Source organism: Phyllobates terribilis, unplaced genomic scaffold (assembly GCF_046119375.1).
Source record: "Phyllobates terribilis strain yellow unplaced genomic scaffold, ASM4611937v1 Scaffold_593__1_contigs__length_1005967, whole genome shotgun sequence".
NCBI lineage: Eukaryota > Metazoa > Chordata > Amphibia > Anura > Dendrobatidae > Phyllobates > Phyllobates terribilis.
In genome coordinates, this window is record NW_027363353.1 from 770,295 (window position 1) to 842,383 (window position 72,089).

Sequence of the window (72,089 nt, forward strand, 5' to 3'; positions counted from 1 at the left end):
ACAGAATAATGGCCCCGCATAGTGATCCATACAGTATAATGAGCCCCTCATAATCCTCCATACAGTATAATGGGCCCCTCATAATCCTCCATACAGTATAAGGGGTCTCACATAGTCACCCATACAGTATAATGGGCCCCACATAGTACTCCACACAGCATAATGGGCCTCACATAGTCATCCATACAGTATAATGGGCTCCACATACTCCTCCATAAAGAATAATAGGCCCCACATAGTCCTCCATATTCAATAATGGGCCCACATACTGCTCCATACAGTATAATGTGCCCCACATAGTCCTCCATACAGAAAAATAGGCCAACTAATTGTCCTCCATACAGAATAATGGCCCCCACATATTCCTCCATACAAAATAATGGGCCCTAGATAGTCCTCCATACAGAATAATGGCCCCCACATATTCCTCCATACAAAATAATGGGCCCTAGATAGTCCTCCATACAGAATAATGGCCCCACATAGTCCTCCATACAGAATAATGGGTCCCACATACTCCTCCATACAGAATAATGTGTCCGACATAGTCCTCCATACAGAATAATGTCCCCACATCGTCTTCCATACAGAATAATGGCCCCACATAGTTATCCGTACAATGTAATGTGCCAACTCATAGTCCTCCATACAGTACAATGGGCCTCATAGTCATCCATACAGAATAATGGGCCCCACATAGTCCTCCATACAGAATAATGGGCACCACTGTCCTCCATACGGAATAATGGGCCCACGTAGTGTTCCATACAGTATAATGTGCCACCTCATAGTCCTCCATACAGTAAAATTGGCCCCACATAGTCCTAGATACAGAATAATAGGCTCCATATAGTCCTCCATACTGAATAATGGGCCCACATAGTGCTCTATGCAGTATAATGGGCCCCTCATAATCCTCCATACAGTATAATGGGCCCCTCATAATCCTCCCTACAGTATAATGGGCCTCACATAGTCACCCATTCAGTATAATGAGCCCCACATAGTCCTCCATACTGAATAATGGGCCAACATAGTGCTCCATACAATATAATGGGCCCCACATAGTCCTCCATACAGAATAATGGGCCCCACATAGTCCTCCATACAGAATAATGGGCCCCTCATAATCCTCCATACAATATAATGTGCCACCTCATAGTCCTCCATACAGTACAATAGGCCCCACATAGTCCCCCATACAGAATAATGGCCCCACATAGTTCTCCATGTAGAATAATGGGCCCCACATAGTCCTCCATACAGAATAATGGGCCCCACATAGTCCTCCATACAGAATAATGGGTCCCACATCTTCCTCGATACAGTATAATGTGCCCCACATAGTCCTCCATACAGAATAATAGGCACCACATAGTCACCCATACTGAATAATGGTCCCACACAGTGCTCCATACAGTATAATGAGCCCCTCATAATCCTCCATACAGTATAATGGGCCCCTCATAATCCTCCATACAGTATAATGGGCCTCACATAGTCACCCATACAGTATAATGGGCCACACATAGTCCTCCACACAGTATAATGGGCCTCACATAGTCATCCATACAGTATAATGGGCCCACATAGTCCTCCATACAGAATAATGGGCCCCACATCTTCTTCCATACAGAATAATGGGCCCCACATAGTCCTCCGTTCAGAATAATGAGCACCACATAGTCCAGCATACAGAATAATGGGCCAACTTTTTGTCCTTCTTACAGTATAATGGGCCCCACATAGTCATCCACCCAGAATAATGGGCCCCTCATAGTCCTCCATACAGAATAATGGCCCCAAATAGTCCTCGATACAATATAATGGGCCCCACATAGTCCTCCATACAGAATAATGGCCCCACATAGTCCTCCATACAATATAATGTACCACCTCATAGTCCTCCATACAGTATAATGGGCCTCACACAGTCATTCATACAGAATCATGGGCCCCACATAGCCTCCATACAGTATAATTGTCCCCACATAGTCCTCCATACAGAATAATGGGCCAACTCATTGTCCTTCTTACAATAAAATAGGCCCCACATAGTCCTCAATATTGAATAATGTGCCACCTCATAGTCCTCCATACAGAATAATTGGCCCCACATATTTTTCCATACAGAATAATGGGCCCCACATAATCCTTCATACAGAATAATGGGTCCCACATAGTCCTCCATACAGAAAAATGGCCCCACATAGTCCTCCATACAATATAATGTGCCACCTCATAGTGCTCCATACAGTATTATGGGCCCCACATAGTCCTCCATACAGAATAATAGGCCCCACATACTCCTCCATTCTGAATAATAGGCCCCACATAGTGCTCCATACAGTATAATGGGCCCCTCATAATCCTCCATACAGTATTATGGGCCTCACATAGTCCTCCATACAGAATAATGGGCCCCTCACAATCCTCCCTACAGTAAAATGGGCCTCACATAGTCACCCATACAGTATAATGGGCCTCACATAGTCGTCCATACAGCATAATGGGCCCCACATAGTCCTCCATACAGTATAATGGCCCCACATAGTCCTCCATACAGTATAATGGCCCCACATAGTCCTCCGTACAGGATAATGGGCCCCACATAGTCCTCCGTACAGTATAATGGGCCCCACTTAGTCCTCTATATAGTAAAATGGCCCGACATAGTCCTCCATACAGTGTAATGGGCCCCACATAGTCCCCAGCGTCGCGGGCCAAATATAGTAGAGTTTGACGTGTCTTAAAGTGATTTTCCCACAAACAAAAGTTAATTTTAATCAATGAATCTTGGAATAATAATTATTTCCACAATTGAATGTATTTAAATAAAATGTTCCTGTGCTGAGATAATCTTATAAATGTGCCTCTGCTGTGTATTGTGTAATGGCTGTGTCTGACCCTGCAGGAACATGGTCTGATCATACCACAGCTCCTGGGCAGGGGAGGAAGCAAAAGAGTATACAGACATTACAGGACGGGATCACAGCTGATTCTTTCTTAGAAGTAAAACATTGTTTAAAAACAGGCAGGGAAATGTTTTACCTCAGAAAATGAATCAGCTGCGTTCCCTGCTGTAATGTCTGTATACTCTTTTCCTTCTTCCCCTGCCCAGGAGCTGTGGAATGATCAGACCATGTTCCATACACGGTCAGACACGGCCATTACACAGGGGAACATTTATAAGATTATCTCCGCACAGGAACATTATATTTAAACACATCCAATTGTGGAACTTATTATTATTCCAAGATCTATTGATTAAAATCAACTTTCATTAGTGAGAAAACCCCTTTAAGTCTCTTTCACACGTACCGGAGACACTGACACACATAGACCCATTCAAATTAATGGGTCTGCGCACATGTCAATGTGTTTCCACAGACCGTGTGTCCATGGGCAAAACATGCTGACATGTCCGTTTTTGGATGACAGCAGCACGGATCACAAGTACCCATTCAAGTCAATGGGTCCGTGTAAACACATACCGCACACAGATGCCATCTGTGTGACACGTACCGGCGCCTGGGAATCAGCAGTACAGTTAGCGCTGTTCCCAAGCACCGGGTTCTGAATGCTGCCCTCATCACGATTCCCTGGCAATGCTGCGATCAGCACCAGCAGGGGACCATGATGAGAGTAGTAGTGTCTGCTCCTCCAGTGTCCGACTGTCAGAATAAGAATAAAATAAAAACTCCTTATACTCACCTGTTCTACTGTAAGTGTCCACCGCTGTAATCCATGTGACCGCTCAGCAGAGGAGCTGGTGAGAATGAGCCGCTGCAGTGAGCAGGCCGCGGAGCTGCGCTTCACTCAGTTAGTGCCAGGACACCGCTTACTGAGCACAGTTCTGGGGCCAGCTTGCTGCAGGAGTCATTCTCCCCGGCTCCTCTGCCTGAGCGGCCGTATGGATTACTGCGGTGGACACTTAAGACAGGTGAGAATAAGGATTTTTTATTCTATTCTTATTCTTACAGTCGGACACTGCGGGAGCAGACACTACTACTCTCATCATGGTCCCTGCTGGTGCTGATCGCAGCACTGGCAGGGAACCATAATGAGAGCAGCGTTTAGCACCCAGCGCTTGGTAACAGCGCTGACTGTACCACTGATTTCCAAGCGCCGGTACGTTTGCTCCTGATGCGGCGCACAGCTGCTACATGTGTGCCACACATGGACATTGATATCTCCTGTATGGGTTTTCCCAGTACCAGAAATATCCGGACGTGTGAAACCGGCCTTAGTCTGACTGATTAGATAGAATACAGTAGTTAGACTGGATCCAGCTTTGTTCTGGTAGTTATTGCAGCTTTTATCTCACAAGCGACCATTTTAACTCACGGTGAGACAAAATGGGTTCACAGTCATCAATGCTTTTCCCCATTCTTTTCATAAAAGTACACTATTATACTAAACTAATTGATCAAATAATAGGAGGACAATTTTGTGAAAAATGTTTCTGAAAAAGTCATGAAAAGCTACCTTGCTGATAATCTCTGCGGGAAGCTAATGGCATAGTGCTCTTATGATTACTAAGAGAAACACGCAATTCTGTTACTGACATGTAATGGATTCTGACGGATTGCCAAGGGCAGTGTCACACTCTGCTGTGCACTCGTTCTAGAAATGTTGCCCACTTTGCTAGTGTCAGTTAATGGTTACAGTATGTGTAGGAGACAATTGTCGGAGCTTTGGTATTGGTTTGGCATTATACAATAAAAGCATAAAGAAGAGGGCAAGCAGTGATCTATGGACGATGCCCTCCCAACAGTTCCCAGCATCGACTGAAAATATAATCTCTTAGTGGTGGGCAATTAATATTCCCGCGGGGCCACATGAGAGACAGTTACTATTCTGGATGCCGAACCAGAAGTCTAAAATTAATTCTGCTCAATATTAATATTAACATATTAATTATAATTATTATATTATATTAATATTAATTGTATCACTTAATATTGAGCAGAATTAAGTATGCTGACACCCTCCCATATACCATATGAGCCTGCACACAGCCCCATATATACAGTATGAGCCCCCACACAGCCTCCTACATACAGTGTAAGCAGGTGACCAGATGCAACGCGCAGGGACAAGGTGGAAGTACCCAATGAAACTGTGTCCCTAATGTGGCTGGAAATTGTGGTAACTATAGCAATGGTAAATAATAGTGTTGAGCGAGCATGCTCGACACTGCTCGGTACTCGCCCGAGCAGCACGCTACTTGGGATGTTCAGCGAGCACCGAGCATTTCCGGGTTACTCGGGCGGGAGCTCGGGTCTCGGCGCTGCACTTTTGGCGCTCTTTACAGAGCCAATGAACATGCAGGGATTGCCAGCCAGTCACTGTAATGTCGCAGCCATGTTGTTTGTGGGCATTACAGTGATTGGCTGACCGCAGAGCGTCACCTCGAGTATTTAAAACAGGGCGCCGCCATCTTGGACACAGTCGCTCCGGATCAGACAGTGTAGGAACAGCGCTGCTGATTTAGGGAGAGATATATCCTGCGAAATAGTTAGTGTAGGGTCTGTAAAGGCTGCCAGATCAAACAAACAGTCCTTCTCAGGACTAATATCCATCCCAGGTATATCAGGCAGGCAGGCTGTATAGGAGACGCAGTGTTTATACCAGCAAACGCTGCATTACAGTCCTGTGTGCTCCTGTTGCTGAAATTGATGGACTTAGCTTCAGGTCTCGGGGGCCAGGAAAAATCCTTTTTTTTTTCATCTAAATCCTCTTTTTTTTTCCTCCTTCACACTGTACAAATACCCTTCTTATTAACCTTTTGGTGTGTCCCCCCCCCCAAAAAAAAAAAAAGTGTGTCTCTGATTTTTCAGACACAAATATATCTGTTGAAAATAGTGTGGTGTAGGCCCGAGAAATACAAGTGTGGTTTTGCAGTTCCACGGTTCAAACCTCTGTATTATCCACTTTTGGGCCATTTATATCTAAAAAAAACAGTTTGAGTGTATCACTCACTGTTCAGCTGCAAATATATATATTTAAAAAAGTCTAGTATACCCCAGTAAACAATAACTGTGGTTTTGCCATTCCACGGTAAAAAATCTCTATTATCCAGCTTTTGGTATTTTTTCCGTAAACAGTAATAGTTTCTCCCTGATTGTTCAGATTCTTTAAAAGAGTAGGGTGTAGGCCAGAGAAACAGAACTGTGGTTTTCCTCTTCCACGGTTCTAATCTACTTTTTATTACCCTTTTTCCATTGATAGTGCGAGTGTCAGCTATTTTACTTCCTTTACAATGGGCAAGGCGCGTGGCAAGGGCATGGAACTGGACATTCTGGTGATGGTGCGTGCAGAGGACGGGGCCGTGGCCAAAGTGAAAATGTGCCACAACCAACAGCCACATCTTCTCGCTCCCACTTCTTGACCGAATTACTAGGGAAGCACAGAACAACACCAGTATTGTGAACTGATCAGTGCGAACAGGTTATTAATTGGATAGCAGATAATACTTCCAGTTACCTGCGCACCACCACCTCCGGTCTGTCTTCCACATGGTCAACTCTTTGAAGCCGTGAGTCTCGACCGCATACTCCTCCTCACCCTGATGCTCCTTCCTCCCACCATGCCGAGTGTCGTCAGATAGCAACTGATCCCACACTTGGACACTCTGAAGAGCTGTTCACTGGTCCATTTCCAGATTTGTGCCCCTCTCCTGCTCCGCTTGAAGTGGTGGAAGAGGAGATCCCATGTAGCGATGCCCAAATATTTGAACAGCCACGGCCACAGGAAGTCGACGCTGGCAATTTGTCACAAGAGATGGACGATGACGAGACACAATTGCCAGGAAGTGAGGAGGATCCTGGTGTGCAAGTGGAAGAGGAGGAGGTGGTGGATGATCTAGTAACTGACCCAACGTGGCAGGAGGGCATGCAGAGCGAGGCCAGCAGCACACAGGGTGAGGGAGGCAGAGTACCCCAACAGGCAGGAAGAAGCAGTGTGGTGGCTGCACACAGAAGGCGGGCAACAGTTTCCCGTAACACCAACATGAGGGACGTTGCCAGTACAACCGGTAGGTCTTCCAGAGTCTGGAATTTTTTTAAAGACTCTGCTGATAACCCCAAAAAGGCCATTTGTACCACCTGCCATGCCAGCATCAGCAGGGGTGACAAAACTACCAGCCTGACCACCACCAGCATGATCAGGCACATGGCAGCAAAGCACCCGACTTTATGGGGCGAACCCCAGGGTCCACAACCCATGTCAGCGGGTGTCTCCACTGCTTCTTCCACTGTTGTGCATGCAAGGCAATCCCCTGTCCATACTGCATGCAAAGATGCCCCCTCCTCTCAGTCTTCACTTGTTATGGCAGTTTCTCAAGAAACAGCATCAACGTCCACCTCCACGTCCCACCGCAGCATTCAATTGTCCATATCCCAGACCTTTGAATGAAAGCGGAAATTCGCAGCTAACGCCCCACAGGCCACAGTCCTAAATTCGCACATTTCACGACTGCTTGCGTTGGAAATGCTGCCTTTTAGGCTGGTGGAGACGGAATGCTTCCACAACCGTATGGCGGTGGCCGTCCCTCGGTATTCGGTCCCCAGCCGACACTATTTTGCCCTGTGTGCCATCCCCACACTACACAAGCACGTGTCCCAAAACATCTGCCGTGCCCTCAACAACGCAGTTACTGGGAGAGTCCACCTGACAACGGACAGGTGGACAAGTGCTTGTGGCCAGGGACGGTACATCTCCCTGACGGCACACTGGGTAAACATAGTGGAAGCCGGGACCCAGTCGGACCTTGGGACGGAACACATCCTCCCCACACCGAGGATTGCGGGCCCTATGTCAGTCAGAGTTGCTCCCACAGTGTACAGCTCCTATGCATCATCCTCCTCCTCCTCCTCCTCATGTTCAGCCTCCATCTCAGATATCACCACATCAGTTACAAGCTGGAAGCACTTCAGTACTGCCTCCGCCAAGCGGCAACAGGCTGTGCTGAAACTCATAAGCTTAGGTGAGAAACCTCACACTGCTTGTGAGTTATGGACAGCTGTGAAAGAGCAGGCAGATCTGTGGCTGAGACCGCTGAACCTACATCCAGGCATGGTCGTGTGTGACAATGGCCGTAACCTGGTGGCGGCTCTGAGGCGAGGCGAGATCACACACGTACCATGCCTGGCTCATGTGCTTAACCTCGTGGTTCAGCGGTTTCTTAAATCGTTCCCCGAGTTGCCAGATCTGCTCGTCAAAGTACGCCGCCTGTCAACTCATTTTCGCAAGTCGGCTACAGCTTCCGCCGCCCTTGCAGCTTCCGTCACACCGACTGGTGTGTGATGTCCCCACACATTGGAACTCTAGCCCCCACAGAAGAGAGCAGTTGTGGAATACCAGCTGCAACAAGGCCGTCGATATTTAGGTCTGACTCCACACATAAGACCTCAGGAGTGGACCTGGATGTCTGACATATGTACCATCCTGACAAACTTTGAGGATTCCACCAAGCTGGTGAGTGGCGATGACGCCATCATTAGCGTCAGCATTCCACTTGTCTGTCTTTTGCAACGCTCTCTGCAGAGAATTAAAGAGGAGGCATTGCAGCCAGAGTATGATGAGATGGATCAAGAAGCCGTAGCGGGCGATTACACACAGCCCAGCCTCATCTCATCCCAACGTGCATTGGGGGACAATGAGGGAGAGGAGGAGGAAGGAACAGGAGCTGGTATCATGCGCTGTAGACGGTAGTACCTGTTCAACTGTCATGCCGTCGGTTCAGCGTGGGTGGCCTGAGGGGAGGGAGGAAGAGGAGGAGGAAGAACAGGAGCTGGTATCATGCGCTGTAAACGGTAGTACCTGTACAACGGTCATGCTGTCCGTTCAGAGTGGGGGGCCTGAGGGGAGGGAGGAGGAGGATTAAGAACAGGAGCTGGTATCATGCGCTGTAGACGGTAGTGCCTGTACAACTGTCATGCCGTCGGTTCAGCGTGGGTGGCCTGAGGGGAGGGAGGAGGAGGAGGAAGAACAGGAGCTGGTATCATGCGCTGTAGACGGTAGTACCTGTACAACTGTCATGCCGTCGGTTCAGCGTGGGTGGCCTGAGGGGAGGGAGGAGGAGGAGGAAGAACAGGAGCTGGTATCATGCGCTGTAGACGGTAGTACCTGTACAACTGTCATGCCGTCGGTTCAGCGTGGGTGGCCTGAGGGGAGGGAGGAGGAGGAGGAAGAACAGGAGCTGGTATCATGCGCTGTAGACGGTAGTACCTGTACAACTGTCATACAGTCGGTTCAGCGTGGGTGGCCTGAGGACAGGGGGGAGGAGGAGACCATGGTCAGTCGTCATCTTGGTGAGGACACGGAAGTCTTGCCCGTTACCAGTCTGGCACGCATGGCTGACTTTATGTTACGCTGCCTTAACCGTGACCCTTGCGTTGTCAAAATATTGGGTGACAGTCATTACTGGTTGGTGACACTTTTAGACCCCCGCTACAAGGAGAACTTTCACTCTCTTATTCCTGAGGTGGAGAGGTCTACAAAAATGTGGCAGTACCAGAAGGCCCTTGCTGCAGAACTGTTAAAAAAATTCCCATCTGAACACGCTTGCGGCAGAGGTCACAGTTCGTTGACCAACCAAGGCGTAAAAGCGAGAGAGAGGCAACTCCAATCCAGCAGAGGCAGGGGAACACTGTCAACGTTCTGGGACAGTTTTCTCAGACCCGCCAAGCTTACAGGCCCTGAGGCACGGGGTACTCTCACAAAGAGTGGAAAGTTTCAAAAGATGGTGAGGGAGTACCTTGCCGACCGTACCAGCGTTCTCTGTGATTCCTCTGTGCCTTGTAATTATTGGGTATCCAAGCTGGACACTTGGAATGAACTCGCTCTGTACACCTTGGAGGTCCTGGCCTGCCCTGCCGCTAGCGTGTTATCGGAGCGTGTTTTTAGTGCCGCTGGGAGAATTATAACTGATAAGCGCATTCACCTGTCAACTGACAATGCTGACAAGCTGACTCTTATCAAAATGAACAAGGGCTGGATTGGGCCAGACTTCTCATCACCACCAAATGACAGCAGAGTAACAAAGTCAAATCCACTGTGTTATTTCGGGAGGTGTAATCACATGCACTGCTTCACACCCACACATGGGTATACGCTTCCTCATTTCGGCTGTTTTATGTTCTTCTCCTTATCCTCAGCCTCCACCACCACTATACCACCAGGGTGACCGTGGTCCATGTTGCCATTATTGAAAGTTCCTCCGTCCTTATTTTTGTCAGCTTTTGCTTGGAAGGCATAAGCAAAGACTGTGGGAGACCCACTCCCCAATAATGGGAATAATATTTTTAAGATGCTGTACTGTATGGCTCTTGTAAGGGGCATTAAAAGCATCTTGCTAAGCTACTGGGACCTCCACCACTTTTCCGAGGGGCAGTAAAACCGTCTTGTTAAGCTACTGGGACCTCCACGTCTCTTCCAAGGGGCATTCAAACCGTCTTGTTAAGCTACTGCGACCTCCACCACTTTTCCAAGGGGCATTAAAACCATCTTGTTAAGCTACTGTGACCTCCACCACTTTTCCGAGGAGCATTAAAACCGTCTTGTTAAGCTACTGGGACCTCCACCACTTTTCCAAGGGGCATTAAAAGCATCTTGTTAAGCTACTGGGACCTCCACGTCTCTTCAAAGGGGCATTCAAACCGTCTTGTTAAGCTACTGCGACCCCCACCACTTTTCCAAGGGGCATTAAAACTGTCTTGTTAAGCTACTGGGACCTCCACATCTCTTCCAAGGGGCATTCAATCCATCTTGTTAAGCTACTGCGACCTGCACCACTTTTCCAAGGGGCATTAAACCGTCTTGTTAAACCACTCTGAACTCCACAGCTCTTCCAAGGGTCATTGAAATGTTGTTTTTAATTAACTCTAACCTCCACGACTCTTCGAACGGGCATTGCATTTCCTCCTAATTTTTGGCAGCTTTTGCTTGGAAGGCATAAGCAAAGACTATGGGAGACACACTCCTCAATAATGGGAATAATGTTTGTAATATGCTGTACTGAATGGCTCTTGTAAGGGGCATTGCAAGTTCCTCCGTCCTAATTTTTGGCAGCTTTTGCTTGGAAGGCATAAGCAAAGACAATGGGAGACACACTCCCCAATAATGGGAATAATGTTTGTAATATGCTATACTGCATGGCTCTTGTAAGGGGCCTTAAAACCGTCTTGTTAAGCTACTGTGACCTCCACGTCTCTTCCAAGGGGCATTCAAACCGTCTTGTTAAGCTACTGTAACCTGCACGACTCTTCCAACGGGCATTGCATTTCCTCCTAATTTTAGTCAGCTTTTGCTTTTCAATGCAAAGGCGAAAACTAAGGGAGAACCACTCCCCAATAATGGGTAGAAGGTTTTTAGTATGCTGTAATCCACGTCTGTTTCAAGGGGCATTGCAGCTCCTCATAATTTTTGGAAAGCCTTCCATTCACTGCTTAGGCCAACAGTGTACAGGAGACCCAGTTGCTATAAATGGAAAAAAAACAGTTTAGTTAAGGCCCTCTGACCTCCATGTCATTTCCAAGGGGCATTGGAGTGCCTCAAAATATTTGGTAGGCATTGCACTCACTGTATGCCCTATAACTGTGTAGCCGAACTGCTCCTTTTGTTACAGAAACATATCCTACAAGACATATGTGGTTGACTGGCCTGATATTGATGTGAATGGTCCCTGTTCCTCCTGCTGTTCCTCCTTTGCCACCACCTCATCCATCATTCATCACCTGAAGCTTTGTTTTATCAGGAGTCATAGAACTGGGATAGTAGCAGGAAAACATCCAGCAATCCTCGGAGGAGGTAGGATATGCGCCAAAACGCTGACCACCTCAGGCCTAGCCGCTACTACATACATGCGCTTGCATTCCAAGAAAACAAAGCATATGCTAACTTCTATCATCATCATCATGCTCCTCACCTTGGCACTCTCAACTCCCCTGATGGAGAAGCCAGGGCCCACCGGAGGAGTCTGGTTCTCTGGTGGGCTCGTCCAATGCTGCCCTAAAGCAGGCCGGGCTAAGAAAAGTGTGTGGGGGGAAGTTGACAGGAGAAATAGGGGCGGCTGGGGACCGTGTGTGGACACCCGGTCGCGGGGCGGCTGGGGACCGAGTATGGACACCCGGCCACCCCCTGGCGGCTAGGGACCGAGTGTGGACACCCGGCCGACGGGGCAGCTGGGGACCGAGTATGGACACCCAGCCACCCCCTGGCGGCTGGGGACCGAGTGTGGACACCCGGCCGCCCCCTGGCGGTTGGGGACCGAGTGTGGACACCCGGCCGCCGAGCAGCTGGGGACTAAGTATGGATACCAGGCCGCCAACGCAGCCATGACGTGGTGGCCAGATTCCGCCTCCACATGCCTAAAAGGCCCAATTTCAAGTGCAAGCAAGCAGTATAGTATTGCACCCTGGGGTGGGGGGGGGGGGGGGGAGTTGGGTGGTTGGCTGCATATTTGCGCTTGCATTGCAAGGAATGGAGGAGGTACAATTGAACACTGCCCTGGACAAGAACTTGCACGGGGATAGTTGCAAGTCTGCATCTTCTGATGCTGCCAGGATGACTTCTGATGGACACACTTTTAGGCAGTGACCTGGGTGTCAGAGATGCTTCCAGGGGTCTTCCCCATGCTGTTCCCATGTCTTTTCAGCACTGTATGCATGTGTCACACAGCACATGGCCAGATAAGGTTGTAAAATGTTAAAATGACATTTCCCGGTGAATGCATTTGTCATGGTTGACAGCAATACAAAAGTGCAAAAAGGCATAAAAAAATGCTACTTGTGAACATAGCCCAAGGTGTGGAAGAGTATTTTTGTTTTTGGTTATTTATTTTACCTTTTACACAAGTCTTTACCCTGGAAAGGAACTTCCTTAACATATTTCACAGAAAAGCAGTTTCAGTTTCGTTTGTGAACGTTTTATTGTGTGCCCTTAAAAATGGGTTATACCTCTGACCACGTTGTTGACAGCAGTGACCTGGGGGTCAGAAACGCTTCATGGGGCGATCCCCATGCTGTCCCCATGTCATATGAGCACTGTCACTATCGTTTTGGGCACTTGTTAGGCTTTTAAAAGACTTGGGGGGGGTGCTGCCGCAAAAATGCTTGGGTCTCCCATAGACTAACATTGGGCTCGTTGCTCGGGTCGAGCACCCGAGTATCACGGCGAGCTCGGCCCGAGCTTCGAGCACCCGAGCATTTTAGTGCTTGCTCAACACTAGTAAATAATGAATAACAGGGTAATTACAGCATGAAATATACAATATCAATCATATAATGAATCCTCAGGTCCACTCTATTATAACAGTCTCTTCTTATATACAGTATTTGTATAGTCTTCTAGCAGGCATGGTGTTCCCGATAACGAGAGTCACTGTACTGTTTCTTCCTCTAGCACAGGCATTAGCGGGCGTTTCCAGTTCTTCCCTCTAATCCGCAAGAACTCCTGACAAAGTTTAGCAAGGCTCACTGGGCCTCCTTCACTTCTCCCTTTCTGTTGCACTGGCCTAGGCCGACCGCTGTACCGTACGTCAGTGCTGGAAGCAACGGCCCAGCTCACTCGCGCCTCCTGTTGACACAGGTGTCCACCCCCAAGCGTAGTTTCCTCAAAATCTTCAGGTATTGACCAACGGCGGATGTCTCTCGTACCCGGTGGGATGAGGGCTGGGCCTCGGCTTTTGACTTGCGTCGTCTGGGCTCCGGTTCTTGGGTCTGATCTTTAGGACTTGAAACTTGCCTTGGGCAGGTCTGGTCTTTGGGCCTTGACTGGCATCATCTGGATTCCGGGGCTTGTCTGGGACTGCCTAGGTCTTGCTTCCAGACGCGCCACAAGGTTCGCGCTTCCTGTAACGGCCCGGCACCCTGCCCTCAGCATCTCCCAAGACACACATCCTGTCCATCCCTTCTCTAGGCGCCAAATTTCCTCCCGTTTTGGAGTGCTGTCCTTTTATACCCGGGAACTGCATCATCAAGGTCACCAGATCGGGTGCTCCATCTAAACTCAGCCCTCCTGAAACTCTCCCTCTTCTGGTCTGTCCCGCAGGGTCCCGTTTGGACAGTAGATAGCAGTCCTCATGCACAAATGCTACACAGCGCTGGGGATTCTCATCCTTGATGTCACACCCTCTTACAACAGTATGAGCCCTCAAATAGCCACTGTATACAGACACTCTTCCCATATAAATATGAAAAAGAAAACTACACAAACTCAATTCGCTCCCACTCCCCCAACGCTCTGTTAAGATCTTTGGTGCACTCACACTCTGCAAAGCAGATGCGATGTAGTGACGTCATTACTAGTGTTGAGCGAGCATGCTCGACACTGCTCAGTACTCGCCCGAGCATCTCACTACTCGGGATGTTCGGCGAGCACAGAGCATTTTCGGTTAACTCGGGCGGGAGCTCAGGTCTCCGCCCTGCACGTTTGGCGCTCTTTACAGAGCCAGTGAACATGCAGGGATTGCCAGCCAGTCACTGTAATGCCGCAGCCATGTTGGTTGTGGGCATTACATTGATTGGCTGGCCGCACAGCGTCACCTCGGGTATTTAAAACCGGGCGCCGTCATCTTGGACACAGTCGCTCCGGATCAGACGGTGTAGGGAGAGTGCTGCTGAGCTAGGGAGAGATTTAAACTGCGAAATAGGTAATGTAGGGCCTCTAAAGCCTGCAAAAATCGTCTTATTAACCTTTTGGTATTTCTCCCCCCCCAAAAAAAGTTGAGTGTGTCTGTGAGTGTTCAGACACAAATAAATCTGTTTAAACGAATCTGGTGTAGGCCAGATAACTAAAACTGTGGTTTTGCAGTTCCACGGTTCAAATCTCTGTGTTATCCACTTTTTTGCCTTTTTTTCATAAAAAAAAAAGTTTGAGTGTCTGGCTGACTGTTCAGACACAAATATATCTGTTTAAAAGATTCTGGTGTAGGCCAGAGAACTAGAACTGTGGTTTTTCTCTTCCACAGTTCAAATCTCCTTTTTATTACCCTTTTGCCATTGATCGTGCAAGTGTAAGCTATTTTACTTCATTTACAATGGGCAAGGTGCGTGGCAAGGGACGTGAAACTGAACGTTCTGGTGATGGTGCGTGCAGAGGACGGGGCCGTGGCCAAGGTGAAAATGTGTCACAACCAACAGCCACATCTTCTCGCTCCCAGTTCTTGACCGAATTACTAGGGAAACACACAACAGCACCACTATTGCCAACTGATCAGTGGGAACAGGTTATTAATTGGACAGCAGATAATACTTCCAGTCACCTGGGCACCACCACCTCCGGTCTGTCTTCCACATGGTCAAGTGTTAGTAGCCGTGAATATCAACTGCATACTCCTCTTCACTCTGATGCACCTTCCTCCCACCATGCTGAGTGTCGTCAGACAGCAACTGATCCCACAGTTGGACACTCTGAAGAGCTGTTCACTGGTCCATTTCCATATTTGGGCCCCTCGTCTGCTGCGCTTTAAGTGGTGGAAGAGGAGATCCCATGGCCAAATATTTGAACAGCTATGGCCACAGGAAGGCGACGCTGGCAATTTGTCACAAGAGGTGGACGATGACGAGACACAATTGCCACGAAGTGAGGAGGAGGACCGTGGTGCGGAAGTGGAAGAGGAGGAGGTGGTGGATGATCTAGTAACTGACCCAACGTGGCAGGAGGACACGCAGAGCGAGGCCAGCAGCTCACAGGGGGAGGGAGGCAGAGTACCCCAACAGGCAGAAGAAGCAGTGTGGTGGCCGCAGACAGAAGGCGGGCAACCATTCCCCGTAACAGCAACACGAGGGACGTTGCCAGTACAATCGGTAGGTCTTCCAGAGTCTGGAATTTTTTTAAAGACTCTGCTGATAACCCCAAAAAGGCCATTTGTATCACCTGCCATGCCAGCATCAGCAGGGGTGACAAAACTACCAGCCTAACCACCACCAGCATGATCAGGCACATGTCAGCCAAGCACCCGACTTTGTGGGGCGAACCCCAGGGTCCACGACCTGTGTCAGTGGGTGTCACCACTGCTTCTTCCGCTGTTGTGCATGTAAGAGAACCCCCTGTTGTGCGTGCAAGGCAATCCCCTCTCCATACTGCATACTCAGTCTTCACTTGTTATGGCAGTTTCTCAAGAAACAGCATCAACGTCCACGTCCCACCGCAGCGTTCAATTGTCCATATCCCAGACCTTTGAACGAAAGCGCAAATTCGCAGCCAACGCCTCACAGGTCACAGTCCTAAATTCGCACATTTCACGACTACTTGCGTTGGAAATGCTGCCTTTTAGGCTGGTGGAGACGGAATCCTTCCGCAACCTTATGGCGGCGGCCGTCCCTCGGTACTCGGTCCCCAGCCAACACTATTTTGCCCGGTGTGCCATCCCCACACTACACAAGCACGTGTCCCAAAACATCTGCCGTGCCCTCAACAACGCAGTTACTGGGAGAGTCCACCTGACAACGGACAAGTGCTTGTGGCCAGGGACGGTACATCTCCCTGATGGCACACTGGGTAAACATAGTGGAAGCCGGGACCCAGTCGGACCTTGGGACGGAACACATCCTCCCCACACCGAGGATTGTGGGCCCTATGTCAGTCAGAGTTAAGGACCTCTGACCTCCATGTCATTTCCAAGGGGCATTAAAACCGTCTTGTTAAGCTACTGCGACCTCCACCACTTTTCCCAGGGGCATTGATATTGTCTTTTTATTCCACTGCGACCTCCACGTCTCTTCCAAGGGGTATTAAAACAGTCTTGTTAAGCTACTGCGACCACCACTTTTCCCAGGGGAATTGATACTGTCTTTTTATTCCACTGCGACCTCCACTACTTTTCCCAGGGGCATTAAAACCAACTTGTTAAGCTAATGCGTCCTTCACCATTCTTCCAAGGGGCATTAAAACCATCTTGCTAAGCTACTGCGACCTCCACCACTTTTCCCAGGGGCATTGATAGTCTTTTTATTCCACTGCAACCCAGTCGGACCTTGGGACGGAACACATCCTCCCCACACCGAGGATTGTGGGCCCTATGTCAGTCAGAGTTAAGGACCTCTGACCTCTACGTCTCTTCCAAGGGGCATTAAAACCGTCTTGTTAAGCTACTGCGACCTCCACCGCTCTTCCCAGGGGCATTAAAACCGTCTTGTTAAGCTACTGCGACCTCCACCACTTTTCCCAGGGGCATTAAAACCGTCTTGTTAAGCTACTGCGACCACCACTTTTCCCAGGGGCATTGATATTGTCTTTTTATTCCACTGCAACCTCCACCACTTTTCCCAGGGGCATTAAAACCATCTTGTTAAGCTACTGCGACCTCCACCACTTTTCCCAGGGGCATTAAAACCGTCTTGTTAAGCTACTGCGACCACCACTTTTCCCAGGGGCATTGATATTGTCTTTTTATTCCACTGCGACCTCCATGTCTCTTCCAAGGGGCATTAAAACCGTCTTGTTAAGCTACTGCAACCTCCACCACTTTTCCGAGGGGCATTGATATTGTCTTTTTATTCCACTGCGACCTCCACCACTTTCCCAGGAGCATTAAAACCGTCTTGTTAAGCTACTGCGACCTCCACAATTCTTCCAAGGGGCATAAAACCGTCTTGTTAAGCTACTGCGACCTCCACCACTTTTTCAAGGGCCATTGATATTGTCTTTTTATTCCACTGCGACCTCCACCATTCTTCCAACGGGCATTGCATTTCCTCCTAATTTTAGTCAACTTTTGCTCTTCAATGCGTAGGTGAACACTAAGGGAGACCCACTCCCCAATAATGGGTAGAAGGTTTTTAGTATGCTGTCATCCACGTCTGTTTCAAGGGGCATTGCAATTCCTCATAATTTTTGGAAAGCCTTCCATTCACTGCTTAGGCCAAAAGTGCACAGGAGACCCAGTTGCTATAAATGGAAAAAACGGTTTAGTTAATGCCCTCTGACCTCCATGTCATTTCCAAGGGGCATTGGAGTGCCTCAAAATTTTTGGTAGGCATTGCACTCACTGTATGCCCTATAACTGTGTAGCCGAACCACTCCTTTTGGTACAGAAACATATCCTACAAGACATGTTTGGTTGACTGGCCTGATATTGATGTGAATGGTCCCTGTTCCTCCTGCTCTCTCCTTTGCCACCACCTCATCCATCATTCATCTGTAAGGTGCCCCAGCAAGGTAGTCGTGGGCGAGCTGTAGCCCCCTCTCGCTCTGACACCCTACAGACAATTTGTGTCCTCCCTCTGATGTGTGGCTGTGTATGTGGTGCTCTCCACTTACTTCAAACCATCCGATCGCGGCTGTCTCCAGGCATTTCTCTTCTGGGACCAGGGCAGCAATAAATTCAGAGGACACGAAGTTCTTAACCAGAACTTGAACTTTACTTGGGGAAGAGGAATATGTACAATATTTACAGGCAGATATAATGGATATGGCCCAACAGGTTATTATCTCTCTCACAGGCACTGGCAACATCTTCAGCCCTGGTTCCCTCTTTAAGTGAAGCATCTCTGTGACTCTAATCTCTAGCCCAAGAGACTCTTCTGCAATACCAACAGTGATCTGGATCCGATCTCTCCCCCACATCTAAGCCGGGAGTCCTATTTATCTTCCTCTGCTTCCTGCAGACTAGAAGTGCCCCGGGTCCTCACTACCTCTGATGAGTTTCTCCAGCCGGCTAACAGGACTCTTGCTCTTGCGTAGGGAGACTTTCACACTAGTGATCCCACTGTCTGAGGGTATGGAGCTCCCGTCTACCCTAGAAGCCACCATATATTCAGGCTGCCCGTACGGTTCACCGTCCTATCTCTAACTGAAGAATCACTTCCTGATCCTGGAAACTAAAGAGATTTTCCTAATGTGCCCACGCTCAGTGAGCTGTCTTCACACAGCATTAACCCATCACTGTCTGTAACACTGCCAGCAGACTCAACCTGACATCTTCACCCAGGACAGTGGCATCTTGTGGCTGTTTACAGGTACTGCAGCCCACAAGGAATTATGTCAGGAACAAGCTCTATATCACTTAAGGCTTGATCTGGGCACTAAGTTCCCCCTCCACTCTATTGACTGGACCACTAAAGCTAACCCCTTAGCTTGGTCTACCAACAGTTCAGAGAGGTCTAACTACGGGAACACTTTCTTTAACTACTTCAGTGCCAAAGGAAGGCTACGTCCTTCCCCACTATTACACATCACCTGAAGCTTTGTTTTAACCGGAGTCATAGAACTGGGATAGTAGCAGGAAAACATCCAGCAATCCTTGGAGGAGGTAGGATATGCGCCAAAATGCTGACCACCTCAGGCCTAGCTGCTACTACATACATGTGTGTCACCCTGGCCTGGATGCCACAAGTGTAATTAAAGCTGTGTCTGAGAGCAAGGGGGAGGTTCTCTAGTCAGGGGAACATTAGCATGCAATGCCTCCTGTCTCAGGCCAGTAGGGGGAGCTGGCTGCCCCTATAAAAGCTGGTACTGAGGGCAGGGTTAGAGAGAACTGGACGACCTATCTGAGGATTCAGGTCCCAGAGCAGGGAGGGACAGTTGTATTGCACCTAAGAGGAAGTGTGGCAGAAGGAGAGCCACAAGCCAGAGACAGGAGGCGCAGTGAGCCTGTCTTGGCAGAGAAAAGACTTACTTTACCAGACTTTGGTGTCTGAGGCTGGGAGGATTCTACATCCTCCAGCAGAGAACCAGTCCGCAAGGGACTGTATATTCCTTGGCCTAAGAAGCCTGGAGGCCCTGCCACAACCGAAGGGACCAGTAAAGCCGTACAAGGCTGGGAGCAGAAAGGAACCCACGTCGCAGGCCATATAGGCGAGAATACACGGAAAGCTCAGAAACGTGGGCTGTTACCCTATCAGGAGGAGATAGCCAGAAGGAGCGCAGAAAGCACGGTAGGCCTACACCCTCACCCTGACCAGGGCCAATTTCCCCGTTGCTCTCAGATATCCAGGTCCCCTCCTAGCTGGGACTGTTTGTGGGTCAGTTTACCTGTTTAGTAAAGACCCTGGACTGCAACCTGTTGTCTGTGTGCTCCTTGCTCCTCCAGCACTATCAGCACTGGGACTCTCACAACCATCACTCCCACCATCCACTATACTGCCCTGGGGCCGCACTCTTCCCGTGGGGAGTCACACTACCCTAGCTGCACACCTCATCAGCCCCAGCGGTCTGCATGCAGCGGCGGTTCCTAATAACCGCAATCCACGGGTGGCGTAGTCGGACATTATCAATAACACATAACGGACTACCACTGGCCTGACCACCCTGAGCCACGGAACCGGGTTGCCACTACTACTCCCATCGTTTCCCTAATTGCCCGGATCCGAGTGCCCCACGGCCCAGGGGGCGAGTCAGCTTTGGCGTAGTCGGCAGGATTTCGTGCCCGCAACCACCAGGTACTGCGTGCCTGAAAAAGACTTTTGTAACTTACCTGTGGCGAAGTTTCCCGCCGTCCGGAGTCGTTTCCCGCCATCTGGAGCCGATTCCCGCCATCTGGAGCCGATTCCCGCCATCAGACGCCATCTTGGACCGTTTCCCGCCGTCTTCTACCGTCTTACCGCCATCCGCAGCTGCTTCCCGCCATCGGACGCCATCTTCAGGACGCCGCGCGGGAATTAGAGGGGCGTGGACGTCAAAACCGCGCGAGATCCGAAGCTCCGCCCCACGCACCGACGCTGCGCAAGGTCCTGGAAGGGAGAGAGAGCGACGCTGACGTCATCAGGACGCGACGCCAGGTCCTCGTCCATAGCAGCAGCAGCGGAGCCGCGGCCTACAGAAGAGGATCGTCGGAAGGTAGGCCACGCTTAACTAGGGGGGAGGAAGATGTCGGACACAGAGGCGCCCACTACCACCAACGCAGCTGCAGCAGCGGTGATGCCCTTTTCCCTGCCCTACATCCCTGGAGCGGCCTGGCTGCCCAAGTACTCAGGGGAGCCCCATGCCCTAACTGACTTCAAGGAAAGGCTGTACAGTTTGTTCCAGGTTTACCCCCTGACAGAGGAACAGAAGGTCAGCATATTGACAGGGCAGTTAACTGGAGCAGCCCAAAGGGAGGTAAAATCATGGCCCACTGAGGAGAAAAGGACTGTGAAGGGTATTCTGGCCCGGCTGCGGGGTACCTTTGACACATGTACCTCCGCTGAGATTAAAATGAGGTTCTATGGATGTAAGCAGCGGGCACAGGACAGCATCAGAGACTATGCCCTCAATCTGCAGGAAGCCCTGAGGGCCATCCAACAAGCTGACCCTGGCAGCGTGCAGGATACGGATAAGCTCCTAACAGAACAGTTCATAGAAGGTCTGCTGTCTAGCGCCCACAGGACCCAGCTGCGCCTCATGTTCTTTCAGAACCCTGATCTGACCTTTGCCCAATTCAAGGACAGGGCCATAAGGGTGCTCCGTGAATCCGCAACAAGTGGCGCTATAATCCCCCGGCGCCCTGCTCTCACCTACCACCAGGAGACGGCGCCCTCCTCTATGGGTCCCGTGGGGGCTGATGCACAGGCCCTGAACCAAGCCCCGTCGAAAGACCTGCACCACCAAGTCCAGGAGCTGACCAGGAGCGTCGCGGCGTTGACCAGGACCGTCCAGGCGTTGCAAGTGGACCCGTCAAGACCCATCGAGCTGGCTTCAAGTCCGGAGGATGTCCCGTGGCGTCGACAGAGGAGGATCCCGTCGTTCCGAGGGAGGCCCACAGACCGCTACGCAGAGGATGGACAGCCCATTTGCCGTCGATGCAACCAGCCCGGACACATTTCCAGGTACTGTAATTTAAACGGGTCCAACCTGGGGCAGAGGGCCAACCCCCAGGCATAAGATCACCAGGCCCTTATAATTGGCGTGATAAGTACGTTGGGGGGCGCCCGGTTTTACCCGCGGTGCTGGACGGTATCCCCATGAGCGCCTTGCTGGATACTGGGTCACAAGTAACCACAATCCCTTATGTACTTTTTAAGCAGTATTGGACTGATGCTGATATCACACGGTATCCAGACAGTAACTTGAGCATCATCGCCAGTAATGGCTTACCCGTGCCGCAGATGGGGTTCAAGGAGATGACCATTAAAATTGGTAAAGTTGAACTGCCGGCACAGGGAGTGATTATTGTGGACACTGACCGTCATGAAAGTCACCCTAAAATAACTGTGGGTACTAACATAATTGAAAATTGTCTTTCAGAGGTAATTGTAATTCTACAACAGGTGGCGGTGAATGCTAGTTCCAGCCAACAGAGAGTCCTCAACAAGGAGATAAAAGCCCTGATGAGACGGCAGCAGGTAGAACTGTCTGGTGGTGAGATCGGTAGCGTAAAACTGAGTGACCCATTCCCCATTTCCATGCCTCCCGAAAGTGAAATGATGATCTGGTGTTGGACTGCAATCGGGTTGAGAGGTAGAGACTACCAAGCCATGGTAGAACCCGTGTACTCAGACAGCAGGCCCACCATTTTGACAGCCCGGGGGGTGGTTGATGTCCGTCATGGGAGGGTGCCCGTCCGCATCCTCAACATTGGGGAGAGGGAAGTACACTTACCCAGGTACGCTACACTCGCCAAACTGTTTGTTGTCGAACACAAAGCTATCAGGGCCGTGGAACCCTTGCCTCCATCTCCTCAGGCGGAGGGTAATGGCTCCCAGAAACAAAAAGAGGACTGGTGCCAGAAACTCCACGTGGGTGCTGACTCCACTCCCCTGCACCAAAAACTAGGAGTCTACCGGGTGGTACAGGAGTACGAGAGAGTCTTTAGTAAGCACCCGCTAGACTTCGGCAGAGTAAAAGGGATAGAACACCACATCCCCACTGGGAGCCACCCACCGATAAAAGAAAGACACCGACCTGTACCCCCTGCACATTATCAGAACGCCAAGGGCATGCTAAGAGAGATGAAAGAAGCTGGGGTCATTAGAGATAGCTGCAGCCCCCTTGGTTCTGGTGAAAAAGAAAGACGGCACCATGAGAATGTGCGTGGACTATAGACAAATCAACTGTATCACCCACAAAGACGCATATCCGCTGCCTAGAATAGAGGAGTCTTTAGCCGCACTAAAATCTGCTAACTTCTTTTCTACTTTGGACCTTACTAGCGGGTACTGGCAGGTTCCTGTGGCAGAGGCTGACAAGGAGAAGACCGCCTTCACCACCCCGATGGGACTGAGTGAGTTCAACTGTATGCCTTTCGGGCTCTGCAACGCACCAGGGACCTTCCAGCGGCTGATGGAATGCTGTCTAGGGCACCGAAACTTCGAGACGGTCCTCCTTTACCAGGACGACGTGATCGTCTATTCGAAGACCTACGAGGACCATCTCAAGCACCTGGCCGAGGTGTTCGAAGCCCTGGCAGGCTATGGCCTGAAGGTGAAACCATCGAAGTGTCACCTGCTGAAACCAAAGGTCCAGTACCTAGGGCACGTGGTAAGCGCGAAAGGAGTGGCCCCCGACCCTGACAAGGTCACGGCAATCAAGAGCTGGCCAAGCCCCTCGAACATCAAAGAGGTGAGACAGTTTCTCGGGTTGGTAGGCTACTACCGAAGGTTCATCCCCGGGTTCACTAAGATGGCAGCTCCTATGCAGGACCTCCTGATCGGACAGTCTAAGTCCAGGAGTCAGAAGCCACCCTTCAAGTGGGATAAACCGGAAGAGGAGTCCTTCCGCCAGCTAAAGATGGCCCTCACAGGGGATGAGATCCTGGCCTACCCTGATTATGGCCAGCCTTTCATTCTCCACACAGATGCCAGTAATGTGGGACTGGGAGCCGTACTGTCCCAAAACCAACAGGGCAGAGAACGGGTGATCGCATATGCCAGTCGGAAGCTGAGGCCCACCGAGAGGAACCCGGAGAATTACAGCTCCTTCAAGCTAGAATTCTTGGCGGTGGTGTGGGCCGTGACGGAACGCTTCAAGCATTACCTGGCCTCCGCAAAGTTCACCGTGTACACGGATAACAACCCGTTGACACACCTGGACAATGCAAGACTGGGTGCCCTAGAACAGCGGTGGATGGCCCGTCTCTCCAACTATGACTTCGTGATCAAATATCGGGCAGGCAAAACCAACGCCAACGCGGACGCCCTATCAAGGATGCCTCACTTACCTGAAGGTGACGAAGACCCAGAAGAGCTGGAGGAGGTAGAACTCCCCGCGTTTCACCGGTATGGAGCCGCTCAACACTCTCACCGCGTGAAGGAGGAGGATCTAACAACTGTGATGATCAATCCCCTACCTCACCACAGCTGGGCCGAGACCCAAGATAGTGACCCTGCCATCCGCCTGGTGAAAGATCTGCTGACCCAGGAAGACGCCCGCATGGATCCGGATGCTCCAGAGGAAGCGAAGCAGCTGTGGAAGGAGAAGAGCAAGCTGTTCCTCTACGAAGGCAAGTTGTGCAGAAGGATTGTCAACCACCGGACGCACGAGCTGACCTGGCAAGTCGTGGTCCCAAGGCGGGATGCAGCTATGGTCCTGGGAGCTTACCATGACAGAGCGGAACACTTCGGTTGGAAGAAACTGGAGTTCCTGCTAAGAGGAAGGTTCTTTTGGGTCGGCATGAGAGGAGCTGTAGAAAAGTGGTGCAGAGACTGTGGCCCTTGTCACCTAAGGAGGAAGGACCGCACCAGCCAGAAGACACCCTTGAGGCCCATCGTCACCACGCAGCCTCTTGAGCTGGTAGCTCTAGACCACGTCAAGTTGGCTCCAAGCCGGTCAGGGTACATCTACGCCCTGACAATCGTGGACCACTATTCCCGTTTTCTCGTGGTGGTCCCGGTAAAAGACTTGACAGCCCAAACAGCAGCCAGAGCCTTCCAGCAATACTTCTGTCGTCCACACGGGTATCCGGAACAGGTCCTGACAGACCAGGGTCCAGCGTTCGAGGCTGAAATCTTCCAGGAGTTCTGCAACCTCTATGGCTGTAAGAAAATTCGTACAACGCCTTACCACCCACAAACCAACGGGATGTGTGAGAAGATGAACAATATAGTCATTGATCTCCTGAAGACGTTGCCCCTGGAGGAACGCAGCCTGTGGCCAGAAAAACTGCAGGACCTGATAGACCTATACAACAATATCCCGGTGAATGCTACAAACTGCACCCCGGCTTACCTGATGCGAGCTAGACCAGGTAAGCTGCCCGTAGACCTGGAGATGGGAGTCCTAATACCTGAGGACACCTCCCCGGATGCGGACTGGGATACGGAAAGGCAACTGCAGTACAAGAAGGTACAGGAGAGTGTGGAGAAGAGCCTGGCCCAGGTGAGAGAGAGGCAAGAAAAACTCTTCAATCAACACGCCCCTGCTGGTCCCCTAGAACCTGGTGAGCAAGTCCTGAAGCGGAAGAGAAGGCTACATAAGTTGGACGACCAGTGGGAAAGGGAACCCTACACCGTACTGCAGTCTGACCACGACAACCCAAACGTGTGCGTAATCACCAAGGACGGAGGAGAAACCACTAGTGTCGTCTCCAGAGACCACCTCAAAAGGTGCCCCGAGCAACTCCGTAGTGCAGAAGAGGATCAGAGTGACCTTGAACCCGCAGAGGACAAGGAAGAAATGATCAGCACCGTTCTCGGAGAGTTCCCTCAGTCCTGGACTCGCATAAATGATGCTATAGTGGTACCTGTCCTGCATTTCCTGCAACCGGCACAGCAACAACCAACACCAGAGCCGGAAGGTGAAGAGGAGCAAGCGGTTCCAGAGGCAGAAGAGCCTGTACCAGCAGCCCAGGAGAGTCAACCCTCTGCTGACAGTGAGCCTGCCATGCCTGCGGTAAGCCAAAGGACCCGCAGACAGCTGCCTGCCCTACCTGTACACCCAGCTGGTAGCTGTACCCCTAACGCTAGTGGGGAAAGCCAGGTTGGTCCACCACCAGACAGTGGGCTACGTAGGTCAACCAGGAGCACAAAGGGACAGATACCCGCTCGCTGGAGAATATAGAGTGTACTAAAATTGTCAATAGCCCTGTTACCAACTGTTGAAATGTTTGCCAAGTTACATGCTTGTTTGGTAATACTCTGTTTCAGTTTCTTGCAGCTACCGTAAGGACTCACAGGTTATGGACTTTTTATAACCGGGACCTTGTATGGACTGCGTTCGGAGCCTAACCCAGGAATGAACTAAGACTGTGAAGGACTTGGGGTAGGACAGACCCCCACCTGGTTAAGGCTCCCCGTTGAGTTGGTGATATGGACACCCGGTCACAGGCCACACTGTGACCTTAAGAACTCAATTTGTGCGTCGTCTGTCTATTAATGTTTTATTGTTATGCATATTGTCTTTGTTTATTGTTTAGTCCCGGAGTACTAAATTTCACTAGGGGGGAATGTGTCACCCTGGCCTGGATGCCACAAGTGTAATTAAAGCTGTGTCTGAGAGCAAGGGGGAGGTTCTCTAGTCAGGGGAACATTAGCATGCAATGCCTCCTGTCTCAGGCCAGTAGGGGGAGCTGGCTGCCCCTATAAAAGCTGGTACTGGGGGCAGGGTTAGAGAGAACTGGACGACCTATCTGAGGATTCAGGTCCCAGAGCAGGGAGGGACAGTTGTATTGCACGTAAGAGGAAGTGTGGCAGAAGGAGAGCCACAAGCCAGAGACAAGAGGCGCAGTGAGCCTGTCTTGGCAGAGAAAAGACTTACTTTACCAGACTTTGGTGTCTGAGGCTGGGAGGATTCTACATCCTCCAGCAGAGAACCAGTCCGCAAGGGACTGTATATTCCTTTGCCTAAGAAGCCTGGAGGCCCTGCCACAACCGAAGGGACCAGTAAAGCCGTACAAGGCTGGGAGCAGAAAGGAACCCACGTCGCAGGCCATACAGGCGAGAATACACGGAAAGCTCGGAAACGTGGGCTGTTACCCTATCAGGAGGAGATAGCCAGAAGGAGCGCAGAAAGCACGGTAGGCCTACACCCTCACCCTGACCAGGGCCAATTTCCCCGTTGCTCTCAGACATCCAGGTCCCCTCCTAGCTGGGACTGTTTGTGGGTCAGTTTACCTGTTTAGTAAAGACCCTGGACTGCAACCTGTTGTCTGTGTGCTCCTTGCTCCTCCAGCACTATCAGCACTGGGACTCTCACTACCATCACTCCCACCATCCACTATACTGCCCTGGGGCCGCACTCTTCCCGTGGGGAGTCACACTACCCTAGCTGCACACCTCATCAGCCCCAGCGGTCTGCATGCAGCGGCGGTTCCTAATAACCGCAATCCACGGGTGGCGTAGTCGGACATTATCAATAACACATAACGGACTACCACTGGCCTGACCACCCTGAGCCACGGAACCGGGTTGCCACTACTACTCCCATCGTTTCCCTAATTGCCCGGATCAGAGTGCCCCACGGCCCAGGGGGCGAGTCACATGCGCTTGCATTCCAAGAAAACAAAGCAGACGCTAACTTCTATCATCCTCATCATGCTCCTCACCTTGGCACTCTCAACTCCCCTGATGGAGAAGCCAGGGCCCACCGGAGGAGTCTGGTTCTCTGGTGGGCTCGTCCAATGCTGCTCTAAAGCAGGCCGGGCTAAGAAAAGTGTGGGGGAACTTCCAAGGAGAAATAGGGGCGGCTGGGGACCGTTTATGGACACCCGGCCGCCGGGCGGCTGGGGACTGAGTATGGATACCTCGCTGCCAAAGCAGCCATGAGGTAATGGCCAGCTTTGGCCTCCTCCAAACTAAAAGGCCCCATTTCAAGTGCAAGTTAGCAGTATGGTATTGCAGCCTGGGGGTGGGTGTGTGGCAGGCTGCATACTTGCGCTTGCATTGAAAGGTATGGGGGAGATACAAATTGAACACTGCCCTGGGACAAGGATTTGCACGGGGATAGTTGCAAGTCTGCATCTTCTGATGCGGCAAGGATCACTTCTGATGGGCACACTTTTAGGTAGTAACCTAGGTGTCAGAGATGCTTCCAGGGATCTTACCAATGCTATTGCCATGTGTTTTCAGCACTGTATGCGTGTGTCACACAGCACATGGCCAGATAAGGTTGTAAAATGTTAAAATGACATTTCCCGGTGAATGCATTTGTCACTGTTGAAAGCAATACAAAAGTGCAAAAACGCATAAAAAATGCTACTTGTGAACATAGCCCAAGGTGTGGAGGAGCATTTTTGTTTTTGGTTATTTATTTTACCTTATACACAAGTCTTTACCCTGGAAAGGAAGTTCCTTAACCAGGGGCGTACATAGAAATCATGGGGCCCCATAGCAAAAGTCCAAATTGCCCCCCCCCCCCCAGTAAAAAATAATAATAAATTCTGCAGTGTAAGTAGAATCGCAGTATATAGGTGCTTTCACAAAGGGCATAGCTCAACTTTTGAAGACAGGGAAATGAACATGTCTTGTGGCATGCACATAGTGAATGTGCCCATACTGAAGTCCTTTAGTGTTCTCATCCCTTTTTATCACCCTGTTGATTTAAATACAACAAAACAGGCATCCAACACACAGTATTATACCCCCCTACAGTAAATTCCTGTACAGTAACCCTGACACACACACAGTAAGATGACTCCATAGTTACCCCAGTAAGGTATGATGCCCTCACAAACACCCACACAGCATGATGGCCCCCCATATACCCACACTGTATGATGGCTCCCTAGCAACTCCCCTCCCTCACACAGTATTATGGTTCCCAAGAAGTATGATGGTCCCCACAGACCCACATTGTATGATGGCCCTCACAGCTGCCCACACAGTATAATGGCCCACAGGTCCTCCACTGTATCATGGTCTCCACACTCCACAGGACCTCCATACAATATGATGAAAGTAGCCACAGTATAATAGCCTGCACAGGTACCCCACACGCAGAGTGATGACCCCACAGTAGGCGCCTCCACAGTATAAGGCTCCACAACCCCCTACAAGTCCTGACTGATAAAAAAATATATAAAAATTAATCACCTACCCCTGTTTCCCCAATGAGCTGCTCTATGCACCGTGTGAACGGAGGCGATGCACAGCAGACGTGACATAGTGACATCATGCTTGGTGCACTGAGACACAGACTCATGGCTGAATGGTACAGCAGGGAGCCTTTAAGCATCTGGTCTCCTAAAGAGCTCAAATGTGGCCATATGATCTGCCGCTATTAGTGGTATGCCAATGGTACTATAGTAAGAGCTATTTTACACAGTGACATTCTTTTGTACATATGTGTGACGCTGTAAGCCCTATCCTGGGAGATGGGGGACTCGGAGCCGGGTCCTGTGTTGTAGATGGGGTGCAGCCGTGGCCCGGACCCGCTCCATGCCCAGGGCCGTCACATTAAAAAGGATGGTATGGGCTTATCCGGGTTGAGTGACTGATCTCGACTATGTCACCTGTGGCACCTGGTGAAGGCGACCAGCGCCGCTACAGTCCGCTGAGGCAGGGTGTTATTGCAGCCATCGTTGTTACTACTCCCCACAGGCAGAGCAGGGCCTCAGGGCAGAGGGACAGGATGGAGGGGGTTGTAGTCTAGGAGGTCTGGTACTGCATAGTGCGGTGTAATGCAGAATAAAGAGTCCGGAGGCCATAGGGGTTAACTTCCAGAGTTTTTACTCACGGTGGAGATTGCAGTTGGAAGGCTTCTCCCTGCTCCTCGCGGAGTTCTGCGGTCACCAGAGACGGGGGGGGGGTCCGACAACCTCCGAGTAAGTCCAGTGTTCAATCAGGACCCTGCACCAGAGTGTTCCTAGACTTCAGACCGGGTCCTTTCCCGTCTGTGTGTGTGTAGATAGGCTGGGTCTCCCTCTGAACTTCACTCAGAAAAAGGGTACGGGTGGCAGCTCCGCTCCTTCCGTTACCCGGTGGGATCCTCAGGGCCTACCGGACTTCCCTGACCAGGACGTAGAGTGGCAAGGTCAGGTGTCGGGGACCGGTACCCCTCTTGCAGCCGGAATCTCTCTGAATAAATCAGGTTGGCAAGGATAGGTGGCGTATACCGCTCCGTCTGCATCCCCCTGGGATCCATTTGCAGTGGAGCTACACTCCTGAGCTCCGGACCTTCTTGGTCATGGTCCTTGACTGGGCTGAGACATTCATTATCTGCAACCTGCCCCTCGACCCAAAGCCAGGGTACGAGGGCCATGCCTCCATCCTATGCAGGTCCACACAGGATCCACGCTCAGGGAGGAAGGTCACGATCAAAGAACAATCAAAGAACCCAGAATCAAGATGGCTTTGTATTAAATATGAAATTTAAAGTGTCACTAAAATGTGAATCCTCCACCCTCACCCAATAATTGATTCCCCTATCTCTTGGTTCCCCAGTCTCCCGTTTCCCAGTAGGGGCAGCACCTAGTGCCTACTAGCCCCCTCTAGTGGGAGAAGTGTGGTGTTGGATGTGGAGGTAGGGTCCTGACCATCGCACTGTTCTTACCTCAGAGGAGGAACACTACACCCCATTAAAGAGGTGCAGCATCCCTGTGGCGGTCGAACCCTCAGGGGTGCCACATTCCCCCCTGGTGAAACACAGCACGTCCGCGGGCTGCAAAAGAGCAATACCTGGTACAGTTTTTTTTTTTTTATATATGAACAATAAACTATCTTCCCTTTATGGGAGGCACTTCTTCTTAAACGTTTCGAACAGCATATAATATAAAAGTACAAAGGTATAAAAATATAAAAGTACAAGAATCATCCAGAGACATTTATGCACAGACAGACGGGTTAAAGTGCAGGGACTTAAAGGCAGTTCAGAAGCACGAGGGACCTGTCCCAAACCCCCAACGTAGGCCCTGGGGTGGCTGCAGGGCATGAAGATCCCGAGTTGGACCTCCAGGAGAGCCACTCCAGACAGGTTTTTCTTCTGAGGTCTGAGGTAGAAATAGCCACGGTTTTACATAAAACCAATATAAGGAGCACCTAAAGAGATGCAAACTATTTACAGGGTATGAGTCTGTCTGCTGCAAGTCCGCAGGGCCAAATGTCTCTAGAAACCGGGAATGTAAATTAAAACATAAACACAACCATTACAACTTTAAACAAGTTACAGCCGCCGGGGCTGCTTAATTCTCGGGTCCCCTCCGGGGAAAAGGCTCATTCCTCCTGACGGAGGCTGACCGGTCCTCTAAGGCCGAGCGCGAGGGGGCATCGCTCCCGAACACCTTGTGGACATCCAGGGCGTACCACCCCCGCACCCCGTGGTGGCGGGTGTACGTGACTATGTCACCCGGGACGAGGTTCCGGCCAGGGTGTCCCTTTTTCAGCCGCGGCTCGACGTCCCGCCGGCTGACAAAGACGTCGTGCTCATGCTGGGAACTCCGAATGAATCCCCACCCCGCCTCATGGTGGAAGCGGACAACTTGCCCTTCCACACGGGGGCTTGGACGGGTCTTCTCCTCCTGGCGGGCCCGGGACTTTGCAGCCTTGGCGCGCACCTCGAGGCGCTCGCAGCGAATCTCCCTCTGGCGATGCTCCCGGCTGAGTTGAAGGATCTGCTGACGGCACAGCTCGCTCCTCCTGCGCGCTTCAGCCTGGGTCTCCCGGGGGAAGCCCATCAGGTCCCCCCCGGTTGTCCCAGGCCCACTCCTCAGCCGCCGGCCAGGTGACTGTTGGTGCGGGTAGCGGTGTCAGCAGGGGTTGCAGCGGGTCCTCTGCAAGTGCGGACCGGTCCGGGTTGGGGTCGGTGGATACCCCAGCAGCCTCAGGTATTTCCGAATCAGGAGTTGGACGGCAGTGCAGGTCTCCGCCTATAGCAGAAGCTTGCAGCTCCGGGGCAAAGACCTGCTCCCAGGGGACCGCGCCAAGCAGGAGATACTCGGCCATGAGGTCCAGTACGGGCACGGTAGGTTCAGCAGCCGGGGCAGGTGAAGCACACTCACCTGCCTCTGGGCCGCTCACGACCTTTGTCACCGCTTCTCCCGAGCTTCGGCTCCTTGATGGCGGGTTCGTATGCGCAGCAGCATTTCTTCCTGCCACGCAGCAGACGCCGCCTTCTGGGCCTCATGCAGTCTCTGTGCAAGACCCGGGGCTTCCTGGTGGAGAAATTCAATATCTCCCGCTGTAAGTATTGTGCCGCTTCGCTCCCTGCCGGGGGAAGGACCTGGGCCAGGTTAGGAAGGTTCCGTTTGTTGCGCTCCAGCAGCGTCCATGTCCGCTCCTGAAGGCCGCCAAACCTCAAATGCAATAACCGCACCTTGTTGTTTTTTTTCTTTTTCCTCCTCTTTTGGGGCGGCTCCAGGGCGGTATGCTGACAGCCACGCCTTCGTTTGGCCCATCCATTTTGACGGGCATTACCCCGCGGACAGTTTCTGATGGAAGGGGCGGTCCACACTTTTGGCGCCATGTGGGAGCCTGGCCCATGATAGGAGGTGTTAGAAGACAGTCTTTCCAATAGACTATGGCATCTGTTCTTCTTGGGCGGGCGCCATTTTAAGTGGAAATGACAGTCTAAGGTGTAAGGCACACAGAAGGTAATTCCTTCCTTTGCTGCGGGCACGCGATCCTGCTGACTACGCCAGTTGAGTGACGCTGTAAGCCCTACCCTGGGAGATGGGGGACTCGGGGTCCTGTGTTGTAGATGGGGTGCAGCCGTGGCCCGGACCCGCTCCGTGCCCAGGGCCGTCACATTAAAAAGGATGGTATGGGCTTATCCGGGTTGAGTGGCTGATCTCGACTACGCCACCTGTGGCACCTGGTGAAGGCCACCAGCGCCGCTACAGTCCGCTGAGGCAGGGTGTTATTGTAGCCATTGTTGTTACTACTCCCCACAGGTGGAGCAGGGCCTCAGGGCAGAGGGACAGGATGGAGGGGGTTGTAGTCTAGGAGGTCTGGTACTGCGTAGTGCGGTGTAATGCAGAATAAAGAGTCCGGAGGCCATAGGGGTTAACTTCCAGGGTTTTTATTCACGGTGGAGATTGCAGTTGGAAGGCTTCTCCCTGCTCCTCGCAGAGTTCTGCGGTCACCAGAGACGGGGGGGGGGGGGGTCCGACAACCTCCAAGTAAGTCCAGTGTTCAATCAGGACTCCGCACCAGAGTGTTCCTAGACTTCAGACCGGGTCCTTACCTGTCTGTGTGTGTGTAGATAGGCCGGGTCTCCCTCTGAACTTCACTCAGAAAAAGGGTACGGGTGGCAGCTCCGCTCCTTCCGTTACCCGATGGGGTCCTCAGGGCCTACCGGACTTCCCTGACCAGGACGTACAGTGGCAAGGTCAGGTGTCGGGGGCCGGTACCCCTCTTGCAGCCGGAATCCCTCTGAATAAATCAGGTTGGCGAGGATAGGTGGCGTATACCGCTCCGTCTGCATCCCCCTGTGATCCATTTGCGGTGGAGCTACACTCCTAAGCTCCGGGCCTTCTTGGTCATGGTCCTTGACCGGGCTGAGACATTCATTATCTGCAACCTGCCCCTTGACCCAAAGCCAGGGTACGAGGGCCGTGCCTCCATCCACTGCAGGTCCACACAGGATCCACGCTCAGGGAGGAAGGTCACGATCAAAGAACGATCAATGAACCCAGAACCAAGGTGGCTTTGTATTAAATATGAAATTTAAAGTGTCACTAAACTGTGAATCCTCCACCCTCACCCACTAATTGGTTCCCCTATCTCTTGGTTCCCCAGTCTCCCGATTTCCAGTAGGGGCAGCACCTAGTGCCTACTAGCCCCCTCTGGTGGGAGAAGTGTGGTGTTGGATGTGGAGGTAGAATCCTGACCATCGCACTGTTGTTACCTCAGAGGAGGAACACTACACCCCATTAAAGAGGTGCAGCATCCCTGTGGCGGTCGAACCCTCAGGGGCGCCACACATACATATATAGTGAAGTCCATATTACGTATAGAGCTTCACTTATAAAGACAACCTTTGTCCATTTGCCGAAATATCAACATCGTGGATGAAATCCCCTGATAAGAAACTGAGCTAACTTTAGGCTATGTTCACATGTTGCGTTTTTGCAGCATTTATGAATTTTCTGCTGCGTTTTACAGTACCAGCAAAGACTGAGATTTCAGAAATCTCATGCACACTCTTTGTTTTTTTTTCCTGACTGTTTTGTCAAAGAGCTGCATTTTTGCAAACAGCAGCATGTCACTTCTTTTAGCGTTTTTCACCCATAGAAAGCAATGGGTAGCGCAAAATTGCAGCAAAAACGCAGGTATCAAGTTTTGCTGTGTTTTTGGTGCAAAAACCTGAGGAAATTGAATCATGTTTCTTTTTATGCACTAAACTTTATCAGCATGCACAAGAAACAAATGTACCCTGACAAAAACGCAGAAAAAAACTCAGCAAAACCTGCTTTTTCTCTACTGCCAAGAGAGCAGGTTTTGGCAACGGAAAAAAAATTAGCAAAAACACAATGTGTGAATATAGCCTTACGGGTTGTAACCTGTGAAGATTGTGCAAAGCGCATCTCTCTACACTCCACTGTGTTAGCACTCAGAACGTCAGCTGGCTGTGAAGAACAGACTGGCCTGCCGAGAATCTGATCAAAAATATGGATGTGTGAATGAGGTCTTAGGCTGATGGGAGGGGATCAGTCAGATATGGAGACAGTCACCACCTCCAATAGTATATGATCTCCCATCAGCCTAAGGCCTCAATCACACGTGCAATATTTGCATACGAGTGCTATCCATCGTCTTCAAGGATAGCACTCGTACCTGTGATAGTCTATGGGGCCATTCACATGTCTGTGATTTTAGAGACATGCCCGATTTTGATCCAAGGGTCAGATTACACTTGGCCATGCAAGGTCAATGGGTTTGTGAAAAAAAAACGGACTGCACTCTGACATCTCAGTGCAGTCGATTTTTATGGTCTGTAAGAATGAAGAAGGTGGAGAATTGTTTTATTTTTTTATTTCTCCAGATACGAGAACAACGGATGACACTCAGGTCACACTCTGATTAAAGTCCGATCAGAATAATTGGCCATTTTTCTTGTATGTGGAAAAATCAGAAGTGTGAATGAGTCCTAAGGTTGTTTTTAATTAGTAGTGGATCCTACCTGCCCTTTAAATTTGGTTAGACAAAAAAGGGGGTGGGGTGGAAAAGCGCAGTGCTTGTGTGAACCTGTATGGAAGTGGAATATACGTGCAGATACAGTGGTCTGCTCACCTGAGTGGGTTGTGCAGACCGCACAACCCAGGTTAAACAGCTACTGGCGCTGATAGCGCTGCCACGATGCCTTCAGTGTCTCCTCTGGATTAGCAGATGGAGCTTCCAATCATGTGATTCCGGGTGGGGTCACATGGGTGATGACATCATCGCAGGTCCTACAGGTCCTGCAGCTGAAATTGTATCCAGTTCTCTGCAGCCTCCAGCCACAACTCCCAAGGGAAAAGTGAACAGTGTGCAAATTGAAGTGGTCAGTGGGGCGCTAGAAACTGGATAAGGCGCTGGAAAAGGATAAAACAAACCTCTTTATTGAAGTATTAATGCCCACAACACTTTTCTGCAGCGGTCTGCTGCCTTCATCAGGTGGAGTTATGGGAAAATGGCAGAAACAGGCACTTTTTGGCACTGACCACTTCAATTTGCACACTTTAAATTTGGTTAGTCCTATGAAAGAATGGTACATCTTGTTGTTCTTGATGGGCTCCCATGAATTGGCCAATTTATGCACCAAGTACCTTCATTTTCCATATCTCTACGCTTACAGAGGCGACTGTATTCTTTATTATGCAGTGATAGCAGCAGCGCCTGTTCACACTTAATTTATTCTGTCTGGAGGCGATATACATATGACGCGCCCCTGGGCCTGTGTCGCGCTGCGTTGCGCAGGCGGGAGCTTACCCGGAGCCGGATCTGTTGAGGGTTGTAGTCTCGTGGCGGTGACCCGGTCCGTGCCCAGGGAGTCAGACTAAGTGGCGCTGTATCAGCGGTAGATGTAGGACGACTACGCCACCCGTTGAATGCAGCTATGGAGCTGCCGCTGCAGGGCAGACCGCTGAGGCCGGTGGAAGGATGGTGCAGCGTGGATGGTATAACCCCCAACGGGAGGGGTATGGCCTCAGGGCAGCCGACGTGGATGATGGGGGTAGCAGGAATCACTCAGAGACGCTGCGGTGTGATTCAGGGTCTTTACTGGTGACAAAGATAGACCCTCCCGGAGTACTGGCTAGCGATCGGGGCCTGGTCAGTCCTTGAGCAGATGGGATCTCCCCTGGCCAGGCGGAGTTGTAGGCCTCCCAAACTGACTGTACTCTTCTGGCTACCTTGCTAGAGGCGGGTATAAGTAGCCCACGTCCCTGAGTGTACCGTGTGGTGCTCACCCGTATGGCCGGTGACTCGGGGCCTTCTAGTAGCTTCCGCTCCATGACGGCGGTGCTGGTCCCATGCGTGTGACCGTGCCTTCGGGTTTCTTGGCCAGAGGACCTGAAATCCCCTGCCTGACGGATTCTGCTGCTGGGTAGGAGTTAGTCCCCACAGCCTCGGACTCCGGGTCCGGTAAGAAATCTTCTCAGTCAGGGCGAGCTCTGCAGCTGCCAGCCCCTGACTCCTTGTAGCACTGCTCCCACAGAGCTCCTGTTGTTTCTTCCTATGCTGCTTCTCTTCTCTACTTCTGGCATGGCCCAGGAGCTGGGCCCAGCCGGAGCCACAGCTCCCTGTCAGCCCTCCTGGCTGAACTCTCCCTCTGAACTCTCTAACCCTGCCTCAGCCCCAGGTTTATACAGGGGAAGTTCTTCCCCTCCCAGGACTGGGCAGGAGGTGTGGCATGCACAGGATCCCTGACCAAGAGACCTCCCACCTGCTCTCAGACATAACATTGCTTGTTACTGTGGAAACCAGACCCCTGGGGTGCCACACATACATAAACACAGAGGGGTTGTCCAAGTTTGGGCTGAAAGTTTACAATCGCTCTATATGACTACGGTCATCTGAATCCTCACATCATACGCTGTCAGGATTCTTCGATGACAATGGCAAGAGTAGCTGGTCACGTACAAGTATGTGTTTTGCATATCTGTGGTCACGTGTCGATTAAACGTGCTCGGCCGCATTCAGTTCCCTTGTATTGATCGAGGACGAACACGTCTAGTCAGAATGTGACTGGAAGCATGCAAATTGTTAGAACCCTCCTGTTTGTTTGTTTTTTCCTTCCTGTGTATAGCGGTCATGTGACCATTTGCCTTTATATTACAGCTCCGCCCTTTTGGCTCTGTTGGACTTCAGTGTTGTTTGACTGCTTCTCTAGCCAGGTGCTTCTGTGCCTATCTGGCAGCTCGCTTGGTCCTTCTGGGACCTCTAGTACCCTTTTGTCAGTTTGTATTTTTGTGTTCTGCAACTACTCTGTTTAGGAGGTGTCCCATTTTTGTCCCAGTCCTTAGTTCTTTTAGGGACCCCTCTCCTTTATGCTATAGGTCTCCGTTCAGACTAGCTGAAGACTAAGGCGGGTCTGTTCACTCGGAACAGGCAGCCCGCTACAACGTAGGGATTCAGCTTAGTCTTATTGTAGGGACAGCCTTCCCCTATCTTTCCTTAGTTCATGTTGCAGATCATAACACAAATCACATACTTGTGGTGGCATGACCGCCTGCACGCGATGTGTGCGCTCTGAGGATTCAGAAGTCTGCAGTCATAGAGTGATTGCAGACTTTCATCTCAAGACTGGACAACCCTTTAAAGGGGTTGTCCACTACTTTGACATTGATGCCCTGTCCTTAGGATAGGGCATCAATGTATGATCGGCTGGGGTCCCACACGTGGCATCGCTGCCGATCAGCTGTTATCGTGCCGGTGGCCGCCGGCCGGAAGTCCTTGCCTGTGGTGCCTGGCCGTCAAGTTATAGTGGCGGCCGCTTGTAACTGTATATCCGCCTCCTATTCAATTGAATGGGAGGCGGATGTGCAGTTACGAGCGGCGGCCACTACAGATGGACGGCCAAGCACCGCAGATAAGGACTTGTGGCCGCTGCCGCCGGCATGATAACAGCTGATTGATGGGGATGGGGCGTCCGGGACCCCGGCCGATCATACATTGATGCCCTATCCTATGGATAGAGCATCAATGTCAAAGTAGTGGATAACTTTTTTAAGAGTACATTCCCACTTTCAGGATTTGTTGCGGTTTTCACGCTGCAGAATTTTTGTACTTATTATGTAAATTACTGGACACGCATTTTTACACATGCGGATCTTCCTCAACTAAGCAAGTCTATGAGGAAAGTCTACATGCGGACCCACAAGAGAAATCGACATGCTCGGGGTCTGAAGGACACGCCGCATCTCAGTTTCCGCTGGTGATCCGCTGGTGCACAGAGATGCATAGTGGACAGAAAAGAACATCCACTATGCTGTAACATCTGGCTGTTGCGGGTTTGACACTGCATAAATATGCAGCGTCAAAACCGCAGCAAATCTTGAACGTGGGAACGTACCCTTAGGCTCTGTGCCCATGATCCGGAGCCGCTGCGGGTTTGACGCTACGTGTTTATGCAGCGTCAAAGGAAAGTCTGCAGGTGAAAAAAAAATGGTAGCTATTCCGCAGCATTGGGGCCGCAGGCTGGTACGCATTGTGCGCACATACAGTGTGGCTAGCTGCAGCAATACTAGTGATTAGTGATGGTCTGGGGTCAGATGTACTCACTCTGACAGCCGTGTCCTTTGCTCTGCTGTGCACTCTGCAGCCTGTCCATTCCTCCTTCAGTTAATCCTTCATTAGGAGTGCATGATCTGCAATGCAGATAAATGTGTGTAAAGAAGTCATTTAAACAATTTATTAATAGGCTTCCATTGTCACAGGTGTCCTAATGTTTAGCTCAACCCTCTGGTCCCAGGTTCAGGATCTCTGTGGTGACTGACAGACACAAGACAGTGGCTTGGTGTGAGGGGCTTCCTGACTTTTTATTTGTTTGCAGCCCTCCTCCCCAGTTACCCTAGATAGTTGGCAGAATTCCAAACACGACCCCTCCCCCCTGCCTTAACACCCGCACATCCAAAACAGGACACAAAGTAAAAGAAATTCATTTACATTTCACACTTACAGTACAGAGTGCCAGTCAGAGACTTACCCTGCAGCCAGGCCGGCTCCCTCTGCAGCCAGTCACAGACTTACCCTGCAGCCCTGCCGGCTCCCTCTGTAGCCAGTCAGAGACTTACCCTGCAGCCAGGCCGGCTCCTCTGCAGCCAGTCAGAGACTTACCCTGCAGCCAGGCCGACTCCCTCTGCAGCAAGTCAGAGACTTACCATGCAGCCAGGCCGGCTCCCTGTGCAGCCAGTCAGAGACTTACCCTGCAGCCAGGCCGGCTCCTCTGCAGCCAGTCAGAGACTTACCCTGCAGCCAGGCCGGCTCCCTCTGCAGCCAGTCAGAGACTTACCCTGCAGCCAGGCCGGCTCCCTCTGCAGCCAGTCAGAGACTTACCCTGCAGCCCTGCCGGCTCCCTCTGCAGCCAGCCAGAGACTTACCCTGCAGCCAGGCCGGCTCCCTCTGCAGCCAGTCAGAGACTTACCCTGCAGCCAGGCCGGCTCCCTCTGCAGCCAGTCAGAGACTTACCCTGCAGCCAGGCCGACTCCCTCTGCAGCCAGTCAGAGACTTACCCTGCAGCCAGGCCGACTCCCTCTGCAGCCAGTCAGAGACTTACACTGCAGCCAGGCCGGCTCCCTCTGCAGCCAGTCAGAGACTTACCCTGCAGCCAGGCCGACTCCCTCTGCAGCCAGCCAGAGGCTTACCCTGCAGCCAGGCCGGCTCCCTCTGCAGCCAGTCAGAGACTTACCCTGCAGCCAGTCAGAGACTTACCCTGCAGCCAGGCCGGCTCCCTCTGCAGCCAGTCAGAGACTTACCCTGCAGCCAGGCCGGCTCCTCTGCAGCCAGTCAGAGACTTACCCTGCAGCCAGTCAGAGACTTACCCTGCAGCCAGGCCGGCTCCCTCTGCAGCCAGTCAGAGACTTACCCTGCAGCCAGTCAGAGACTTACCCTGCAGCCAGGCCGGCTCCCTCTGCAGCCAGTCAGAGACTTACCCTGCAGCCAGGCCGGCTCCCTCTGCAGCCAGTCAGAGACTTACCCTGCAGCCAGGCCGGCTCCCTCTGCAGCCAGTCAGAGACTTACCCTGCAGCCAGGCCGACTCCCTCTGCAGCCAGTCAGAGACTTACACTGCAGCCAGGCCGGCTCCCTCTGCAGCCAGTCAGAGACTTACCCTGCAGCCAGGCCGACTCCCTCTGCAGCCAGCCAGAGACTTACCCTGCAGCCCTGCCGGCTCCCTCTGCAGCCAGTCAGAGACTTACCCTGCAGCCAGTCAGAGACTTACCCTGCAGCCAGGCCGGCTCCCTCTGCAGCCAGTCAGAGACTTACCCTGCAGCCAGGCCGACTCCCTCTGCAGCCAGTCAGAGACTTACACTGCAGCCAGGCCGGCTCCCTCTGCAGCCAGTCAGAGACTTACCCTGCAGCCAGGCCGACTCCCTCTGCAGCCAGCCAGAGACTTACCCTGCAGCCCTGCCGGCTCCCTCTGCAGCCAGTCAGAGACTTACCCTGCAGCCAGTCAGAGACTTACCCTGCAGCCAGGCCGGCTCCCTCTGCAGCCAGTCAGAGACTTACCCTGCAGCCAGGCCGGCTCCTCTGCAGCCAGTCAGAGACTTACCCTGCAGCCAGTCAGAGACTTACCCTGCAGCCAGGCCGGCTCCCTCTGCAGCCAGTCAGAGACTTACCCTGCAGCCCTGCCGGCTCCCTCTGCAGCCAGTCAGAGACTTACCCAGCAGCCAGGCCGGCTCCTCTGCAGCCAGTCAGAGACTTACCCTGCAGCCCTGCCGGCTCCCTCTGCAGCCAGTCAGAGACTTACCCTGCAGCCAGGCCGGCTCCCTCTGCAGACAGTCAGAGACTTACCCTGCAGCCAGGCCGGCTCCTCTGCAGCCAGTCAGAGACTTACCCTGCAGCCAGGCCGGCTCCTCTGCAGCCAGTCAGAGACTTACCCTGCAGCCAGGCCGGCTCCCTGTGCAGCCAGTCAAAGACTTACCCTGCAGCCAGGCCTGCTCCTCTGCAGCCAGTCAGAGACTTACCCTGCAGCCAGGCCGGCTCCCTCGGCAGCCAGTCAGAGACTTACCCTGCAGCCAGGCCGGCTCCCTCTGCAGCCAGTCAGAGACTTACCCTGCAGCCAGGCCGGCTCCTCTGCAGCCAGCCAGAGACTTACCCTGCAGCCAGACCGGCTCCTCTGCAGCCAGTCAGAGACTTACCCTGCAGCCAGGCCGGCTCCTCTGCAGCCAGTCAAAGACTTACACTGCAGCCAGGCCGGCTCCCTCTGCAGCCAGTCAGAGACTTACCCTGCAGCCAGGCCGGCTCCCTCTGCAGCCAGTCAGAGACTTACCCTGCAGCCAGGCCGGCTCCCTGAGCAGCCAGTCAGAGACTTACTCTGCAGCCAGGCCGGCTCCTCTGCAGCCAGTCAGAGACTTACCCTGCAGCCAGGCCGGCTCCCTCTGCAGCCAGTCAGAGACTTACCCTGCAGCGCGGCCGGCTCCTCTGCCTCCACTAGGCAGCTCTAATGATGGTCGCTCAGGCTGCTCAGCCTCAACTCCTCTCTGCTGTGCATGCAGCGTAGCCATCTAGAGGGGCGTGTCTATCGACAGGACATCCGACGCCGGGCCCCCTGATCACTCGGGCCCCATAGCAGTTGCGTGGTCTGCCTCTATGGACGGTACGCCACTGCCTCTGAGTTTGTTTGTATGTTGTTCGTTTTTGTCTTAGGCTATGTGCCCACGATGCAGAAATGCTCAGGATTTTTTCCTGAGCGTTTCTGCATCTCCCTGGCAGAAAAAAACGCATGCGGATTGTACATGCGGATTGTACATGCAGATTGTACATGCAGATTGTACATGCGGATCGTACATGCGGATTGTACATGCGGATTGTACATGCGCTTTTCCTGCCAGGGACATGCGGATGTGAAGCGTTCTTCACATGCATTTCCGCATGCGGGTGTCAAGCGCTTTCCAAGCGATTTTAGCATCACTTGGAAAGTGCTTGTGACAACTAGGTCACACTATATAAATCCATGCAAACGGCATGGATTTATATAGTGTGACCCGAGAGAATGGTTAAAAATAAAAAAATTAACCTATACTTACCTTCTGATGGCCCCTGCAGTCTTGCTGCGCTCCTGTGCTGGCTGCCGGCAGATCGCTGTACGCTGTACTGAAAGACCTGCCGTCACATGACTGTGACGTCACCGCAGGTCCTTCAGTCCTGCGCGATCTATCGGCAAGCACAGGGAAGGAGTCCGGGGGCCGTCGGAAGGTGAATATAATCTTTATTTTTTATTTTATTCTTTTTTTTACAGCTTTTAATGGTACCTGGGTGTGGAGGAGAGTCTCCTGTCCTCCACACGCGGGTACCATCCGCACATTAGAACGCGCCAATTACGCAAGTACAGATGGAGTCTTGCCAAATTGGCGCGTTCTAATGCAAGTCGATGGCGGGGAAAACGCAGCGCTTCCGCAAAATTAATGGACATGCTGCAGATTTTTGAGCGCAGCATAAACGCTGCGGAAAAATCCGCAGCATGGGCATTGAAAGTGCGGAATTGCATTGGAGACCATGGGGGAAGGTTTACCAAGCGTTTCCCAAGCGTTTACGCTGCGGAAATTCCGCAGCATAAACGCTTGAAAAACGCATCGTGGGCACACAACCTTACTGGATGACATATTATTGTACCCTTTTAATTGCACTAAGTAAAGGTTATATTTTAACTAAACTTTGATACCACTTTGCTTGGATTAATGTCTATAAGGACGTCCTCTGTACAGTAACTTCAATCTAGATGTCTCAGTACAGAGGTGACTAGATGGGAGTTGCTGTACTGAGGTTCATGATCTCTGTGCACTGTACTGTGTATAAGGACGTCCTCTGTACAGTAACTTCAATCTAGATGTCTCAGTACAGAGGTGACTAGATCGGAGTTGCAGCACTGAGGTCCATGATCTCTGTGCACTGTACTGTGTATAAGGACGTCCTCTGTACAGTAACTACAATCTAGATGTCTCAGTACAGATGTGACTAGATCGGAGTTGCTGCACTGAGGTCCATGATCTCTGTGCACTGTACTGTGTATAAGGACGTCCTCTGTACAGTAACCTCAATCTAGATGTCTCAGTACAGAGGTGACTAGATCGGAGTTGCAGCACTGAGGTCCATGATCTCTGTGCACTGTACTGTGTATAAGGACGTCCTCTGTACAGTAACTACAATCTAGATGTCTCAGTACAGAGGTGACTAGATCGGAGTTGCTGCACTGAGGTCCATGATCTCTGTGCACTGTACTGTGTATAAGGACGTCCTCTGTACAGTAACCTCAATCTAGATGTCTCAGTACAGAGGTGACTAGATCAGAGTTGCTGCAGTAAGGTTCATGATCTCTGTGCACTGTACTGTGTATAAGGACGTCCTCTGTACAGTAACTTCAGTTTAGATGTCTCAGTACAGATGTGACTAGATCGGAGTTGCTGTACTGAGGTCCATGATCTCTGTGCACTGTACTGTGTATAAGGACGTCTTCTGTACAGTAACTTCAATCTAGATGTCTCAGTACAGAGGTGACTAGATCGGAGTTGCTGCACTGAGGTCCATGATCTCTGTGCACCGTACTGTGTATAAGGACGTCCTCTGTACAGTAACTTCAGTCTAGTTGTCTCAGTACAGAGGTGACTAGATCGGAGTTGCAGCACTGAGGTCCATGATTTCTGTGCACCGTACTGTGTATAAGGATGTCCTCTGTACAGTAACTTCAATCTAGATGTCTCAGTACAGAGGTGACTAGATCGGAGTTGCAGCACTGAGGTCCATGATCTCTGTGCACCGTACTGTGTATAAGGACGTCCTCTGCACCGTAACTTCAATCTAGATGTCTCAGTACAGAGGTGACTAGATCGGAGTTGCTGCACTGAGGTCCATGATCTCTGTGCACCGTACTGTGTATAAGGACGTCCTCTGTACAGTAACTTCAGTCTAGTTGTCTCAGTACAGAGGTGACTAGATCGGAGTTGCAGCACTGAGGTCCATGATCTCTGTGCACTGTACTGTGTATAAGGACGTCCTCTGTACAGTAACTTCAATCTAGATGTCTCAGTACAGAGGTGACTAGATCGGAGTTGCTGTAGTGAGATTCATAGTTTGTGTGCACTGTACTGTGTATAAGGACGTCCTCTGTACAGTAACTTCAGTCTAGATGTCTCAGTACAGAGGTGACTAGATCGGAGTTGCTGTAGTGAGATTCATAGTTTGTGTGCACTGTACTGTGTATAAGGACGTCCTCTGTACAGTAACTTCAGTCTAGATGTCTCAGTACAGAGGTGACTAGATGGGAGTTGCTGCACTGAGGTCCATGATCTCTGTGCACTGTACTGTGTATAAGGACGCCCCTTGTACAGCAACTCCATGCTAGCCGTCTCACTACAGAGGTGACTAGCTTGGAGTTGCTGTATGGAGGCTCGTGATGTCTGTGCACTGTAAGGAATATAAGTATGTTCTCTATACAGTAACTCCATTCTGTCTCACTACAGAGATGACTAGAACTGAGTTGCTGCAGTGAGGTACATGATTTCTGGGCACAGTAGCATAGCTTGCCTAACGGACGTATCTAAATAATAATGATTGTGCCTGCGCACAGAAGCATTTTTTGGGGGGCTTGCACCAAGATCCCTTGGAAATGAGCAGTAAACATTATTCTGCATTAATTTATTGATCAAATTGGGGTAAATAAACAGCAAAACAGCTATGTTAGGCATGTGTGAGAAGCACACGATCACTCATGTCTATGGATGGGACTAGCTAGACTATTATTATAACCACGTGCACTCTGCCTAAAGGATAGTAACTCTGCAAAGGGATTCTGTCATAAAGACAAAAAAAGACGGCTCCAATGTAGTGCAGGCACTCGGTGCACCCTTGTTGTGCCGAACAGTTCAGTGCACTTTACCACATACTTGCTTTTCTCTAGTCCAGGTGTATGAGCCTTAATGGGGTATAATTGTCCGCACCTAGAAAAATAAATAATTTGAGTGGGGTGAGGGGGGTTGTGCTTCATTCTTAGCAAGACAAAGTGCTATTTTCAGGGACACCATATTTCTTTTCTACAACCCCTGGCAAAAATTATGGAGTCACCGGGCTCGGAGGATGTTCATTCAGTTGTTTAATGTTGTTGAAAAAAAGCAGATCACAGACATGGCACAAAACTAAAGTCATTTCAAATGGCAACTTTATGGCTTTAAGAAACACAAAAAGAAATCAAGATTAAAAATGTGGTACCACATCCTGATCCTCATCTTCTAGTCCTGTTCTCATCCTGGTCCCCTGCGGACATTCGCTGCTGGCCTGTGATTGACCCACAGTTGGCATTGGTAGAGCTGAGCAAAGAGCTTGTCTGTGCACGGCGCCTGCAATATGTTCCACTGAAAAAGTGCTGACGTGCCACAATCCTCCAGGTGTACGGTGCCTGCGGCCTGCATGAAGCAGCCCCTGTGGCCAAATGTTTGAGACCCCCGCTCGAGTCTATAAAGCTACAGCTGCCAATCAAAATACAGGGTGCCATGATATACTGAGGGGCTGCCATTGGTTTGATTAGTTATTCTGTGATGACAGAGTCTCTTTACCCCCTGAGTGATTTCAGACCAATCACCTATTCTGTGGAGAAGTGATAAAGATTTACAAGACAGTGACTTGAAGGGTCAACGTGATATTTGACATTTTTTCTCAACATTTTATTTCAGTTCTATTTTCAAGCAGATCAGGGGGTGTTCATATCCTGAGACGACCATAAGCTGCCCCCAAAAAACTCACTGTCTTCACCGAGGGGTGCGCGGTTCAGGCATAAGAAAGGTATACTCAGTCTATAATATGGATATCCATGGAAAACGGAGGTCTTGTAGTGATCGATGGGTTATTGTATTGTGGGGTGTCTAGGTTCTGCTTGAAAGTATAAGGACATTCACAAATGAAAACGATATAATAGAAGGTTTACTTAAATCTTGCAAATGAGAAAACAGGTGTACTGGTGTGATAATTCTAATAATACAGGTGCATCTCACTAAATTAGAATATCATCAAAAAGTTAATTTATTTCAGTTCTTCAATACAAAAAGTGAAACTCATATAGAGTCATTACAGACAGAGTCATCTATTTCAAGTGTTTATTTCTGTTAATGTTGATGATTATGGCTTACAGCCAATGAAAACACAAAAGTCATTATCTCAATAAATTAGAATAATTAACAAAAAACACCTGCAAAGGCTTCCTAAGCATTTAACAAGGTCCTTTAGTCTGTTTCAGTAGGCTCCACAATCATGGGGAAGACTGCTGACTTGACAGATGTCCAGAAGGCAGTCACTGACACACTCCACAATGTCTCAGAGTCTGGAGGAAGAGTGGAGAGCCCACAATCCAAGCTGCTGGAGGTCTAGTGTGAAGTTTCCACAATCGGTGATGGTTTGGGGAGCCATGTCATCTGCTGGTGTAGGTCCACTGTGTTTTATCAAGACCAAACTCAGCGCAGCCGTCTACCAGGACATTTTACAGCACTTCATGCTTCCCTCTGCCGACAAGCTTTTTGGAGATGGAAATGTCATTCTCCAGCAGGACTTGGCCCCTGTCCACACTGCCAAAAGTACCAATACCTGGTTTAAAAACAACAGTATCACTGTGCTTGGTTGGTAGCAAACTCGCCTGACCTTAACCCCATAGAGAATCTATTATAGAGAATCTATGGGGTATTGTCAAGAGGAAGATGAGAGACATCAGACCCAACAACGATGACGAGCTGAAGGCTGCTATCAAAGCCATTTAAAAGTGTACTCAATAGTACAACTAGGACAAAAATTAACTACACATATCAATAAAAGCACCATATGAGGGATGGATAATAAGGGTGGTAGGTAGTACAGACAGACTTGCCCTAAGCAGCCCTAGTGGAGTATCTCTCCCTCCCTAACATCGGAGTGTTTTCACCCTAGTAGTGCAGATTGGTGTCCCCGATCCTCGGAGGCTGTCCCTTGCTTATCCCTACGTATCCCTAAGTACACACACAAACAATAAACATATTGACCAGCAGTATATACTAGTCATGCCATAATTGACATGCTAAACATCAAAAAATCACACAACATTTATGTCAGTGGAAAAAACAATAAATACACAGAGGAATGGATCCCATAAATAATTTGTCAACAAATAAGGACCACCCCCCCTAAATTTTTGCTCATATACAGTACAGACCAAAAGTTTGGACACACCTTCTTATTTAAAGTTTTTTCTGCATTTTCATGACTATGAAAATTGTACATTCACACTGAAGGCATCAAAATTATTAATTAATACATGTGGAATTAGATACTTAACAAAAAAGTGTAAAACAACTGAAAATATGTCTTATATTCTAGGTACTTCAAAGTAGCCACCTTTTGCTTTGATGACTGCTTTGCACACTCTTGGCATTCTCTTGATGAGCTTCAAGAGGTAGTCACCGGCAATGGTCTTCCAACAATCTTGAAGGAGTTCCCAGAGATGCTTAGCACTTGTTGGCCCTTTTGCCTTCACTCTGCGGTCCAGCTCACCCAAAACCATCTCGATTGGGTTCAGGTATGGTAACTGTGGAGGCCAGGTCATCTGGCATAGCACCCCATGACTCTCCTTCTTGGTCAAGTAGCCCTTACACAGCCTGGAGGTGTGTTTGAGGTCATTGTCCTGTTGAAAAATAAATGATGGACCAACTAAACGCAAACCGGATGGAATAGCATGCCGCTGCAAGATGCTGTGGTAGCCATGCTGGTTCAGTATGCCTTCAATTTTGAATAAATCCCCAACAGTGTCACCAGCAAAGCACCCCCACACCATCACACCTCCTCCTCCATGCTTCACTGTGGGAACCAGGCATGAAGAGTCCATCCGTTCACCTTTTCTGCGTCGCAAAAAGACACGGTGTTTGGAACCAAAGATCTCAAATTTGGACTCATCAGACCAAAGCACAGATTTCCACTGGTCTAATGTCCATTCCTTGTGTTCATTAGCCCAAACAAGTCTCTTCTGCTTGTTGCCTGTACTTAGTAGTGGTTTCCTAGCAGCTATTTTACCATGAAGGCCTGCTGCACAAAGTCTCCTCTTAACAGTTGTTGTAGAGATGTGTCTGCTGCTAGAACTCTGTGTGGCATTGACCTGGTCTCTAATCTGAGCTGCTGTTAACCTGCAATTTCTGAGGCTGGTGACTCGGATAAACTTATCCTCAGAAGTAGAGGTGACTCTTGGTCTTCCTTTCCTGGGGCGGTCCTCATGTGAGCCAGTTTCTTTGAAGCGCTTGATGGTTTTTGCAACTGCACTTGGGGACACTTTCAAAGTTTTCCCAATTTTTCGGACTGACTAACCTTCATTTCTTAAAGTAATGATGGCCACTCGTTTTTCTTTACTTAGCTGCTTTTTTCTAGCCATAATACAAATTTTAACAGTCTATTCAGTAGGACTGTCAGCTGTGTATTCACCTGACTTCTGCACAACACAACTGAAGGTCCCAACCCCATTTATAAGGCAAGAAATCCCACTTATTAAACCTGACAGGGCACACCTTTGAAGTGAAAAACATTTCCGGTGACTACCTCTTGAAGCTCATCAAGAGAAAGCCAAGAGTGTGCAAAGCAGTGATCAAAGCAAAAGGTGGCTACTTTGAAGAACCTACAGTAGAATATAAGAAATAGTTTCAGTTGTTTCATACTTTTTAGTTAAGTATATAATTCCACATGTGTTAATTCATAGTTTTGATGCCTTCAGTGTGAATGTACAATTTTCATAGTCAAGAAAATACAGAAAAATCTTTAAATGAAAAGATGTGTCCAAACTTTTGGTCTGTACTGTATATATATATATATGTGTATATATATATATATGTGTATATATATATATGTGTATATATATATATATATATATATATATATATATATATATATATATGTACACACATATATACGGTGTAGCATGCAAAGGGTTAATTGGGAGCTGAGCAAAAGTGGGCTCCGATTACCCACCAGCAAATTTCAAGAACCTACAGGATTTCAGGATTTGTGCTTCTTCATAAAAATGCGGTGACATGTTCAGGGGCGTACATAGAGGAAAGGGTGCTGGCCCATCCTGGACCCTTGGACCATTCTCCCCTTTCAGTTGTTTTATTGCAGGGGCCATAGAAAAGGGAGTTCTCCATAGGTTCCTTGACCTTCAGAGATCCCACTGCAGACCCTACAAAGAGAGGATTCCCAGAATTTAAAGTAATCCCAAATTTACAGGATGGTGGGGGGGGGGGGGGGGTAGTTTACTCGCTACTTGAGGTTTCCCATGGAAGACGGTTATGGATCTTTTGGATTAGTCCCATCTTGAATGCTCAACCTCCATGTGAATCATTGTCTATAGGACTGCTACTGCTGGAGAAAGCCCAGTACAGCGCTCCACCGTTTCCAACAGTCCTGTATGAATGGAGCTGAGGTCAAGCATGTGCCCTACTGCTCCTTTCAGGCTGAGAGCCTGGCTTTCAGGAGCCAGAGCCCCATTTTTAGGAGGTGACAGGTTCTTGGTGGGGCGTCCAGTGGAAGGATCCCCTGCAATTTGTAAGTTATGGTTAGCTAACAACTTTGCTTCCTCAGTCTTCTGCCATTCCTGGGCATCCACAGTCTTCTGCCATTCCTGTGCTTACTCAGTCCTCCGCCATCCTGTGCATCCTCAGTCTTCTGCCATTCCTGTGCTTCCTCAGTCTTCTGCCATTCCTGTGCTTCCTCAGTCTTCTGCCATTCCTGTGCTTCCTCAGTCTTCTGCCATTCCTGTGCTTCCTCAGTCTTCTGCCATTCCTGTGCTTACTCAAGTCTTCTGCCATTCCTGTGCTTCCTCAGTCTTCTGCCATTCCTGTGCTTCCTCAGTCTGCCGCCATTCCTGTGCTTCCTCAGTCTGCCGCCATTCCTGTGCTTCCTCAGTCTGCCGCCATTCCTGTGCTTCCTCAGTCTGCCGCCATTCCTGTGCTTCCTCAGTCTGCCGCCATTCCTGTGCTTCCTCAGTCTGCCGCCATTCCTGTGCTTCCTCAGCCCTCCGCCATTCCTGTACTTCCTCAATTCTACACCATCCCTGTGCTTCCTCAGTCTGCTGCCATCCCTGTGCTTCCTCAGTCTGCTGCCATCCCTGTGCTTCCTCAGTCTGCTGCCATCCCTGTGCTTCCTCAGTCTGCTGCCATCCCTGTGCTTCCTCAGTCTGCTGCCATCCCTGTGCTTCCTCAGTCTGCTGCCATCCCTGTGCTTCCTCAGTCCTCCGCCATTCCTGTGCTTCCTCAGTCCTCCGCCATTCCTGTGCTGCCTCAGTCCTCCGCCATTCCTGTGCTTCCTCAGTCCTCCGCCATTCCTGTGCTTCCTCAGTCCTCCGCCATTCCTGTGCTTCCTCAGTCCTCCGCCATTCCTGTGCTTCCTCAGTCCTCCACCATTCCTGTGCTTCCTCAGTCCTCCGCCATTCCTGTGCTTCCTCAGTCTGCTGCCATCCCTGTGCTTCCTCAGTTCTCCACCATTCCTGTGCTTCCTCAGTCCTCCGCCAATCCTGTGCTTCTTCAGTCAGTCCTCCGCCATTCTTGTGCTTCCTCAGTCAGTCCTCCACCATTTCTCTGCTTCCTCAGTCTTCTGCCATTCCTGTGCTTCCTCAGTCCTCTGTCATTCCTGTGCATCCTCAGTCTTCTGCCATTCCTGTGCTTCCTCAGTCAGTCCTCTGCCATTCCTGTGCTTCCTCAGTCCTCTGCCATTCCTGTGCTTCCTCAGTCTTCTGCCATTCCTGTGCTTCCTCAGTCCACCACCATTCCTGTGCTTCCTCAGTCTTCTGCCATTCCTGTGCTTCCTCAGTCTTCTGCCATTCCTGTGCTTCCTCAGTCTTCTGCCATTCCTGTGCTTCCTCAGTCTTCTGCCATTCCTGTGCTTCCTCAGTCTTCTGCCATTCCTGTGCTTCCTCAGTCCTCCATCATTCCTGTGCTTCCTCAGTCCTCCGCCAATCCTGTGCTTCTTCAGTCAGTCCTCCACCATTCTTGTGCTTCCTCAGTCAGTCCTCCACCATTCCTCTGCTTCCTCAGTCTTCTACCATTCCTGTGCTTCCTCAGTCCTCCATCATTCCTGTGCTTCCTCAGTCCTCCGTCATTCCTGTGCTTGTTCAGTCCTTCGCCATTCCTGTGCTTCCTCACTCCTCCACCATTCCTGTGCTTCCTCACTCCTCCACCATTCCTGTGCTTCCTCACTCCTCCACCATTCCTGTGCTTCCTCACTGCTCCACCATTCCAGTGCTTCCTCACCCCTCCACCATTCCAGTGCTTCCTCACCCCTCCACCATTCCTGTGCTTCCTCACCCCTCCACCATTCCTGTGCTTCCTCACCCCTCCACCATTCCTGTGCTTCCTCACTCCTCCACCATTCCTGTGCTTCCTCACCCCTCCACCATTCCTGTGCTTCCTCACTCCTCCACCATTCCTGTGCTTCCTCACTCCTCCACCATTCCTGTGCTTCCTCACCCCTCCACCATTCCTGTGCTTCCTCAGTCCACCACCATTCCTGTGCTTCTTCACTCCTCCACCATTCCTGTGCTTCTTCACTCCTCCACCATTCCTGTGCTTCTTCACTCCTCCACCATTCCTGTGCTTCTTCACTCCTCCACCATTCCTGTGCTTCCTCACTCCACCACCATTCCTGTGCTTCCTCACTCCACCACCATTCCTGTGCTTCCTCACTCCACCACCATTCCTGTGCTTCCTCACTCCACCACCATTCCTGTGCTTCCTCACTCCACCACCATTCCTGTGCTTCCTCACCCCTCCATTATTCCTGTGCTTCCTCAGTCCTCCACCATTCCTGTGCTTCCTTACTCCCCCACCATTCCTGTGCTTCCTTACTCCCCCACCATTCCTGTGCTTCCTTACTCCCCCACCATTCCTGTGCTTCCTTACTCCTCCACCATTCCTGTGCTTCCTTACTCCCCCACCATTCCTGTGCTTCCTTACTCCCCCACCATTCCTGTGCTTCCTCACTCCTCCACCATTCCTGTGCTTCCTCACTCCTCCACCATTCCTGTGCTTCCTCACTCCTCCACCATTCCTGTGCTTCCTCACTCCTCCACCATTCCTGTGCTTCCTCACTCCTCCACCATTCCTGTGCTTCCTCAGTCCTCCACCATTCCTGTGCTTCCTCACTCCTCCACCATTCCTGTGCTTCCTCACTCCTCCACCATTCCTGTGCTTCCTCACTCCTCCACCATTCCTGTGCTTCCTCACTCCTCCACCATTCCTGTGCTTCCTCACTCCTCCACCATTCCTGTGCTTCCTTACTCCCCCACCATTCCTGTGCTTCCTCACTCCTCCACCATTCCTGTGCTTCCTCACTCCTCCACCATTCCTGTGCTTCCTCACTCCTCCACCATTCCTGTGCTTCCTCACTCCTCCACCATTCCTGTGCTTCCTCACTCCTCCACCATTCCTGTGCTTCCTCAGTCCACCACCTTTCCTGTGCTTCCTCAGTCCACCACCATTCCTGTGCTTCCTCAGTCCACCACCATTCCTGTGCTTCCTCAGTCCTCCACCATTCCTGTGCTTCCTCAGTCCTCCACCATTCCTGTGCTTCCTCACTCCTCCACCATTCCTGTGCTTCCTCACTCCTCCACCATTCCTGTGCTTCCTCACTCTATTTTTTAGAAAACACCCATAACAATACTGGACGGCTTACGTGCACATTATTTTGGGTAATCTTTATTTACCGCCATTTAGATGAGTAATCTATTGGCTAAAAAATAATATGTCACTGTGTATAATCCCCTGGCAGCAGCCGCAGAGCGAGCAGAGCTCACTGAGCGAGAGGCTGTTCCATCCTGCTTTATGCCGCACATAATAGGGGTTGAACTCCTTGAAGATGTTTGTCATCCAACCTTTTATGTGAAACCATATTAAAAAACAATCCTTGGATCTTTCCTCCTGCTATATACGCGGAGGGCAGAGGAGATCGGTAATAATAATCCCTTATTTCTTTCGCTCCGTTCTGCATAAAACAAATAATAATCTTTTTTTTATTTGTTGTGCGAAAGGAAAATTTGCATTTTTAGGTGTAGAGAAATGACTCCGAGAAGTCGGCAATTTACAAACGATCTCTATGGGCTTAATTCCATCTGTTTTCGTAGATACTTCTGAGCATTTTAGAACTCACTGTTGTGCCGTTTCTCTGCTCTCCCTCCTGGAAATGTAGAAATAAATTGACAGCTTAGTATTACCGTGCTCCATGGGATGTTATTCTACACAGTTTTATCATTGATTGCACAGTGGGTATGGACAAGGGAATGGCAACACCCAGTTTTCAGATTACTCATTCATTCCCAGGAGGGAAAACAGAGGGTGAAAGTAGAGATAATCTAAAATTGTCATTTCATGGAGAATATGGGAGTGTACTAAAACAGATATGTCTGGAAAGGATAATTCTATATAATATTTTATTGAACTCTGTTTTGTGCTTTTCCTCTTTTACCCCTCCTGGAATTTTTTTTTTTTTTTAAATTGACAGGTAGGCTTTGCCTTTCCCCATGGAGATGTCTCTACACAGTCTGCCATTGACACACTTGATTGGACATCCCATTGACAAACAGAATGGGGACTTTGGCTGTCAATTTATTCACACATTTCCAGGAGAGATAACAGAGGAACTGCATAGAGCTTAGTTCTTAGAAATTAGGCTTCTGAATAGGTATTTCATGAGAAATATGGGAATTTATTAAAAACAAACATGTCTGGATAGCTGAATTTTGTAATATCTTTTATTTAACTCTGCTTTATACAGTACTGTTCCTCTTGTTAGCCCTCCTGGAAATGTATGAATAAATGAAAGCTGGGTGTAACCCTCCCCATTAAGGAAAGACAGTATATGTATGGATACAACCCACTGACGAAGAGAATGATAACACCAACAGTCAATTTAGTCATAAATTTCCAGAAGGGATAACGGAGGAACTGCAAAAACCTTCTAAAATATGAGGTTTCTGAATCGGTATTTCAATGGGTAGACAAGAATACACTAAAACAAACTTGTCAGGAGAGCTGAAATCTGTAGCATCTTTTATCAAACACTGGTTTGTGCTGTTCCTCAGTTATCCATCCTGGAAATGTATGAATAAATTAAAAACTGGTTGGAAAACCTCCCCATTAAAGACAAGACAGAATGGTTAGGGAATAGGGATACATCCCATTGACAAGGAGAATGGAAACACCAACAATCAAATTAATCACACATTTCCAGGAGGGATAACAGAGGAACTGCATAAACCTTACTTAAAAAATGAGGTTTCTGAATTGGTATTTCATTGAGGAATAGACTAAAATAAACCTGTCAGGAGAGCTGTCAATTTTTTATGTTTTTTTTTACATTTCCAGGAGGGATTACAGAGGAAGTGCATAAAGTAAAGTTCTTACATTTCCAGGAGGAATTATAGAGGAAATGCACAAAGTAGAGTTCTTACATTTCCAGGAGGGATTACAGAGGAAGTGCATAAAGTAAAGTTCTTACATTTCCAGGAGGGATTACAGAGGAAGTGCATAAAGTAAAGTTCTTACATTTCCAGGAGGAATTATAGAGGAAATGCACAAAGTAGAGTTCTTACATTTCCAGGAGGAATTACAGAGGAAGTGCATAAAGTAGAGTTCTTACATTTCCAGGAGGAATTACAGAGGAAGTGCACAAAGTTCTTACATTTCCAGGAGGGATTACAGGGGACGTGCACAAAGTAAAGTTCTTACATTTCCAAAAGGATTTACAGAGGAAGTGCATAAAGTAAAGTTCTTACATTTCCAGGAGGGATTACAGAGGAAGTGCATAAAGTAAAGTTCTTACATTTCCAGGAGGGATTACAGAGGAAGTGCATAAAGGAAAGTTCTTACATTTCCAGGAGGAATTAAAGAGGAAGTGCAGAAAGTAGAGTTCTTACATTTCCAGGAGTATTTACAGAGGAAGGGCATAAAGTAAAGTTCTTACAATTCCAGGAGGGATTACAGAGGAAGTGCATAAAGTAAAGTTCTTACATTTCCAGGAGGAATTATAGAGGAAATGCGCAAAGTAGAGTTCTTACATTTACAGGAGGGATTACAGAGGAAGTGCATAAAGTAAAATTCTTACATTTCCAGGAGGGATTACAGAGGAAGTGCATAAAGTAAAGTTCTTACATTTCCAGGAGGAATTATAGAGGAAATGCACAAAGGAGAGTTCTTACATTTCCAGGAGGAATTACAGAGGAACTGCATGAAGTAGAGTTCTTATATTTCCAGGAGAAATTACAGAGGAACTGCACAAAGTTCTTACATTTCCAGGAGGGATTACAAAGGAAGTGCACAAAGTAGAGTTTTTACATTTCCAGGAGGAATTATAGAGGAAATGCACAAAGTAGAGTCCTTACATTTCCAGGAGGGATTACAGAGGAAGTGCATAAAGTAAAGTTCTTACATTTCCAGAAGGGATTACAGAGGAAGTGCATAAAGTAAAGTTCTTACATTTCCAGGAGGACTTACAGAGGAAGTGCACAAAGTAAAGTTCTTACATTTCCAGGAGCGATTACAAAGGAAGTGCATAAAGTAAAATTCTTACATTTCCAGGAGGATTTACAGAGGAAGTGCATAAAGTAAAGTTCTTACATTTCCAGGAGGGATTACAGGGGATGTGCCCAAAGTAAAGTTCTTACATTTCCAGGAGGATTTACAGAGGAAGTGCATAAAGTAAAGTTCTTACATTTCCAGGAGGGATTACATAGGAAGTGCATAAAGTAAAGTTCTTACATTTCCAGGAGGGATTACAGTGGACTTGCATAAAGTAAAGTTCTTACATTTCCAGGAGGAATTATAGAGGAAATGCACAAAGTATAGTTCTTACATTTCCAGAAGGGATTACAGAGGAAGTGCATAAAGTAAAGTTCTTACGTTTCCAGGAGGATTTACAGAGGAAGTGCACAAAGTAAAGTTCTTACATTTCCAGGAGGGATTACAGAGGAAGTGCATAAAGTAAAGTTCTTACATTTCCAGGAGGGATTACAGAGGAAGTGCATAAAGTAAAGTTCTTAAATTTCCAGGAGGAAATACAGAGGAAATGCGCAACATTCTTACATTTCCAGGAGGGATTACAGAGGAAGTGCACAAAGTAGATTTCTTACATTTCCAGGAGGGATTAAAGAATAAGTGCATAAAGTAAAGTTCTTACATTTCCAGGAGGGATTACAAGGAAGTGCATAAGGTAAAGTTCTTACATTTCCAGGAGGGATTACAGAGGAAGTGCATATAGTAAAGTTCTTACATTTCCATGAGGAATTAAAGAGGAAGTACAGAAAGTAGAGTCCTTACATTTCCAGGAGGGATTACAGAGGAAGTGCACAAAGTAGAGTCCTTACATTTCCAGGAGGGATTACAGAGGAAGTGCATAAAGTAAAGTTCTTACATTTCCAGGAGTATTTTCAGAGGAAGTGCAAAAAGTAAAGTTCTTACATTTCCAGGAGAGATTACAGAGGAAGCGCATAAAGTAAAGTTCTTACATTTAATGAGGAATTAAAGAGGAAGTGCAGAAAGTAGAGTTCTTACATTTCCAGGAGTATTTACAGAGTAAGTGCATAAAGTAAAGTTCTTACATTTCCTGGAGGGATTACAGAGGAAGTGCATAAAGTAAAGTTCTCACATTTCCAGGAGGAATTATAGAGGAAATGCACAAAATAGAGTCCTTACATTTCCAGGAGGGATTACAGAGGAAGTGCACAAAGTAGAGTCCTTACATTTCCAGGAGGGATTACAGGGAATGTGCACAAAGTAGAGTTCTTACATTTCCAGGAGGGATTGCAGAGGAAGTACATAAAGTAAAGTTCTTACATTTCCATGAGGAATTAAAGAGGAAGTGCACAAAGTAAAGTTCTTACATTTCCAGGAGGTATTACAGAGGAAGTGCATAAAGTAAAGTTCTTACATTTCCAGGATGACTTACAGAGGATGTGCACAAAGTAGAGTTCTTACATTTCCAGGTGGGATTACAGAAGAAGTGCATAAAGTTCTTACATTTCCAGGAGGAATTATAGAGGAAATGCACAAAGTAGAGTTCTTCTATTTCCAGGAGGGATTACAGAAGAAGTGCATAAAGTAAAGTTCTTACATTTCCAGGAGGATTTACAGATGAAGTGCATAAAGTAAAGTTCTTACATTTCCAGGAGGATTTACAGAGGAAGTGCATAAAGTAAAGTTCTTACATTTCCAGGAGGGATTACAGGGGATGTGCACAAAGTAAAGTTCTTACATTTCCAGGAGGATTTACAGAGGAAGTGCATAAAGTAAAGTTCTTACATTTCCAGGAGGGATTACAGGGGATGTGCATAAAGTAATGTTCTTACATTTCCTGGAGCAATTACAGAGGAAATGCACAACGTTCTTACATTTCCAGGAGGGATTACAGAGGAAGTGCACAAAGTAGATTTCTTACATTTCCAGGAGGGATTACAGAGGAAGTGCATAAAGTAAAGTTCTTACATTTCTAGGAGGGATTACAAAGTAAGTGCATAAAGTAAAGTTCTTACATTTCCAGGAGGATTTACAGAGGAAGTGCACAAAGTAAAGTTCTTACATTTCCAGGAGGGATTACTGAGGAAGTGCATAAAGTAAAGTTCTTACATTTCCAGGAGGAATTATAGAGGAAATGCACAAAGTAGATTTCTTACATTTCCAGGAGGAATTACAGAGGAATTGCATAAAGTAGAGTTCTTACATTTCCAGGAGGAATTACAGAGGAAGTGCACAAAGTTCTTACATTTCCAGGACGAATTACAGAGGAAGTGCACAAAGTAGAGTTTTTACATTTCCAGGAGGGATTAAAGAGGAAGTGCAGAAAGTAAAGTTCTTACATTTCCAGGAGGGATTAAAGAGGAAGTGCAGAAAGTAAAGTTCTTACATTTCCAGGAGGAATTACAGAGGAAATGCACAACATTCTTACATTCCCAGGAGGGATTACAGAGGAAGTGCACAAAGTAGATTTCTTACATTTCCAGGAGGGATTACAGAGGAAGTGCACAAAGTAGATTTCTTACATTTCCAGGAGGGATTACATAGGAAGTGCATAAAGTAAAGTTCTTACATTTCCAGGAGGAATTACAGAGGAAGTGCACAAAGTAGAGTTCTTACATTTCCAGGAGGGATTACTGAGGAAGTGCATAAAGTAGATTTCTTACATTTCCAGGAGGGATTACAGAGGAAGTGCACAAAGTAGATTTCTTACATTTCCAGGAGGAATTACAGAGGAAGTGCACAAAGTAGATTTCTTTAATTTCCAGAAGGATTTACAGAGGAAGTGCATAAAGTAAAGTTCTTACATTTCCAGGAGGGATTACAGAGGAAGTGCACAAAGCAGAGTTCTTACATTTCCAGGAGGGATTACTGAGGAAGTGCATAAAGTAATGTTCTTACATTTCAGGAGGGATTACAGAGGAAGTGCATAAAGTAAAGTTCTTACATTTCCAGGAGGAATTACAGAGAAAATGCACAACATTCTTACATTCCCAGGAGGGATTACAGAGGAAGTGTACAAAGTAGATTTCTTACCTTTCCAGGAGGGATTAAAGAGGAAGTGCACAAAGTAGATTTCTTACATTTCCAGGAGGGATTACATAGGAAGTGCAAAAAGTAGATTTCTTACATTTCCAGGAGGGATTACAGAGGAAGTGCATGAAGTAAAGTACTTACATTTCCAGGAGAGATTACAGAGGAAGTGCATAAATTAAAGTTCTTACATTTCCAGGAGGAATTATAGAGGAAATGCACAAAATAGAGTCCTTACATTTCCAGGAGGGATTACAGAGGAAGTGCACAAAGTAGAGTCCTTACATTTCCAGGAGGGATTACAGGGGATGTGCACAAAGTAGAGTTCTTACATTTCCAGGAGGGATTACAGAGGAAGTGCACAAAGTAAAGTTCTTACATTTCCAGGAGGTATTACAGAGGAAGTGCATAAAGTAAAGTTCTTACATTTCCAGGATGACTTACAGAGGATGTGCACAAAGTAGAGTTCTTACATTTCCAGGTGGGATTACAGAAAAAGTGCATAAAGTTCTTACATTTCCAGGAGGAATTATAGAGGAAATGCACAAAGTAGAGTTCTTACATTTCCAAGAGGGATTACAGAAGAAGTGCATAAAGTAAAGTTCTTACATTTCCAGGAGGATTTACAGAGGAAGTGCATAAAGTAAAGTTCTTACATTTCCAGGAGGATTTACAGAGGAAGTGAATAAAGTAAAGTTCTTACATTTCCAGGAGGATTTACAGAGGAAGTGCATAAAGTAAAGTTCTTACATTTCCAGGAGGGATTACAGGGGATGTGCATAAAGTAATGTTCTTACATTTCCAGGAGCAATTACAGAGGAAGTGCACAACGTTCTTACATTTCCAGGAGGGATTACAGAGGAAGTGCACAACATTCTTACATTCCCAGGAGGGATTACAGATGAAGTGCACAAAGTAGATTTCTTACATTTCCAGGAGGGATTACAGAGGAAGTGCACAAAATAGATTTCTTACATTTCCAGGAGGGATTACAAAGTAAGTGCATAAAGTAAAGTTCTTACATTTCCAGGAGGATTTACAGAGGAAGTGCACAAAGTAAAGTTCTTACATTTCCAAGAGGGATTACTGAGGAAGTGCATAAAGTAAAGTTCTTACATTTCCAGGAGGAATTATAGAGGAAATGCACAAAGTAGATTTCTTACATTTCCAGGAGGAATTACAGAGGAATTGCATAAAGTAGAGTTCTTACATTTCCAGGAGGAATTACAGAGGAAGTGCACAAAGTTCTTACATTTCCAGGACGAATTACAGAGGAAGTTCACAAAGTAGAGTTTTTACATTTCCAGGAGGGATTAAAGAGGAAGTGCAGAAAGTAAAGTTCTTACATTTCCAGGAGGGATTAAAGAGGAAGTGCAGAAAGTAAAGTTCTTACATTTCCAGGAGGAATTACAGAGGAAATGCACAACATTCTTACATTCCCAGGAGGGATTACAGAGGAAGTGCACAAAGTAGATTTCTTACATTTCCAGGAGGGATTACAGAGGAAGTGCACAAAGTAGATTTCTTACATTTCCAGGAGGGATTACATAGGAAGTGCATAAAGTAAAGTTCTTACATTTCCAGGAGGAATTACAGAGGAAGTGCACAAAGTAGAGTTCTTACATTTCCAGGAGGGATTACTGAGGAAGTGCATAAAGTAGATTTCTTACATTTCCAGGAGGGATTACAGAGGAAGTGCACAAAGTAGATTTCTTACATTTCCAGGAGGAATTACAGAGGAAGTGCACAAAGTAGATTTCTTTAATTTCCAGAAGGATTTACAGAGGAAGTGCATAAAGTAAAGTTCTTACATTTCCAGGAGGGATTACAGAGGAAGTGCACAAAGTAGAGTTCTTACATTTCCAGGAGGGATTACTGAGGAAGTGCATAAAGTAATGTTCTTACATTTCAGGAGGGATTACAGAGGAAGTGCATAAAGTAAAGTTCTTACATTTCCAGGAGGAATTACAGAGAAAATGCACAACATTCTTACATTCCCAGGAGGGATTACAGAGGAAGTGTACAAAGTAGATTTCTTACCTTTCCAGGAGGGATTAAAGAGGAAGTGCACAAAGTAGATTTCTTACATTTCCAGGAGGGATTACATAGGAAGTGCAAAAAGTAGATTTCTTACATTTCCAGGAGGGATTACAGAGGAAGTGCATGAAGTAAAGTACTTACATTTCCAGGAGAGATTACAGAGGAAGTGCATAAATTAAAGTTCTTACATTTCCAGGAGGAATTATAGAGGAAATGCACAAAATAGAGTCCTTACATTTCCAGGAGGGATTACAGAGGAAGTGCACAAAGTAGAGTCCTTACATTTCCAGGAGGGATTACAGGGGATGTGCACAAAGTAGAGTTCTTACATTTCCAGGAGGGATTACAGAGGAAGTGCACAAAGTAAAGTTCTTACATTTCCAGGAGGTATTACAGAGGAAGTGCATAAAGTAAAGTTCTTACATTTCCAGGATGACTTACAGAGGATGTGCACAAAGTAGAGTTCTTACATTTCCAGGTGGGATTACAGAAAAAGTGCATAAAGTTCTTACATTTCCAGGAGGAATTATAGAGGAAATGCACAAAGTAGAGTTCTTACATTTCCAGGAGGGATTACAGAAGAAGTGCATAAAGTAAAGTTCTTACATTTCCAGGAGGATTTACAGAGGAAGTGCATAAAGTAAAGTTCTTACATTTCCAGGAGGATTTACAGAGGAAGTGAATAAAGTAAAGTTCTTACATTTCCAGGAGGATTTACAGAGGAAGTGCATAAAGTAAAGTTCTTACATTTCCAGGAGGGATTACAGGGGATGTGCATAAAGTAATGTTCTTACATTTTCAGGAGCAATTACAGAGGAAATGCACAACGTTCTTACATTTCCAGGAGGGATTACAGAGGAAGTGCACAACATTCTTACATTCCCAGGAGGGATTACAGAGGAAGTGCACAAAGTAGATTTCTTACATTTCCAGGAGGGATTACAGAGGAAGTGCACAAAATAGATTTCTTACATTTCCAGGAGGGATTACATAGGAAGTGCACAAAGTAGATTTCTTACATTTCCAGGAGGGATTACAGAGGAAGTGCATAAAGTAAAGTACTTACATTTCCAGGAGATATTACAGAGGAAATGCATAAAGTAAAGTTCTTACATTTCCAGGAGGAATTATAGAGGAAATGCACAAAATAGAGTCCTTACATTTCCAGGAGGGATTACAGAGGAAGTGCACAAAGTAGAGTTCTTACATTTCCAGGAGGGATTACAGGGGATATGCAAAAAGTAGAGTTCTTACATTTCCAGGAGTGATTGCAGAGGAAGTACATGAAGTAAAGTTCTTACATTTCCATGAGGAATTACAGAGGAAGTGCATAAAGTAAAGTTCTTACATTTCCAGGATGACTTACAGAGGATGTGCACAAAGTAGAGTTCTTACATTTCCAGGTGGGATTACAGAAGAAGTGCATAAAGTTCTTACATTTCCAGGAGGAATTATAGAGGAAATGCACAAAGTAGAGTTCTTACATTTCCAGGAGGGATTACAGAAGAAGTGCGTAAAGTAAAGTTCTTACATTTCCAGGAGGATTTACAGAGGAAGTGCATGAAGTAAAGTTATTACATTTCCAGGAGGGATTACAGGGGATGTGCACAAAGTAAAGTTCTTACATTTCCAGGAGGATTTACAGAGGAAGTGCATAAAGTAAAGTTCTTACATTTCCAGGAGGGATTACAGGGGATGTGCATAAAGTAATGTTCTTACATTTCCAGGAGCAATTACTGAGGAAATGAACAACGTTCTTACATTTCCAGGAGGGATTACAGAGGAAGTGCACAAAGTAGATTTCTTACATTTCCAGGAGGGATTACAGAGGAAGTGCATAAAGTAAAGTTCTTACATTTCCAGGAGGAATTATAGAGGAAATGCACGAAGTAGAGTCGTTACTTTTCCAGGAGGGATTACAGAGGATGTGCATGAAGTAAAGTTCTTACATTTCCAGGAGGGATTACAGAGTAAGTGCATAAAGTAAAGTTCTTACATTTCCAGGAGGATTTACAGAGGAAGTGCACAAAGTAAATTTCTTACATTTCCAGGAGGTATTACTGAGGAAGTGCATAAAGTAAAGTTCTTACATTTCCAGGAGGAATTATAGAGGAAATGCACAAAGTAGAGTTCTTACATTTCCAGGAGGAATTACAGAGGCATTGCATAAAGTAGAGTTCTTACATTTCCAGGAGGAATTACAGAGGAAGTGCACAAAGTTCTTACATTTCCAGAAGGGATTACAGAGGAACTGCACAAAGTAGAGTTTTTACATTTCCAGGAGGGATTAAAGAGGAAGTGCAGAAAGTAAAGTTCTTATATTTCCAGGAGGGATTACAGAGGAAGTGTACAAAGTAGAGTTCTTACATTTCCAGGAGGGATTACAGAAGAAATGCATAAAGTAAAGTTCTTACATTTCCAGGAGGGATTACAGTGGAAGTGCACAAAGTAAAGTTCTTACATTTCCAGAAGGATTTACAGAAGAAGTGCATAAAGTAAAGTTCTTACATTTCCAGGAGGGATTACAGAGGAAGTGCATAAAGTAAAGTTCTTACATTTCCAGGAGGATTTACAGAAGAAGTGCATGAAGTAAAGTTCTTACATTTCCAGGAGGGATTACAGGGGATGTGCACAAAGTAAAGTTCTTACATTTCCAGGAGGATTTACAGAGGAAGTGTATAAAGTTCTTACATTTCCAGGAGGGATTACAGAGGAAGTGCCCAAAGTAGAGTTCTTACATTTCCAGGAGGGATTACAGAGGAAATGCACAACGTTCTTACATTTCCAGGAGGGATTACAGAGGAAGTGCACAAAGTAGATTTCTTACATTTCCAGGAGGGATTATAGAGGAAGTGCATAAAGTAGAGTTCTTACATTTCCAGGAGGAATTATAGAGGAAATGCACAAAGTAGAGTCGTTACATTTCCAGGAGTGATTACAGAGGAAGTGCATAAAGTAAAGTTCTCACATTTCCAGGAGGGATTACAGAGTAAGTGCATAAAGTAAAGTTCTTACATTTCCAGGAGGAATTATAGAGGAAATGCACAAAGTAGAGTTCTTACATTTCCAGGAGGAATTACAGAGGAATTGCATGAAGTAGAGTTCTTACATTTCCAGGAGGAATTACAGAGGAAGTGCACAAAGTTCTTACATTTCCAGGAGGGATTACAGAGGAAGTGCACAAAGTAGAGTTTTTACATTTCCAGGAGGCATTAAAGAGGAAGTGCACAAAGTAGAGTTCTTACATTTCCAGGAGGGATTACAGAAGAAGTGCATAAAGTAAAGTTCTTACATTTCCAGGAGGGATTACAGAGGAAGTGCATAAAGTAAAGTTCTTACATTTCCAGGAGGGATTACAGAGGAAGTGCACAAAGTAGAGTCCTTACATTTCCAGGAGGGATTACTGAGGAAGTGCATAAAGTAAAGTTCTTACATTTCCAGAAGGATTTACAGAGGAATTGCAGAAAGTAAAGTTCTTACATTTCCAGGAGGGAATACAGAGGAAGTGCACAAAGTAGAGTTCTTACATTTCCAGGAGGGATTACTGAGGAAGTGCATAAAGTAAAGTTCTTACATTTCCAGGAGGGATTACAGAGGAAGTGCATAAAGTAAAGTTCTTACATTTCCAGGAAGAATTACAGAGGAAATGTACAACATTCTTACATTCCCAGGAGGGATTACAGAGGAAGTGCACAAAGTAGATTTCTTACATTTCCAGGAGAGATTACAGAGGAAGTGCATAAAGTAAAGTTCTTACATTTCCAGGAGGAATTATAGAGGAAATGCACAAAATAGAGTCCTTACATTTCCAGGAGGGATTACAGAGAAAGTGCATAAAGTAAATTTATTACATTTCCAGGAGGGATTACAGAGGAAGTGCACAAAGTAGAGTCCTTACATTTCCAGGAGGGATTACAGAGGAAGTGCACAAAGTAAAGTTCTTACATTTCCAGAAGGATTTACAGAGGAAGTGCATAAAGTAAAGTTCTTACATTTCCAGGAGGGATTACAGAGGAAGTGCACAAAGTAGAGTTCTTACATTTCCAGGAGGGATTACTGAGGAAGTGCATAAAGTAATGTTCTTACATTTCAGGAGGGATTACAGAGGAAGTGCATAAAGTAAAGTTCTTACATTTCCAGGAGGAATTACAGAGGAAATGCACAACATTCTTACATTCCCAGGAGGGATTACAGAGGAAGTGCACAAAGTAGATTTCTTACATTTCCAGGAGGGATTAAAGAGGAAGTTCACAAAGTAGATTTCTTACATTTCCAGGAGGGATTACATAGGAAGTGCAAAAAGTAGATTTCTTACATTTCCAGGAGGGATTACAGAGGAAGTGCATAAAGTAAAGTACTTACATTTCCAGGAGAGATTACAGAGGAAGTGCAGAAATTAAAGTTCTTACATTTCCAGGAGGAATTATAGAGGAAATGCACAAAATAGAGTCCTTACATTTCCAGGAGGGATTACAGAGGAAGTGCACAAAGTAGAGTCCTTACATTTCCAGGAGGGATTACAGGGGATGTGCACAAAGTAGAGTTCTTACATTTCCAGGAGGGACTGCAGAGGAAGTACATAAAGTTAAGTTCTTACATTTCCATGAGGAATTAAAGAGGAAGTGCACAAAGTAAAGTTCTTACATTTCCAGGAGGTATTACAGAGGAAGTGCATAAAGTAAAGTTCATACATTTCCAGGATGACTTACAGAGGATGTGCACAAAGTAGAGTTCTTACATTTCCAGGTGGGATTACAGAAGAAGTGCATAAAGTTCTTACATTTCCAGGAGGAATTATAGAGGAAATGCACAAAGTAGAGTTCTTACATTTCCAGGAGGGATTACAGAAGAAGTACATAAAGTAAAGTTCTTACATTTCCAGGAGGATTTACAGAGGAAGTGCATAAAGTAAAGTTCTTACATTTCCAGGAGGATTTACAGAGGAAGTGAATAAAGTAAAGTTCTTACATTTCCAGGAGGATTTACAGAGGAAGTGCATAAAGTAAAGTTCTTACATTTCCAGGAGGGATTACAGGGGATGTGCACAAAGTAAAGTTCTTACATTTCCAGGAGGATTTACAGAGGAAGTGCATAAAGTAAAGTTCTTACATTTCCAGGAGGGATTACAGAGGAAGTGCATAAAGTAAAGTTCTTACATTTCCAGGAGGAATTATAGAGGAAATGCACAAAGTAGAGTCGTTACATTTCCAGGAGGGATTACAGAGGAAGTGCATAAAGTAAAGTTCTCACATTTCCAGGAGGGATTACAGAGTAAGTGCATAAAGTAAAGTTCTTACATTTCCAGGAGGATTTACAGAGGAAGTGCACAAAGTAAAGTTCTTACATTTCCAGGAGGGATTACTGAGGAAGTGCATAAAGTAAAGTTCTTACATTTCCAGGAGGAATTATAGAGGAAATGCACAAAGTAGAGTTCTTACATTTCCAGGAGGAATTACAGAGGAATTGCATAAAGTAGAGTTCTTACATTTCCAGGAGGAATTACAGAGGAAGTGCACAAAGTTCTTACATTTCCAGGAGGGATTACAGAGGAAGTGCAAAAAGTAGAGTTTTTACATTTCCAGGAGGGATTAAAGAGGAAGTGCAGAAAGTAGAGTTCTTACGTTTCCAAGAGGGATTACAGAAGAAGTGCATAAAGTAAAGTTCTTACATTTCCAGGAGGGATTACAGAGGAAGTGCATAAAGTAAAGTTCTTACATTTCCAGGAGGGATTACAGAGGAAGTGCACAAAGTAGAGTCCTTACATTTCCAGGAGGGATTACTGAGGAAGTGCATAAAGTAAAGTTCTTACATTTCCAGAAGGATTTACAGAGGAATTGCAGAAAGTAAAGTTCTTACATTTCCAGGAGGGATTACAGAGGAAGTGCACAAAGTAGAGTTCTTACATTTCCAGGAGGGATTACTGAGGAAGTGCATAAAGTAAAGTTCTTACATTTCCAGGAGGGATTACAGAGGAAGTGCATAAAGTAAAGTTCTTACATTTCCAGGAAGAATTACAGAGGAAATGCACAACATTCTTACATTCCCAGGAGGGATTACAGAGGAAGTGCACAAAGTAGATTTCTTACATTTCCAGGAGAGATTACAGAGGAAGTGCATAAAGTAAAGTACTTACTTTTCTAGGAGAGATTACAGAGGAAGTGCATAAAGTAAAGTTCTTAGATTTCCAGGAGGAATCATAGAGGAAATGCACAAAATAGAGTCCTTACATTTCCAGGAGTGATTACAGAGAAAGTGCATAAAGTAAATTTATTACATTTCCAGGAGGGATTACAGAGGAAGTGCACAAAGCAGAGTCCTTACATTTCCAGGAGGGATTACAGAGGAAGTGCACAAAGTAAACTTCTTACATTTCCAGAAGGATTTACAGAGGAAGTGCATAAAGTAAAGTTCTTACATTTCCAGGAGGGATTACTGAGGAAGTGCATAAAGTAAAGTTCTTACATTTTCAGGAGGGATTACAGAGGAAGTGCATAAAGTAAAGTTCTTACATTTCCAGGAGGAATTACAGAGGAAATGCACAACATTCTTACATTCCCAGGAGGGATTACAGAGGAAGTGCAGAAAGTAGATTTCTTACATTTCCAGGAGGGATTACAGAGGAAGTGCACAAAATAGATTTCTTACATTTCCAGGAGGGATTACATAGGAAGTGCACAAAGTAGATTTCTTACATTTCCAGGAGGGATTACAGAGGAAGTGCATAAAGTAAAGTACTTACATTTCCAGGAGAGATTACAGAGGAAATGCATAAAGTAAAGTTCTTACATTTCCAGGAGGAATTATAGAGGAAATGCACAAAATAGAGTCCTTACATTTCCAGGAGGGATTACAGAGGAAGTGCACAAAGTAGAGTTCTTACATTTCCAGGAGGGATTACAGAGGAAGTGCATAAAGTACAGTACTTACATTTCCAGGAGAGATTACAGAGGAAGTGCATAAAGTAAAATTCTTACATTTCCAGGAGGAATTATAGAGGAAATGCACAAAATAGAGTCCTTACATTTCCAGGAGGGATTACAGAGGAAGTGCACAAAGTAGAGTTCTTACATTTCCAGGAGTGATTGCAGAGGAAGTACATGAAGTAAAGTTCTTACAATTCCATGAGGAATTACAGAGGAAGTGCATAAAGTAAAGTTCTTACATTTCCAGGATGACTTACAGAGGATGTGCACAAAGTAGAGTTCTTACATTTCCAGGTGGGATTACAGAAGAAGTGCATAAAGTTCTTACATTTCCAGGAGGAATTATAGAGGAAATGCACAAAGTAGAGTTCTTACATTTCCAGGAGGGATTACAGAAGAAGTGCATAAAGTAAAGTTCTTACATTTCCAGGAGGATTAACAGAGGAAGTGCATGAAGTAAAGTTCTTACATTTCCAGGAGGGATTACAGGGGATGTGCACAAAGTAAAGTTCTTACATTTCCAGGAGGATTTACAGAGGAAGTGCATAAAGTAAAGTTCTTACATTTCCAGGAGGGATTACAGGGGATGTGCATAAAGTAATGTTCTTACATTTCCAGGAGCAATTACAGAGGAAATGCACAACGTTCTTACATTTCCAGGAGGGATTACAGAGGAAGTGCACAAAGTAGATTTCTTACATTTCCAGGAGGGATTACAGAGGAAGTGCATAAAGTAAAGTTCTTACATTTCCAGGAGGAATTATAGAGGAAATGCACGAAGTAGAGTCGTTACTTTTCCAGGAGGGATTACAGAGGAAGTGCATAAAGTAAAGTTCTTACATTTCCAGGAGGGATTACAGAGTAAGTGCATAAAGTAAAGTTCTTACATTTCCAGGAGGATTTACATAGGAAGTGCACAAAGTAAAGTTCTTACATTTCCAGGAGGGATTACTGAGGAAGTGCATAAAGTAAAGTTCTTACATTTCCAGGAGGAATTATAGAGGAAATGCACAAAGTAGAGTTCTTACATTTCCAGGAGGAATTACAGAGGAATTGCAAAAAGTAGAGTTCTTACATTTCCAGGAGGAATTATAGAGGAAATGCACAAAGTAGAGTTCTTACATTTCCAGGAGGAATTACAGAGGAATTGCAAAAAGTAGAGTTCTTACATTTCCAGGAGGAATTACAGAGGAAGTGCACAAAGTAGAGTATTTACATTTCCAGGAGGGATTAAAGAGGAAATGCAGAAAGTAAAGTTCTTACATTTCCAGGAGGGATTACAGAGGAAGTGCATAAATTAAAGTTCTTATATTTCCAGGAAGAATTACAGAGGAAATGTACAACATTCTTACATTCCCAGGAGGGATTACAGAGGAAGTGCACAAAGTAGATTTCTTACATTTCCAGGAGGGATTACAGAGGAAGTGCATAAAGTAAAGTACTTACTTTTCTAGGAGAGATTACAGAGGAAGTGCATAAAGTAAAGTTCTTACATTTCCAGAAGGATTTACAGAGGAAGTGCATAAAGTAAAGTTCTTACATTTCCAGGAGGGATTACAGAGGAAGTGCACAAAGTAGAGTTCTTACATTTCCAGGAGGGATTACTGAGGAAGCGCATAAAGTAATGTTCTTACATTTCAGGAGGGATTACAGAGGAAGTGCATAAAGTAAATTTATTACATTTCCAGGAGGGATTACAGAGGAAGTGCACAAAGTAGAGTCCGTACATTTCCAGGAGGGATTACAGAGGAAGTGCACAAAGTAAAGTTCTTACATTTCCAGAAGGATTTACAGAGGAAGTGCATAAAGTAAAGTTCTTACATTTCCAGGAGGGATTACAGAGGAAGTGCACAAAGTAGAGTTCTTACATTTCCAGGAGGGATTACTGAGGAAGTGCATAAAGTAATGTTCTTACATTTCAGGAGGGATTACAGAGGAAGTGCATAAAGTAAAGTTCTTACATTTCCAGGAGGAATTACAGAGGAAATGCACAACATTCTTACATTCCCAGGAGGGATTACAGAGGAAGTGCACAAAGTGGATTTCTTACATTTCCAGGAGGGATTAAAGAGGAAGTGCACAAAGTAGATTTCTTACATTTCCAGGAGGGATTACATAGGAAGTGCAAAAAGTAGATTTCTTACATTTCCAGGAGGAATTACAGAGGAAGTGCATAAAGTAAAGTACTTACATTTCCAGGAGAGATTACAGAGGAAGTGCATAAATTAAAGTTCTTACATTTCCAGGAGGAATTATAGAGGAAATGCACAAAATAGAGTCCTTACATTTCCAGGAGGGATTACAGAGGAAGTGCACAAAGTAGAGTCCTTACATTTCCAGGAGGGATTACAGGGGATGTGCACAAAGTAGAGTTCTTACATTTCCAGGAGGGATTGCAGAGGAAGTACATAAAGTTAAGTTCTTACATTTCCATGAGGAATTAAAGAGGAAGTGCACAAAGTAAAGTTCTTACATTTCCAGGAGGTATTACAGAGGAAGTGCATAAAGTAAAGTTCATACATTTCCAGGATGACTTACAGAGGATGTGCACAAAGTAGAGTTCTTATATTTCCAGGTGGGATTACAGAAGAAGTGCATAAAGTTCTTACATTTCCAGGAGGAATTATAGAGGAAATGCACAAAGTAGAGTTCTTACATTTCCAGGAGGGATTACAGAAGAAGTGCATAAAGTAAACTTCTTACATTTCCAGGAGGATTTACAGAGGAAGTGCATAAAGTAAAGTTCTTACATTTCCAGGAGGATTTACAGAGGAAGTGAATAAAGTAAAGTTCTTACATTTCCAGGAGGATTTACAGAGGAAGTGCATAAAGTAAAGTTCTTACATTTCCAGGAGGGATTACAGGGGATGTGCACAAAGTAAAATTCTTACATTTCCAGGAGGATTTACAGAGGAAGTGCATAAAGTAAAGTTCTTACATTTCCATGAGGAATTAAAGAGGAAGTGCACAAAGTAGAGTTCTTACATTTCCAAGAGGTATTACAGAGGAAGTGCATAAAGTAAAGTTCTTACATTTCCATGAGGAATTAAAGAGGAAGTGCACAAAGTAGAGTTCTTACATTTCCAAGAGGTATTACAGAGGAAGTGCATAAAGTAAAGTTCTTACATTTCCAGGAGGATTTACAGAGGAAGTGCACAAAGTAGAGTTCTTTCATTTCCAGGTGGAATTACAGAAGAAGTGCATAAAGTTCTTACATTACCAGGAGGAATTATAGAGGAAATGCACAAAGTAGAGTTCTTACATTTCCAGGAGGGATAACAGAGGAAGTTTATAAAGTAAAGTTCTTACATTTCCAGGAGGATTTACAGAGGAAGTGCATAATAAAGTTCTTACATTTCCAGGAGGGATTACAGGTGATGTGCACAAAGTAAAGTTCTTACATTTCCAGGAGGAAGTGCATAAAAGAAAGTTCTTACATTTCCAGGAGGGATTACAGGGGAAGTGCATAAAGTTAAGTTCTTACATTTCCAGGAGGGATAACAGGGGATGTGCATAAAGTAATGTTCTTACATTTCCAGGAGCAATTACAGAAGAAATGCACAACGTTCTTACATTTCCAGGAGGGATTACAGAGGAAGTGCACAAAGTAGATTTCTTACATTTCCAGGAGGGATTACAGAGGAAGTGCATAAAGTAAAGTTCTTACATTTCCAGGAGCAATTATAGAGAAAATGCACAAAGTAGAGTCATTACATTTCCAGGAGGGATTACAGAGGAAGTGCATAAAGTAAAGTTCTTACATTTCCAGGAGGATTTACAGAGGAAGTGCACAAAGTAAAGTTCTTACATTTCCAGGAGGGATTACTGAGGAAGTGCATAAAGTAAAGTTCTTACATTTCCAGGAGGAATTATAGAGGAAATGCACAAAGTAGAGTTCTTACATTTCCAGGAGGAATTACAGAGGAATTGCATAAAGTAGAGTTCTTACATTTCCAGGAGGAATTACAGAGGAAGTGCACAAAGTTCTTACATTTCCAGGAGGGATTACAGAGGAAGTGCACAAAGTAGAGTTTTTACATTTCCAGGAGGGATTAAAGAGGAAGTGCAGAAAGTAAAGTTCTTACATTTCCAGGAGGGATTACAGAGGAAGAGCACAAAGTAGAGTTCTTACATTTCCAGGAGGGATAACTGAGGAAGTGCATAAAGTAAAGTTCTTACATTTCCAGGAGGAATTCTAGAGGAAATGCACAAAGTAGAGTTCTTACATTTCCAGAAGGATTTACAGAGGAAGTGCATAAAGTAAAGTTCTTACATTTCCAGGAAGAATTACAGAGGAAATGCACAACATTCTTACATTCCCAGGAGGGATTACAGAGGATGTGCACAAAGTAGATTTCTTACATTTCCAGGAGGGATTACAGAGGAAGTGCACAAAGTAGATTTCTTACATTTCCAGGAGGGATTACAGAGGAAGTGCATAAAGTAAAGTACTTACATTTCCAGGAGAGATTACAGAGGAAGTGCATAAAGTAAAGTTCTTACATTTCCAGGAGGAATTATAGAGGAAATGCACAAAATAGAGTCCTTACATTTCCAGGAGGGATTACAGAGAAAGTGCATAAAGTAAATTCCTTACATTTCCAGGAGGGATTACAGAGGAAGTGTACAAAGTAGAGTCCTTACATTTCCAGGAGGGATTACAGGGGATGTGC